A 72089-nucleotide genomic window follows, 5' to 3' on the forward strand; every position below is an offset into this window, starting at 1 on the left:
AGAGAAGGTAGATTGGCCATGCTAAATTGCCCCTTAGTATCCCAAGATATATGGGTTGGGGGTATTAGCGGGGTAAATATGTGAAGTTACGGACAAATTTGGGATATAATTAGTGCCGACTTGATGCATAGAATGGCCTCCTTCTGCGCTGCAGCAATACTATGATTCTATGATTGCTAGCAGCTTCTGGGTAACTGTTCCCAATGGCTCTGTACCTTGTTAGGGGTCAGATGTCTCCTTAACTTTGGCAGACATCCGTCTGCCCAATCCCTTGGATATTCCCACCTCAACCTGCTTATATCAACAATGGTGCGATGGCCACCAGAAACTGCCCAGAATCCTGACTGCTAATATGTCCCACCGAGGTGACTGTACCTATGCTGGTGGATGGTATGAACTGGTCAGTGCTTTCCTCAGAGATTTTCACCGCGGTGTTGGCGGGTTTCGCAGTCCTGAGGGCCTGACCTCCTGCAGAAAAAGACACATTGTTCAGTGCAAGGAGGGACGAATATCTGGGCTGCTTAATTGGGAAAGGTAAAGTAAATAAAGGATTTGTGGCTACTCTTCAGTGGCGCACATCGACCTGGCTGTCGGTCATGACTCTCTCAGCCGCCTCCCCTGAGAGCTCCATCATTCACTCTTTGAAGGGAGTCAGAAAAATCAGTTTAGGTACTCCATCACTGGATTTCTCCTATTCCCATTGATTACGTGCCATTTTATCCTGTAGAGACAAAAGAAGGTGATGGAAATCCTGGTGGGTGGAGGGCCGCAGGTTCTGGGCACTTTGGGAGAGTGTTTGGCGGGTGGGAGGAGTACTGGGTTGCAGAAACAAGACGGAGTGGTGCTCAAATAAGATTGTTCATTTTCTTGCGGCACTGGTCCCTGGTCCTCCACATCAGTGTGCGCACTGACTGCCGCAGCCATCACTTCCCAGGCTGCATTGCTGCCCCGGCTCCTGGCTCATCTGCACTCTTGAGGATTCAAGACGGCCTTCCTCTCCTCTATGATGCCCAGCTCCCATCCAAGCTCTTTCTCTGTGAAGTGTGGGGGTGGGAAATGCGCTGCCATCTCCCTGGTGTGATGGGCTGTGGCTGCACCATTAGTGTTTAAATGCAGCTCCTCCTGTTTAACAGCACACTGCTGTGGCCAGGCTAATAACCTCTATGATGATGTTCTATGTGATGGTTCTTTCAGTGTATTAAATGTTAAAGGATCGCAATGCCAAGCACATCTGGGGGAGTGGCAGGGAACATCCCATCACAACTCTGGTGCGGCCCCACTTGGAGTATTGTGTGCAGTTCTGGTCCCCACATTATAGGAAGGATGTGGAGGCTTTGGAGAGGGTGCAGAGGAGGTTTACCAGGATGTTGCCTGGTATGGAGGGGAGGTCCTATGAGGAGAGACTGAGGGATTTGGGGTTGTTTTCACTAGAAAGAAGGCGGCTAGGAGGGGATCTTATTGAAACATATAAGATGATTAGAGGTTTAGATAGGGTGGATAGTGATAGCCTTTTTCCTCGGATGGAGAAAGCTAGCACGAGGGGGCATAGCTTTAAATTAAGGGGTGGTAGTTATAGGACGGATGTCAGGGGTAGGTTCTTTACCCAGAGGGTGGTGAGGGATTGGAATGCCCTGCCTGCTGCAGTTGTAAATGCGCCTAGTTTGGGGCGTTTAAGAGATCCGTGGATAGGTTTATGGATGAAAAGGGATTGGTTTAGGTTAGAGGGTCACTGTTTTTTAACTGGTCGGCGCAACGTCGTGGGCCGCAGGGCCTGTTCTGCGCTGTAATGTTCTATGTTCTATGTTCTATCACTCTCGCAGTTTTGACACTTGGAAATGTTTTGGGAAAATTCTGCTCAAGATAGCCACAGAAAATTTATTTTTCATTGTTCATAACATAGCACCTGAGTGCAAGATTTCACTTGGAACCTAAAACAGGAAAAGTAAAATAAAGATGGCCCAACAAAGATAATCTAAGTATAAGCAGTTTCACTTAAAACTAAAGCAAGTGAGAAATTGGTGTAGGAACAGGGATGAAAGGAACTTGCTCAGGAGCACTTCTTTTTCAATTAGAATAGACAATCTGAAACCTGGAAGAAAAAAATATGGGAGTTGTAAACACAATCCAAAGGGCAGTAGAATTAAGGGCAGAACTTGTGTGTACAAAATTTCCTGAATTTTTCCCGGTCACACGACCTCCAGTGAGTTGTTTCATACAGGATGCTAAATTACCAATAATCTGATGGATATTATCAAATATATACTTTTCATCAAGCATTCAAAAAAAAACTCAGGTCAATTTAATAACCAGGTGCTGATATCAATGGATCACAAGATGGTATCAAACAATTCCTTTAAACTTTAGCTAGATTTCAATACAACATTTGTTGCTTGGTGAATTCCAAGCAAGGTTAATCCAATAGTAGAAAACACAAATACTGCTGCTTGAGGAGAGAGGGTTTAATTCTATCTTTATCAAAAGAGGATAGACCTTTTCATAGACTCCAGGGAGATATCAATGAACTGGTTAAGTGGCAGAAACGTGGTTAAGAAAGCACACAGGACACTTCCCTTAAGTAGCCAAGGCATCGAGGATAAGATCAGGGAGTCAATGCAAGAAATAGGGAAATAATTTCCATCAACTGTACTAACAAAGCTGCACAGTATTTCCATGAACTCTGAAACATCAAAAGAAATTCAAAACACCTATCATGAAGGTTAAGTGGTGGGCCTTCATGCAGTTGAATGCATGTGTGTATATGAGAGGGTATTCAAAGTATCTGTTAGGCCCAAAATGACATTCGGGTGCCAAATCAGCATCAGACTCTGACTGACGTCACAATTTGACAACTCTGCAGACTTCCAGCACACACACAAAGGAAGCCTATACTATCACCTTCCAAGCATGATGATCAGCTTGGTCCAAGCCAGAATTCATTGGGAAGGGACTCTTTGCCATGTCTCTGCTGCTTCTTCCAACAAAAGTCAATCACTACATGATATTCTGTGTTAAATTTAATCAATCGTGTGTACCATTGCACCAGCTTCTCTATGTTCACTTGAAGTCTAACACTATCTTCCTCACTGTTTGCTACAATTTTGAACTTTGTACCATCTGCAAATTTTCAATTTTGTGCCTGCTTCTCTAAGTCCAAATCACTAAATTATATCAAAAATAGTTCTGAACCAGTCCAAAAATCAACGCAGCAACAAAGTTCATCTTCAATTTTGTATTCATGTTGCTCTCATCCCATTTATCCTAAGAGCTTCAATTCTCAGTTGATGTACACATTAAAGATAAGGTCACCATAGTCCTAGATGACTGTAGGCTGCTTTCTACTTTGAGGGGCAGTGCTGACTGGCGGTGATTTAACCTGAGGATCACCATACTACAGGTGAGGAATAAATTTGAGAAGGTGAATAACCTCAGCTATTTTGGGAATTGAACCCATGCTATTGCCTTCGCTCTGCATCACAAAATAGCTGTCCAGCCAATTGAGCTAACCAATTCCCTACATTAACACGACTTTCATCATCCACTCTCTGCCACCTCATTAAGAAATTGAATCAAGTTGCTCAAACATTAACAAATCCATACATTCTTGCCTTTATTGTCCCATGCATGTCCAAGAAACATTCATCTCTTCTCAGATTATCATTTTTTTAAAGCTTCCTTACCACAGAAATTAAACTGACTTGCCTATAAGATTTGCCCTTTCTTTAGACTTGAAAAAGTGTACAACATTTGCAATCCTCCAGTTCTTTGGCACCATCCATATATCTAGGGAGGATTTGAAGATTGTGGCCAGCATCTCCACAATTTCAATCCTTACGAACCTATCATGCATCCCATCTTGACCTGATGAAATACCAAATCAAGCATCTCCAGCCTCTTAGTACCTTCTGCTTATTTTTTTTTCTCTCAAACAAAATCCTAACAATAGCTGGTTAATCTGTTTGGCTAGTGTACAGATCAGATTAACATGAACAATACAGCTTTCAATCCTCATTCTGCCTGAGGTAGACTCAGTGCTTGTCTCCTTGCCCTACCTGTACTGAAAAGATATTTTGACATTTAGCCATAGTTGGTTGAATAATTTCCCCTGATCTGTCTTCAGGCAGAGTCATGAAGGAGCTCCTGACAACTTTCATGTTTACCATAACTTTGGCTTAGTTTTGTAGCACACTGCTTTCTGCCTCCATTAATTGTTTCCATTTAGGTCCCTTACATTTCTCCGAAAGCCCTTCCATGATAACTAAGAAACATAGGGCAGAATTCTCCCATCCTGTCCATGATGTGTTTGGTTACAATGAGCATGGTGAATATGGTGGGAGCCAAAAAGTCAGTAACCCATAGGTGAAGAATGCATGTTGCAATTCTCCCAATGGCGGGTAAATGATGGGTTGATCTTCCTGCTAGCAGGTAGCGTGAAAGCCAGTTGCATTCATTTGCATCTCATGAATTTTCATTAAAACAGCTGGTTGCCACCATCCTGTCAGACCTTCCATTCTTGTGTTACACCAGCATGAAATTCCACTGGTCTAAATCTCGATTGCTAAAAAGTGACTTGTCCATCATAGTCCTCAGTGCGTTGGAGTCTTTGAGGTGAGTGAACAAAGCCTTGCTGCCGTAGCGCTGCATTGTCTTGACGTGCTGTTCACCACTCTGCTGGGGCAGACTGGATTTTCTGCCATCCATTTCCATGCCAAGCTGGTCTTCATGGACAACACCATGCAGCTGAACCCATGGAGCCTCCTGAGTCACCGTCTCACTGCGCCCAGGGTTGGGGAGTACAGGGGACTCCTTCCCACTGTGCCATCCACAAATGCTATCTGGACAGCGCTGTGGATGGAGACTCATGCAGTCACTGCACAGAGGTTTGGAGTTTGATTGGGGGTGGACCGAGATGGGTGTTTGGGAGAGTGTTTAGCTGGGGGTGATGGGAGTAGCTTAATGAAGACAAGAGGAACAATCTGGAAGGACGGTCACTCATTGTTCCACTGCATTTCTGCTTGCTGCTCTTTGATTCCAATTTATCCAGACTAGATTCCTCATTGATTTGCTGAAATTTGTCCCCTGTGAGTTAATTATGTAATTAACATAGAACATAGAACACTACAGCACAAACAGGCCCTTCGGCCCACAGGTTGTGCTGATCACATCCATACCTACCAGGCCATAGAACTATCTATAACTCCCACTCCCAATCCCATTAAATCCCATGTACTCATCCAGAAGTCTTTTAAAAGACCCCAGCGAGTTCGCCTCTACCACCACCGACGGCAGCCAATTCTACTCACTCACTACCCTCTGAGTGATAAACTTACCCCTGACATCTCCTCTGTACCTGCTCCCCAGCACCTTAAACCTGTGTCCTCTTGTAGCGACCATTTCAGCCCTGGGAAATAGCCTCTGAGAATCCACCCTATCTATTCCTCTCAACATTTTATAAAACTCTATCAGGTCGCCTCTCAACCTTCATCTCTCCAGGGAGAAGACACCTAGCTCCCTCAACCTATCTTCATGAGGCATGCCTCCCAATCCAGGCAACATCCTTGTAAATTTCCTCTGCACCCTCTCAATAGCTTCCACATCCTTCCTGTAGTCTCAATTGCTTCTTGCCTTTTTCCATAAACAATCAAAACTTTGATCATTATTCTGGGAATGCTCTCCAACTGATATTCAGCATTTGATCCATTTAATTTCCCAGGACCAGGCCCATAAGCCTCCTTCTTCACTGGCAAAAAAGCAAGAATATTCTCCTAAAAGCATTTATAAATTACCCTCCTTCTCTTCCCCGCACACAATCACTTTTCCATTGCAGAATAAAAGTCAGTTTTGACACACAAGTGTGAAAAATGGACGATCCTTCATTTTAAAGCTTATTTGGTGAAGTTATGTGCAGCCGTTGAACTGTAAGATTAACAATCCAGACAGTGAATTGATGGGGAATAAACTTTAAAGAAAAGGCCATGTCATGTTGGATCAAGAGTTTGAAAATACTATCATAAAGAGCATGGTAAACAGATTGAATAGGAACACAATGTTGTCAAAATTGATCAAAAAGCCTTCAAAGCATAAATTTAAAATGAAATTGCAAACTGCAATGCTGCTGTATTCAAGGTCTCATTCAGATGAACTAGAAGCAGTTATGTTGAACTTTAAGCTAAGCATTTTTGTTGGAGCAGGGAAGACTGAGATGGGAACCTGATTGAGATGTACAAGATTACAAGGAGCATGGGCAGAATGGACATGGGGCAGCTGCTTCCCTTAGTTGAAGGGTCAGTCACAAGGGGACATAGGTTCAAGGTGAGAGGCAGGAGGTGTAGGGGGGCTGTGAGGAGAAACCTTTTTACCCAAAGAGTGGCGACAGTCTGGAACACGCTGCCTGGGGAGGGTGGTAGAGGTAGGTTGCCTCACATCCTTTAAAAAGTACCTGGATGAACACTTGGCATGTTATATAAGAACATAAGAACATAAGAAATAGGAGCAGGAGTAGGCCATCTAGCCCTTCGAGCCTGCCCCGCCATTCAATAAGATCATGGCTGATCTGTCGTGGCTCAGTTCCACATTCCCGCCCTCTCCCCATAACCCTTAATCCCCTCTCTTATCAAAAACCCATTAACCCGCGTCTTAAAAATATTTAGCGAGGCAGCCTCCACCACTTCAATGGCAGAGAATTCCAGGGATTCACCACCCTTTGAGTGAAGAAGTTCTTCCTCAACTCTGTTCTAAACCGCCCCCCCTTTATCTTGAGGCTGTGCCCCCTAGTCCTACTGTCCTTTCTGAGCGGGAAGAGTCTCCCCACCTCTATCCTATCCATCCCATTCATCATCTTATATGTCTCAATGAGATCTCCCCTCATTCTTCTAAACTCTAATGAGTACAAGCCTAGTTTATTCAGCCTCTCCTCATAGCTCAACCCCCTCAACTCCGGCATCAGCCTAGTAAACCTCCTCTGCACTCCCTCCAAGGCCAAAATATCCTTGCGTAAGTGCGGCGACCAAAACTGCACACAGTACTCCAGCTGCGGCCTCACCAGTGCCCTATACAGCTGCAGCAAGACCTCCCTACTTTTATATTCAATCCCCCTCGCTATGAAGGCCAGCATCCCATTCGCCTTCCTGACCACCTGCTGCACCTGCAGGCTGGGTTATAACATTCAAGGCTGTGGGCAGGTAATTGGGATTAGTTGGGAGTTTGAGTGTTTTTATAAAGCAAAATACTGTGGATGCTGGAACCTAAACAAAAGCAGAAAATGCTGGAAACAGTGGATCTGATGAAGGGTCACTCAGACTCAAAACTTTGGCTCCATTCTCTTTCTATAGATGCTGTTAGACTTGCTGAGATTTGTTTTTGTTTGACTGGTTCTCCCATGTCAGTGCAGACTCAATGGGCCAAAGCGCCTCTTCTCCACCGCATGATTCTATGATTCTGTGAACTATTCCCTGAAACAATTGGAAGTTTCAATCATGGTGAGCATAAGGATTCAGATGTGGGTGGGGTGGTTAAATGCAGTAAAAATATAAATGCAATGGGAACGTTGAGTCTGACCCGCTGACTTCTGGGGATAGGTAGTTTTTCAAAATGTCAGTGCAGACTTGATGGACTCCTTTGACACTGCAGGGATTCTATAGTTCTATTCAGTGACCTTCAGCTCTTGTGTGAGATCATTACACTCCTTATTGCACTGCATCTGGATCCTTGGGGGGACTATATTCCTGACATTGACGTCTGTGGATATCTGTTTCCCACTGTTCATTGTTTGTCTGGAGGAACTCCTGCTTTCTAGAGGGTGCAGAACATCTCTTTCCCACATTCTCCACCAAGATACAGTGACTGAAGATGTGGAGACCCAATCCCTCCAGTGTCTAGCCATTCTTATTTCTTTTCCAGATGAGTTTCAGTTCCAGCTCCTGCAACAGCTACAAGTCCCCTCTGTTTTAAGTGGTGCAGGCTAGCTTTAAGTATTGCAGGTTTGCAAACAGTGTTAGGCTAATTTATGCAGCCAATGCACAACACAATAATTGCTGGCTGCACGCAGAAATCAGTGTAATTAGCAGTCAGCATGCACTTGGTGTGCTGCTTGTATTCCACTCAAGAGACATGAGCGTTAGCAGGGCAAACCAGCTTATAGCCCACAGCATGAAGAAAGTTGAAAAGTGTTATCTTTATATTCATAAAGAAAATGATAGCAACAAATTTATAGAATCCCTACAGCACAAAAGGAGGCCATTCAGCCCATACTAACAAGAAACTTACTCAAGTCCTACTCCTGTATTTACTCTGCTAGCCCCCTGACTATAAGGGGCAATTGAGCATGGCTAATCATCCAAACCTGCACAACTTTAGACTGTGGGAGGAAACTGGTTACTTAGAGGAAACCCACACAGACACTAGGAGAATGTGCAAACTCCATATAGACAGTCATCCAATGCCAGAATTGAACCCAGGTCCCTAGCACTCAGAGGTAGCAGTCCTAACTATTGTGCCACCAAAGCCACTCATAAATGGTGGACAGAATAAGATGATATATAATCAATATGGAAATTAAGAATAATTGCATAAATTTGAGAACTTAAACTAAAGCAAATATTTTACTGAGTTTTTGATGTTTTATCATTGTAACAGGAAAACTGAACCCGCAATAGCCAACTCAAACCACATGCAATACAACTTAATGACAACAAAAGCATACCAGTGAATATTTCAGCACAGCTAAATAACCACCAGTGATTAATGTTAATGGATGAGCTGACACCAATTAATAAGTTAATAAAGCAGTGGGTCATGGTATAAATAAGTTGAATTGCAGTAAATTAATAAATTCTTTCAACTCCTAGCACAACCACAAAGTCATAAATTCAGAGAGCTGTGGACACAACAATTAAGCAGTAATGTAAAGGACCAGCAGGCAAAAATGAATAGAGTAATGGAGCAGAAAGCACCTGTGAATGGATAGGATGGTACTGCAGAAAAAGCTAGCCCATATAGAATTAAATTGCATTATTAGTATGCGCCAACTAATTAACTAATTCATGGAGCACCAAATCAATGTGATAGTGGAACATGGAGCACAGCAAACGGATAGAGCAGCAAGATTAGGGGAAATCAATAAAATAACAATTGTGCTTTTATAATAAAAAAAAGTACCAAGCTTTTATGAGGGATTGTGTAAATACATTGTGGGGCTCATTTATTGAGACCAGGGATATAAGAACATTTATACAGATATAAAGATTGATGGTATCAGTTCTACAGAGCTGTGTGGGATGTGTTCTGCTGTAAAGCAAAAGTGGAACTAAAGTGGATCAAGAGCCACATTTTGTTTCTAGTGAGATCATGCAGCAATCTCTTAGAGACATATTACTGCACCTCCTTCCTTTTTAAAATACCTTCCCTCCTCCCAAAGAAGTATAACTATTTACAATACATGTTCATGCTTAGCTACCATTACATGAGTATATGGAACTGGTGAATAGCTGAATGTCTAAAGTGTAGATGTAATCTTTGGTGTGCCTCGATCTTACAATGATAATCTTGTTTGGAGGGCTCTCTAATTGCTTACAGTGATCTGTGGGATTGTCATTCTTGGATATTGTCCCTGGTTACATATGAAATCTTGTCCTAAATACAAAAGGATTGAATGGTGGTTGAAGAGGTAGAATAGATCTAATTTGTCCTCAGTTACACTTCAGAGTTGCGTATAATGACATCTTTTGGGTTCTGTGGTTGGTTGCCATGTACCTTCTGTGGGATCTTGAATGTGAACCTGCCATCACAACTCTAAACTTAGCAGCCTTTTACCAGCATTTCTATCATTCACATCGGTGCTTTTCTTTTTCAGTTTTAAAAGTTGCTTTCTCAATTCTGAGAGAGTGGAATGGATGAGAATAGGGGAATTAATACACACTGGTCTGCCAAACATGAGTTCTGTCAATGAAGGGATAGTTGCAATTCATGGTACTGTCCTCAGATGTCACATTGCAATATGTAGAAATCACATGGTTTGTCTATGCTTGAGAATAAGGGATGCCAACATGTAAATTTCCCGGGTTGAAATAGTCGCTACGGTTGAATTTCCCAACATGCTATTTCCCCGGGTTGAAATGGTCGCTACGAGAGGACACAGATTTAAGGTGCGGGGAGGAAAGTACAGAAGTGATGTTAGGGGTAAGTTTTTCACTCAGAGGGTGGTGAGTGAATGGAATCGGCTGCCGTCAGTGGTGGTGGAGGTGAACTCGCTGGGGTCTTTTAAAAGACTTCTGGATGAGTATATGGGGTTTTATGGGATTGGGGGTTATAGATAGGTCTATAGATTGGTAGGTGTTGATGTGATCGGCGCAACTCGTGGGCCGAAGGGCCTGTTTGTGCTGTAGTGTTCTATGTTCTATGTTCTAAATCATTTGTTTTGCCTGGCCATTAGATTTAGGGTAATGAGGAGAAGTCTTGTAATTGATATTCCACTTCTCACAAATATCATGGAATGGTTTACCAATAAATTGTGGATCATTATCTGGAATGATCTTTTTGGGCGCACTGAATAAACACTGAACATAGCACTCAGAATATGCATGACAGGTGTTACAGATATAATTTGTAATTGTTGAATAATGGGGTAATTTCTAAAGTAGTTAAGGGTAACCATGACGATGAAGTCAGTTTCATGGACACGAAAGAGGACGGATGCAATTCTGGACCAAGGCTGGGTAGGAAATTTAAAGGGAATCAATGTTTCTTTGTGTTGACTTGACATATGCATTCGACATTCCTTCTTGGCAATGACTTCAATGGCATTGTTCATACCCAGTCAATGAACTGTCACTCCCACAACTTTTCTCATTTCCTATTCATTGAATAGTCTGAAGCTTTTTCCCAGGATGGAAGAGTCAATTACTAGGGGGCACAGGTTTAAGGTGAGGGGGCAAGGTTTAAAGGAGATATATGAGGCAGATTTTGTACACAGAGAGTGGTGGGTGGTTGGAATCATTGCCGGGGGAGGTAGTGGAAGCAGATGCAGTAGTGACTTTTAAGGGACGTCTTGACAAATGCATGAATAGGATGGGAATAGAGAGATATGGTCCCCGGAAGGGTAGGGGATTTTAGTTAAGTCAGGCAACATGATCAGTACAGGCTTGGAGGGTTGAAGGGCCTGTTCCTGTGCTGTAATTTTCTTTGTTCTTTGCTTTTTGAGCTTCAGCTCAGCCTTCAAAACCATTATTCCATCAAAACCCGTCTCTAAGGTCTGGAGTCTACGGCTCAGTTCCTCTCTCTGCAACTGGATCTTAGGCTTCCTAACCTACAGACCACAATCAGTAAAGAAAGTCAACAACACCTTCTCCACGATTATCCTCAACACCAGTGCCCCGCAAGGCTGTGTCCTCAGCTCCTTACTACATTGCTTATACACTTACGACTGTGTGGTCAAATTCTGCTCAAATTCCATTTTCAAGTTTGCTAATAACACCACGTAGTGGCTGGGATCTCAAACAATAAGAAAGAGATAGAGAATCTGGTGAAATGGTGCAACGACCATAATCTCTCCCTCAATATCAGTAAGATGATAAAGATATTCATCGGCTTTAGAAGAGGAATGTGGAGGACATGTCCCTGTCTAAATCAATGGGGATGAAGTGAAAATAGTCAAGAGTTTTAAGTTTCTCAGTGTCCAAATCACCATCAACTTCGGTTACATTATACTCACTGTTTTATTAACTTATTAATTGGTGTCAGTTCATCCATTAACATTAATCATTGGTGATTATTTAGCTGTGCTGAACAGCTTTTAAAAAGGGTCATTTGGACTCAAAACATCAGCTCTTTTCTCTCCTTATAGATGATGCCAGACTCGCTCAGATTTTCCAGCATTTTCTCTTTTGGTACCCACAACCTGTTCTGGTCCCTCCATGTTGATGCTACGGTTAAGAAAGCCCATCAATGCACTTATGTTCTCAGGAGGCTAAGGATATTCAACATATCCACTATGGCTCTCACCAATTTTTATGGATGCACCATGGAAAACATCCCTTCCAGATGTGTCACAGCTTGGTGAAACATCTGTTGCAAAGCATTTTACACAATGCAATTGCCAACAACTGCAAGAAGAAATGGCGAAAGGCTCCATACCACTAAAACCATGGAAAACCATCACTAAAGGATAGCCTGGTTCAATTCAGAGTGTTCATAGACACATGAGGACATCTTGCCCTGCTCTGACCAAAATCTCATGAAATCGCAAAGCGCTGCGAACATAACCCAGTCCATCACACATGCCAGCCACTCATCCATTGACTCCATGTACACTTCCTGCTGCCTCAGAAAAGAAGCCAGTATAACCAAGGATCCCACGCAACCTGGACATACTCTCTTCCACCCTTTACCATTGAGGAAAAGATACGAAAGTCTGCGATCACATTCCAACCAACTCAAGAACGGCTTCTTCCCTGCTGCCATCAGACTTTGGAATTGGCTTACCTTATATTAAGTTGATCTTTCTCCACACCCTGGGTATGGTTGTAACATTATACTATGCACCCTCTCCTTTTCTTCTACCCTATGTACTCTATGAATGGCTTTGTCTGTACAGTGCACAAGAAACAATACTTTTCACTGTATACCAATGCACGTGACAATAATAAATCAAATTAAATCATCTGACCTATGCACTTGTTGAAGACTATTAGGTAACAAAGATTCCAGTATGATGACTTATGTGTCTATAACCTGCTGGGGACACAGTGGCACAGTCATTAGAACTGTTGCCTCACAGTGCCAGCGACTCAGGCTCAATTCTGGCCTTGGATGACTGTCTGTGTGGAGTTTGCATCATCTCCCCATGTCTGTGTGGGTTTCCTCTGGGTACTCTAGTTTCTTCTCACAGTTATTAGTTGGGTTGGGTTATGGGGATGGGTGGGAGGGATGCTCTTTGGAGAATTGGTGTAGACTCGATGGCTGAATAGCCTCCTTTATGCACAGTAGGGATTCTTTGATTTTAAATAAGTTTGCCTGGAGATACTTAGCTTGTCCAAGGGCAAAATGGTCTCATGTGTTTATGAGCACTCTGAATTGAATCAGGCCATCCTTCAGTGATGGTTTTCCATGGTTTCAGTAGTGTGGAATCTTTCGTCATTTCTTTTCGCAGTTGTTGACATTTGCATTGTGTAAAATGTTTTGCATCAATTGCATGAAGAACATATTCAAGGTTAACATTTGTTACATTAATTTGTAGATCCAAGATGTATGTTATTTGTTTTCACTGGTTAGGCACTCTGCTAACTATATTCAATATGACCATTAAGTTACCTGCCTTGCATCTAACCTTACAGTGGGAACCTTGGATTTTTAATCAAGAAACATTGCAACCTCAATAATGCATTGGTCAATGGTTCCCACCAAATCATCTCCGGTAGCTTATAGTTGGTCTCTACCACAAATCTTTTGTCAAATAGATAGGTATGAAAAAGCATGATTCCAAGCACCAAAGCTTTTCCCACTTAATATTAGAGCATTTGGATGGCGTAACAAATTTTGAAGCAAATTAAATTTGCTTGACTTTTTATATCATGCATGTTCTCAGATCTTTCCCCATGATAATTGTCTCTTTGAATCATGGAGTCTAAAGATGCATGGATTAGGTTAATTGGCCATTCTAAATTGCCCCTTAGTTTCCCAAGATATGTAGGTTAGGGGGATTAGCAGGGCAAATATGTGGGTTACAGGGATAGTGGTTGGGTGGATTGTTGTCAGTGCAGGCTTGATGGGCTGAATGGCCTCCTTCCACATTGTAGAGACTCAATGATTCTATGATAAATATATTTTGTTGATATTGCCTACCTACACCCATCCATGAGTAGTTCCTCTATGCTATACATTTTGGGCTTGGCTAGCAGATCCTTCTGGAATACTTCCATGGGAGTGGATGCAATCACCAACTCAATAATTTTGTCTGCTAGTTCTGCAGCGGAAAAAACACTGTCTTCTCTGCTTCAGCTGATGAAGTGGCCCAGGGATCCTGTAGGCTGCTATTGAAATGACATGAACTAGTCAACGAATATGGAAATTTAACTGATTCTGAATCAGTCTTCCAGTATAGTCCATATCCTTTGGGTATCCTTCAGCTCTTCTTCTCTTACTCCTGACATGTTCAGTCTATACAGACCTTTGTTCCCAATTGCTATGCAAATATATAGGGCTTGCTCATCTCAATTAGACACATCTGAATCTCAAAACCATGACAAAACATTGTCTAAAATGCATAATTTGGATGGAAAGTCAGTTGCAGCACAATTCAGATAGAGTTCAGATTTCAAATGGCTTGCTCTTTAAATTGGGCAGCATAGATTTAAGCCATAATAGCATCCAACAGTGTTAAGAATCACAAATTAAAACAGAAAAATGACATGTGATCCATTTATTCTGTACTCATAGTCCAAAGATGTGCAGGCTAGGTGGATTGGCCATGCTAAATTGCCCTTAGTGTCAGAGGGACTAGCTAGGGTTGTGGGGATAGGGTGGGATTGTGATCGGTACAGACTCAATGGACTGAATGGCCTCCTTCTGCACTATAGGGATCCTATGATTCTATGATTAAAGTATGGAGTTACAATTCTGATTGCTGTCGTTGTTTGTTTATATTCTGGCATAAACTAAACTCATGGTGAATATGATGAATCACATCCATGAGATCCTCACTGGATTTGCAGTGTGTTGCAATTGTTCCTCTGTCTCAGATACAAACCATAGTAAGGTCACTGAGGAGGTGCTGAAGCAGCTGTCACCACTATTGGCTATTATTGAACTACGAAGATGTATATTGAACTACAATATGTATAAAATACAACAACAGGTAAACTATAAATTTAGGTTTCTATCATACAGAAGCAGCCCAATTCTAATTCATATGCAATGACTACATTTAGTGGCTGTGCTAGCCATGGGCATAATTCCTGTACTGGCTGCTAAATCTTGCAAGATGCCCAAAAAGCAATTCTCAACAGTATGATTTTGGATTGCAATTTTCACAGCCTCTCTCCAATGACAGATTCAGACTTCCTTTCAAAGAAGTCTGCAAGCCTGATTTACATATATTACCATTTCATTAATCGGTGTCTTGACGCATCGTTCATCCTTGTTGTATCTCCCACCCAGCTGGTGTGGTATCATACTGGCGCAATCACTACTGCTCTTGAAAAATGGAAGCATGGCACCATGACCTCTGAGGGGGTGTTTGGATGTGTCTATCCATCAGAGAGATAATAGAGGACAGGGATGGGTAACCAAGAATAGGTAGCCGTCAGCATCATTTATTGATCTCGCAGGCACCTATGTGTCTGTTTGTGGGTGTCTGTGGCATTGGGGGATTGTCTGTGAGGTTAGGCTTGTGGAGGGGGGGAGGAATGGGGGGTGGTCTTGTTCTGTCTGCCTTATAGCCTGGTCAGCTGGGCTGGGCAGTTAGGCAGGTGGGTGCCCACATGATAATGCCTCTTGGGGCCCCCTTCTTGGGCCCAGGGGAGAGGTGGGGAGGTAGGAGGAGGGTGTAAGAAGGAGGTTAGCTGCAGATTTACTATCCAGTGATTTTTATTAGGAGAGATGACAGCAATGAGTCCCAGATAGTGACAATGCAAGTTACCAGAGGGCATATTAGCTAATTTTAGCACTGAGGGACAAACCAATTGAAATTTTTGGAGCCTCTGTCCAATGACATAATCAGGTTTTCACCCAGGAAGGGTGCAAACCTGATATGCATACATCATTTGCAAACATTGCAGACATAATCGCAATAAATTGGCACAGACTTGGTGGGCCGAAGGGCCTGTTCCTGTACTATACTATGCCTTATTCAATAATACCAAGTTGTTAAGGATGGATTTATGCTTGTGACATTGATTGGCCCTCCAGAGTTAACCCTTTGCACCATCAGCTCACACGCAAGGATGAGCTTTAGTTTTCAGTGAGGTGGCTGGCAGACCAAGTGCCTCAGAAACAAGGGCCAATGGTTTGCCTTTCCCCAGGGCCCCCAGCTCCTCCCTTCCCAATGCCCACCTCACTATTCAAGTGCGACCAGGAAACCTAAGCACCTCCTGAAAAAGTTGTCCCATGTGCATGAACAGGAGGCGAGAGATGCCCCCATTGTGACATGGTTCCAGGAAGTCCAGGATTGGGAAGAAAATTAGTGACCCTTCTGGACATGGCCTTTCCTATGTTCCTGGGGGGTTTGAGATAGCTAACAACTCAGGGAGCGGTGATGATGAATTCCCAAATGTTTGCTGTCCATTCAATGCAGGAAGATGATGATATGCAGTGAGGAAAGGGCTGTATTGCTTCTCAGACACTGTGAATGTCTGACTCCTGTCTGGCAGCTCACAGACTCCCTGTGATTTGGGTTATTACAGACTGATGATGTACAGTCACTCATCTCTCCTGATGCTATCTCAGGTAGGGTTGAGGGTTTGGCTAAAGGATTCCCTGCATCCCCTAAGTCCTGTTAGGGATTAGAGGCGATGCTGTAAGTCTGAATGCATCTCGAACATTAGGTGAGCTGTTATTGTCACCAATCAGTGGAGATTTGGCAACCTAAAATTGAGGTCAAAATATATAAATGTAAGCACTCCACATTCAAAAGTGTCTAATCTTACCTGTATCCTCACTGTGCGAGTACAACTTCTTAATCTTCTTAATCCCACCGCTCTGACTATACATCTCCCCAGGATGCACTTCTAAGCTTGAATCAGCCTGTTGTCTGCCATGCCCTGTTGTGAGATGACTTTGGTGGGTATCCTCTGGCAGGCTAGGACTTGAAGGACACCAATCTACCTGTGGATGGCACAGATGCCATGCTATTTTTTCTGCTGGGTCGAAGAGGCCTTGGTTTTTGGAAGGGGAGGGTCAGATGGACTGGACACTCTCAGAGTCTCCTGCCCATGAAGGTCTCCCCTCCACAGCATTCAACATCCATGTCAGGACATCTTCTGTGAAACCTGAAGCTGGTTTTCTTGCTGCCATCCTTTTGTGAGCTGTGGAGCTGAGATTGGACTGCTCTGATGACCCTGGAATGACCGATTCAGACACATTGTTGTGCAAGAGTGGCGTTATTCCCATTAATTTTTCACCTAACAATTCTATTCTGTACTGTGCTGACTGAAGCAGTGGGATTCACTTGATTTTCACACCAATGACACATGAACCAAATTTTGGAAAGATTCCATGCAACATGTGAGTGCAAACTTCCAAAATCATTCCCCATGTAGAATTATAATCATATTTGCCACTTACAACATATATGAAATGTGACATGTGGACAAATTCAGTGTAAGGAGCACACAGAAGTTTTGAAAAGTTTCCCATCCTCTTCGTAGCATAGCCAATGGGATGATTCTCAATTCTAGACAGAAACTGTACCATAAAAACAGCAGTGCATAGACCACAATTATACAATTTTAATCTTGTCTAATTATAATCTCCTGTCACATAACCTTTCCTGGTTAAATTGAACCTATTGTGCCTTTATTGGTATGTATCTAATTTTGAAGCAGATACAATGAAACAACAATTTGACAAATAATGTTATTTTTAAATTAACTTTTTATTAAGTTTCTCTGAATATGATCTTTCCTCAGTTGGTTATGCAGTCATACTTGCATGCTGCCATGGTTACTGAATAACGAATAGCTTTATGTTATGATAAAATACTCATATTAGATGGGAGGGTTCACCAGGATTTTCTCTTTGGCATATCCTTAAGGATCAAGGGTGATTTACTTCCACTAGGTTATATGTGTTCTGAGATGACTGACAAATGTCTGTACGATCTGCAAACTCTGATCAGATAAAAAGAGAAAACATTCACAATATCTCACCCATACATCCTCTAAAAGGCCTGGAAGCTTTATTGAATTATCTACATTCTAATCCTGGACTGCTGAAATTATCTCATTAAAAAAAAAGACTGAAATCAGTGAATCAATCAGAGATCTACCTTAGATTTATCCAAGGCTGTAGGACCAGGAGATGCTGTGATTTGCTATACTGTTCGGAGAGTCCAATCCAGTATTGCTTCATAAAAAAAAATCTTTACTGTCAAATTTTATTTTTCTTTAATGCCAGACATGCAGGTCTATTTACAATCTTTCTAAAATGTTATTTTGAAATGTCAGTACAATGTATTTCCCTGTACTTTCATCTTCTCTGGGGCGAACTTGTATGTTCCTGTCTTTACATTTCATTTTGTTGATCCATGTACATAAAATGTAAATTGCCTTTTAGCAAACACATTATTCAAAAACATCGCCTCTTAATGTTATCTTTTAGATTTTGTATAAACCACATATGTTAGTAATAAACCACACAATGTAAAGTGAAACATTTTTTCCAAATATTGAAATATTGAGGCAGCCCCATCAAACATAAAACAAGCACTATCTGGAATAATTCCCCTTCTAAAACAATTGTAGAGAAGAGTAACTACAGCATAAGAAACAGAATATATTAACTGTGGTTTCAATTAATCTGGAAGCCTCACAGCCTGTTATGCCTGGCTCCTTAACTTCCACTGCCTAATCAGTTTAGAACCAAATGTTCTTTAGAATAAGATTCTTCATCCTAAGTAACTAGCCTATGAAATATGAAATACCAAGAAAACATGAAGGCTCTGACAATACAGTAACTATTGGACGTGAATAGATGTACAAAAACAAGAGTGATATCTAGCAGTCTAGATGACAGTTTGATATTTATTACAAATATTAAGTGGTTGTGTATATATTTGTTCCACTGTAACTGCTTTCCAAGCATCAACTCTTCTCAGTTCTGCTCTATAGTAATTAATTAAGAATCTCAATTGCTCCTTAAATCATCTTACTTTCAGCTGTAACAGTGAGAAAGTACAATCACTACTTTGTACATGTACGTGTTGACCATGCAAATCGTTGTGGTGGTATATTTTTGTTGGCTGGATCTACTAAGTGATTTCACTGGTGCTTTTCTCATTATGGGATGAATGCATTAGTTGTGTAATTTTAGTACAGAAAATGAGAGTTTTTAATGATTACAACAAATTGGGTTTAACACCAAAAATACGAGCACTTTAAGAATGAATTGTGGCATGCAACCCATAGTTTGACAATCTGTCGACTACGCCATTTTGCATTATGAGACTGATGTGCTCAGAAAACATTATAAAAAAATTTTTGTCATGTTTCCCAAATTTAAAAAGACCTTTAATAGCTGCGAATGCATAGAAATATTGAACATAGGAGGAGGTCATTTGGCCCTTCGAACCTGCTCCCCATTCATCACAATCATGGCTGATCGTTCAACTCAATAGTCTAATCCTGTTTTCTCCCCATAACCTTTGATCCCATTCACCCCAAGTGCTGTATCTAGCCACCTTTTGAGTACATTCAATGCTTTGGCATCAACTACTTCCTGTAGTAATGAATTCCACAGACTCATCAGACTTTGGGTAAAAAAATGTTTCCTCATCTCCGTTCTAAATGGTCTACCCTGAATCCTCAGACTGTGACCCCTGGTTCTGGGCTCCCTCACCAGTGATGCACCATGCTATCATTCCTACTCTCCATTTTATGTTGACATAGGTTCTTTGAAAAATAGATCCTTATTCTCATTCATTATTTCTCCAAAAAAGCAAAAACAACAAAAAATTCTTGGATCTTTGTTTCATGTTACAATGTAAAATTACTATTGTTATACAAAATCTCTACAGATTACATAGTGAGAATATTAGAATTATCTAAATTTGCAGCACAAAAATAGACTATATAGCCAAGTGATCAATGCTAGTTGTTATGTTCCATAATAACCTCCTTCTATCCTATTTTTCATCTAACTCTATCAGTATAACCTTATATTTCTTTACCTTCAGCTCATCCCTCTTCTCCTTGACTGCATCCACGTTTTACATCTCAGCTAATCCAAGCAATGTTGAGTGCTGCATTCTTGCCCAACTTCATGTAAAGGAATTTCTCCTGAATTTCTACAAGATTCACTGGCATTTATCAGAGATTTAGGATGGGATTTTATGGCCTCACTCTTCCAGAAACCATAAAATCCCGCCTGAGGTCAATGGATTTTTTCCCTGCTCGGTCCCTCACGTGCTCCGATTGCCATGGTGGGTGGGGCTGCAAAATTCCAGTCTTAATGTCTCTAGTTTTGCTCTCTTCCATAACTGTAAATACCTTTTATTTGTCTATCCTAGCAAACATCTTAAAATTTCTAATAGCCTCCATTATGTCACCCCTCAGCATTCTCTTCTCAAGAGAAAAGAGCTCAAGCCTTTCCTGATAAATATAACTTCTTAACCTTGGTTTCATCCTTCTGATCTTCTTTGCACCATCTTCTCCAGTGCTTTTATATCATGTTATGTAATATGGAGATCAGAACAGATTAATTTGAATGTGGTTTAACCAATATTCTACACATGCTTAACTTGACTTCTCTGTTTTTCTTGAAGTAAATCTTGGAGAACTGTTTTGGTTTTTATGGCTTTATTCATCTACATTGTTGCTCTTTTCTCTTCTATCCCATTTAGAGTCTCACCATCAATATGTGGCCTCCTTTTATTGCCTAACAAAATGTAACACCTCATTTTATTTATATGAAATTCATTTGCCAATTACATGCAAGTTTATTTGTATCCCCATCAGTGTTAACAAAAAACAATTTGTACCTTTCACAAATTTTGAAATCAGTGGGGTTTTCCATCCCTTCCTGCAGCTAAGATCTTCCAGCTCTGCCGATTGTGCACTCCTGTCACAGTTTTCCTGGTGGTATGGGGTGGATTCAATAAGCTATTCAGTGTTTAAGAAGGACGGACATGAAGGAAAAGGTAGCGGAGTTGATTTGTTAATTAAAGAAGTTATTGATACAGTATTGATGAAAGATATTAGCACAGACGATGTGGAATCTGTATGGGCCTAGTTACAAAATACAAAGTGGCATAAAGCATTTGTGGGGGTGGTACGCACACCACCAAATGTTGGGAATAGCATTAGAAAGAAATCAGAGATGCATGTGTTGAAGGAACATCTGTGATTATGGGTGACTTTAATCTGCATATGGATTGGGAAAGTCAAATAAGTCATTGTACTGTGGGGAGAAATTTCTGGAATGTATGCGGAATGGTTTTCTGGATCAATATATTCAGGAACCAACAAAGGAACAGGCCATCTTGCACAGGGTATTGTGCAACGAGAATAGGTTAGTTGGCAATCTAGTGACCATATTATGATATAATTCATTCCAAGGTGAATAGTGATGTAGTTGAATCTCAGTAAAGGTAACTATGATGATATGAGACACGAATTGGCTATGATGGATTGGGGAACATTTCTGAAAGGAGGGACAGTGGACAGGCAATGGCAGACATTTAAGAAACAAATCGGTGAACTCCAGGAGTCTTTTATTTCTGTTTTCCACAAAAGTGGTAAGGGAACTCTGGCCAAACCAGGGCTTACAAGGGAAATTAGAGATAACATTACATTCAAAGAAAATTGGCAAAAAAGGCAATACACCTGAGGATTGGGAGCAGTTTAAATTTCAACAAAAGAGGACCAAGGGATTAATTAAGAAGGGAAAAATAGTGAATGAAAGTGAGATGGCAAGCAATGTAAAAACTGACTAGAAGTTTCTATAGGTATGTAAAGAAAACAAGATTAACAAAAAGAATGTAGGCCACTCATAGTCAGGAATGGGAGGATTCAAAGCTGGAAGAAAGAAATGACTGAGGAAATAAATTCATACTTTGTCTTTACAAAGGAAGACATGAATATGCACTAGACGCTCAGAGGGGAACAAGTTTTAGTGAAGAATTGAAGGAAATCAATATTGGTAGAGAAATTATTTTGGGGAAATTGATGGGATTGAAGATGATAAATCTCCAGTCCCTGATAATCTTCATCCCAGAGTATTTAAGGAAGTGGCCCTGAAAATAGTAGATACATTGGGGGTCATTTTCCAAAATTATTTTGACTCTGGACGGTTCCTACAGATTGGAGAGTAGCTAATGTAATCTCGCTATTCAAAAAGGGAGGTAGAGAGAAAACAGGGAACTATAGACCAGTAAGGCTAACAACAATACTGGGGTAGTTGCTAGAGTCCATTATCAAGGATTTTGTAACTCATAAGAACATAAGAAATAGGGGCAGGAGTAGGCCATCTAGCCCTTCGAGCCTGCCCTGCCATTCAATAAGATCATGGCTGATCTGAAGTGGATCAGTTCTGCTTTCCCGCTTTCTCCCCATACCTCTTAATTCCCCTGTCTATCAGAAACCTGTTCAGCATTTTGAAGCTGGTGGTATAATCAGACAAGGTCAGAACGGATTTACGAAGGGGAGATCATGCTTAATGAATCTTTGAGGAGGTAACTAGTAGAGTTGACCAAGGAGGACCAGTGGGTATAGTTTATTTAGACTGTCAGAAGGCTTTCAAAAAGGTCTCACATAGCAGACTGCTATGTAAAATTAAAGCACATAGGATTGTGGATAGTGCCTTGAGATGGATAGAAAGCTGGTTAGCAGATAGGAAGCAAAGAGTTTGCATAAATGAATATTTTTCCTATTGGCAGGCAACAACTTTTGGAGTACGCAGGGATCTGTGCTAGGACCCCAAATATTCACATTATATCTTAAGCATTTAAATGTATTATCTCCAAGTTTGCACATGATGCAAAGTTGGGTAAGAGAGTGAGAAGAATGCAGAGATTCTTCCATGTGGTTGGACAGGCTGACTGGGCATATTCATGGCAGATGCGATATAATGTGGATAAATGTGAGGTTACCCACTTCGGTAGTAAGAATAGGAATTATTATTGAACGGATATAAATTGAGAGAGGTAGATACTTAGTAAGAACTCGGTGTCCTCGTGCATCAGTCACTGAAAGTAAGCATGCAAGTACAGCGGGCAATAAAGAGGGCAATTGGTATGTTGGCCTCAATAGAGAGAGGATTTGAGTACAGGAATAGCGATGTTTTACAGCAAATTGTATAGAGCGTTAGTGAGGTCACACCTGCAGTATTATGTGCAGTGTTGGTGTTTTTATGTGAGAAAAGATGTGCTTGCAATCGAGAAAGTGCAGCAAAAGTTTTCCAGACTGATTCCTGGAATGGCAGACATGTCATATGAGGAGAGATTAAATCAGTTAGGATTATATTCACTGCAGTTTAGAAGAGTGAGAGGGATCTTTGTAAGAAATTTATAAAATTCCAACAGGATTAGACTGGATAGATTCAAAAAGAATGTTTCTTATAGAGTGGGAGTCTAGAACTAGGGATCATAGTTTGAGGATCAGGGCAAACATTTTAGGACTGAGGCAAAGAGAAAGTTCTTCACAGTGAGTGGTGAATCTGTGAAGTTCACTACCACAGAAAGTTGTTGAGATCTTTAAGAAGAAATTAGATATAGCTCTTGGGACGAAAGGGATCAAGGGATATGAGCGGAAGGCAGGATCAAGACATTTCACAGGCTCACCACTCCTTGGGTGAAGAAATGTCTTCTCATTTCAGTCCTGCATGGTTAACTCTTAACCTGAGACTCTGGCCTCTGGTTCTGGACTCATCACTATTGGGATCATCCTTCCTGCATCTACCCTTTCTAGTCCTGTTAGAATTTATAGGCTTCCATGGGACGACAACCCCACCGCACCACCCCCACACCGCACCCCCCCCCCCACCCCCCCACCACCACCACCACCACCTCATCATCATCCTGAACTCCGGCAAATATAATTGACACAATCTGTCCTCATACGTCAGTGCCCCTGTCCCAGAAATCAGCCTGGGAAACCTTTGCTGCATTCCCTCCATAGCAAGAATATCCTTTCTCAAATGAGGAGACCAAAACTGAACAAAATTTTTCACGTGTGGTCCTGTATAATTGCAGCAAGACATTCTTGCTCCTGTATTCAAATGCTCTTACTATATATTGTTGGATCAATTCATACAATCCCCAGAGAGCAGAAGGAGGTCATTCAGTCCACAGAACGTATAGTGACTCTGTTTATAGCATGTAGTTTTGGGAGTTAACATGTGGATAGCCTGTGTAGAGCATTACTCATTCTGATTTGCCCCTGATGCAACTTATGACTTTCTATTAAATTAGGTTTGATCTCTTGTCTTAATGATGATGAAGGAGAGAAGTATTTGTCCATTCATGAGCATATAGATTGTGGCGCAGTGACTGATAACCTACAGCTCTTCATTAATGCTGCCCTTATCATGGCAATAGATCCACATTACATGATGAATGGTGTTTTCACAGTAAATAAAATGACTTAATCTTCATTCCTGTCAGCTGGATCACGGACAGCCCTGTCTCTAACAAATAGATCGATCAGCATAAGGAACCACTTGTATTTCTCACTGAATGGCACAAAGTTGTTTGGCAGTCATGCTTTTTAGGACTTGGTCAGAGGTGATAATACCGAGCTATTCTTGGTGTGAAGACCTTGGCAAGAAATTGGGCTTGTGAGTGCCTATTTTGGGAACACACACATACCCACACACACACACACATACAAGACTGCCAGGAAGTGTGCAGAGCAGACAGATCATGATGACAAACAGCATTTCATAGAATCCCTACAGTGCAGAAGGAGACCATTTGGCCCATCGAGTCTACACTGACAACAATCCCACCCAGGCCCTATCCCCGAAATCCCACATATTTACCCTACTAATCCCTCTAACATACACTTTCTGAGACAATAAGGGGCAATTAAGCATGGCCAGTTAGTCTAACCTGCATATCTTTGGACTGTGGGAGGAAACCGGAACACCCGGAGCAATCCCACGCAGACACAGGGAGAATGTGTAAACTCCACACAGACAGTGACCCGAGCTGTGAATCAAACCCAGGTCCCTGGAGCTGTGAGGCAGCAGTGTTAACCACTGATGGGAAATCTGGTGCTTATTTAATGCCAGTGATGCCATTTTGGATCTAAATTCTTCAATTCTCTGAAACATGTACAGTTGAACATGTGATCAGCAGCAGGAATGCCACCAACAGTGATTTGTAAAGAGATCAACATTCACTTTCAAGGTAGTTGCTAACTGATTCATTTTTACTGTTGTTAGGATTCAAAAAGCTTTCTATAATTGTTAAAAATGTAAAACTCTACAGATAGATACTGAAAGACATTTTACCGACTTCAAAGTTTCTGTGTAAATCAGTTGCTCAAAGACATCAAGTGCCTGATGAAGGGGCAGCACTCTGAAAGCTCGTAATACCAAATAAACCTGTTGGGCATTAACCTGGTGTTGTGAGACTTTTTACTGTGCCGATGCCAGTCTAACACTGGTTGTAGAGAGTTGCTTTTCAAACTGGAGGCCTGTGACCAGCGGTGTGCCTCAGGGATCAGTGCTGGGCCCACTGTTACTTGTCATTTATATTAATGATTTAGATGAGAATGTAGGGGACATGGTTAGTAAGTTTGCAGATGACATCAAGATTGGTGGCATAGTGGACATGAAGAAAGTTATCTCCAATTGCAACAGAATCTTGATCGATTGGGCCACTGGGCTGACGAATAGCAGATGGAGTTTAATTTAGACAAACGCGAGGTGATGTATTTTGGTAGAACCAGGCAGTACTTAGTTAATAGTAGCGCACTGGGGAGAGTTACAGAACAAAGAGATTTAGGAGTACATGTTCATAGCTCCTTGAAAGTGGAGTCACAGATGGACAGAGTAGTGAAGAAGGCATTCGGCATGCGTGGTTTCATCAGTCAGAACATTGAATACAGAAGCTGGGACGCCTTGTTGAAGTTGTACAAGACATTGGTAAGGCCACATTTGGAATAGTGTGTGCAATTCTGGTCACCCTATTATAGAAAGGACATTATCAAACTAGAAAGGGTGCAGTAAAGATTTACTAGGATGCTACTGGGACTTGATAGATTGAGTTATAAGGAGAGGCTGAATAGACAGGGACTTTTTCTCTGGAGCGTAGTAGGCTGAGGGGTGACCTTATAGATGTCTATAAAATAATAAGGGGCATAGACAGGGTAGATAGTCAATTTCTTTTCCCAAAGGTAGGGGAGTCTAAAACTAGAGGGCATAGTTTTAAGGTAAGAGGGGAGAGGGGAGAGGTACAAAAGTGCCCAAAGGGGCAATTTTTTCACACAGAGTGGGGTGAGTGTCTGGAACAAACTGCCAGAGGTAGTAGTAGAGGCAGGTACAATTTTATCTTTTAAAAAGCATTTAGATACTTACATGGGTATGATGGGTACAGAGGGATATGGGCTAAATGTGGGCAATTGGGATTAGCTTAGGGCTTTTTAAGAAAAAGGGTGGCATTGACAAATTGGGCCGAGAGCTTGTTTCCATGCTGTAAACCTCTACGACTCCACATTACGAAATCAAATGACAGTGCTGTAATTTCTATCACCACTCACATCTTTATATTCCTCCACTGCCTGGTCAGATTGTGCCTCTTTGGTGACTGAAAGGAAAAAGACTGTGGTGCAGGGAGCCTACAAATTCGAAGGGATTGTGGGATGATAGAAGGAGAAATAGATAGGAGAATCACAGCATCTTCAATCATTTCACTGCTGCTTCTGACTCCATCCTCAGCAATAGCTGCCCCAATATTGACCAGCAGCATCTTCTCCATGGAGGGCTGAGTGGCCTCTTGCTGCACCATAGAGATCTTATGGATCCTTGCTCCTGTACTCAAGTCCTCTTATAATGATGTGCAACATACCATTTGCCTTCCTAAATATTTCTGTACCTGTGTGTTGTTGTGGTTAAATAACTTGAACAGAATGAAATCTGTGAGATGTAGGTGTGAGATTAATAGCATGGCTAAGTGTGTGAGGCCAAGATAAAGCAAGGAATGTTAGTTATGAATTCTCATATTGGCTGAGTTGCATCTGGATCCAAAGTCCAGAATGTTACAGTTATCTTCCTCATAACTCTTCTATAATGCTTGTTTTACAATTGACTGGTAATAGGTAATTAATTTGGTAATTGCCCCTTTAAGGGCAATAGAGCAGAATCAGGTTCACCTGGCCTGGATGACTAATTGGGACTCAGAATGGAGAATCACCCGAGGGAGTGCAGAGACATTTTGGGGGGTTAACTATTGCCATGTGGCTGTTGTACAATTCTTATTAATAAAAACTTTTGTGTCCACTAATGAAGTCTATGAACATGTACAGTGCGGGTGCCAGGTTTATTTTGCTAAAGACATTTGTGAACCAACTGAGCTATTTTGCAACAAAAGTAGCTTTGAAGATTATTTTTGATGATAACGGCCAATTCATTACCAAATTTATTGATTTAAATTTCAAACTTGCTAAGGTGGACTTCCAATTCAAGCACTAAATTTGTTATTTCAGTGCAATGTCATAACCTTCACATGATCAAATCTCTAAATTCAAACTGAATTCACATTAAACTTTCAATATTTTCATGGCCTTTGAAACTTGGCTCATAACTCTAATGAAGAGCTATAACAATTTATTGATGTTGTATAGAATTTTAATTGAACAATTAAAATCTTCCTCGCACTTATTGTTCCAAATGCTGGGATGTGAATTAATAGTCCAGATCAGCAATTATGACTTACTTGAAAACTTGTTATTCCCACTGAATATTCTGTATGTTAGCAAAAATAAATTCTAAAGAGCCAAATGTTCCAACAACAGTAAGATTGTGGATGTAAACCGTAAAACTTCACATAGATTAGGCTTAATTGAAAAAAAAAGTTTTTTTTGTTCAATCATTGAGAAGTGGGCATTTCTGACAAGGCTAGTGTTTATTGCCCATCCCTAATTGTTCTTGAGAAGGTGGTGGTGAGCTGTGTTCTTGAATCTCTGCATGCTAGATGGTGTAGGTACACCCACGGTGCTGTTAGGGGGGGAATTCCAGGATTGTGACTCAACAACAAGGAAGGAACAGTCATGTAGCTCAAGTCAGGATGGTGAGTGACTTGGAGGGGAACTTCCAGATAGGGATACTCCTAGGTTTCTGCTGCCTTTGCTCTTCCAGATTACGCTTTGACAACCCTTTTGGTTGGGGAGGGGGTGAACATTTCATTTTTCTTCTCACTCAAGCAACTGATGATTAGATTTTGATCAGATAGGGTTTCACATACCACTAAACATGACTTTCAAAAATAACCAAGACAAAGCAAAAAATTTCAAAAAGAGTGGGCATAAAAATGCTAATTAAGTGTGCTAAGCAATTGAAATCACCAAGAGAACCTTTCCTTGCCTTTTTGCTTAAGAAGCAGAGCTAGAGAGAGACAGACTGGGCCTGAAAGTCAGCAGAGACAAGACAGGGACCATGCCGTAGCTGAGGAGTTTAGTTTAACAAACACTAACCTTGCATTTGCCTCTGGTAGCACACATTCCACTCAGCGGAATTCATACAAAAGCAGATTGCTGCTCTAACACACACAGCAAGAAGTCTCACAATGCCAGGTTAAAGTCCAACATGTTTATTTGGTAGCACAAGCCATAAGCTTTCGGAGAGCTGCCTGGCATTGCCCAAGGGGTGAACAGGCACTGACCAAGATGCACTTTGACACTGCCCCCCAGGCATTGGGCAGTGCCAAGGGGGCAGGCATATTGGAGAGCTATTGAGGGGTGATTGGCAGGGAAGGGCACCTGCTGCCACTCTACACTGGGATCACAGGTAGAGAAGAGGTGATCAGGGCTGGCCATCCAGGTGGGGTGGGGGATTGGGAGGTTAGGAGTGGTTGGGGATTGGGGGGTGGTGAGGAAATCAGAGTTGGCTGGGTAGCAGGTCAGGGAGGTCAGGGATGGCTGGGGCGGAGAAGGTAGGGATGTCGAGGCTTGCCCGGGAGGTCCGGGAGCCAATGATCAGGAGATGAAAGGGTCAGAAAGCCAGCGATCGGGAAGTTGCGGGTCTGGCCAGCGATTGGGCTTGCTAATGTTCAGGAAGCTGGCAGTGTGGGACCACTGCACCAATCTCCATGCTGACAGATCAGTGCATGTGCAGTGGCCCACTCAGCGCTATATGACTGCCTCTTAGGGAGGAATGGGCCCCACCGACAGATTTTCAGAGTGAAACCCATTGGAGCACTCTGTGATGTATAGTGTGTCCAAGATTCCTTCTGGGAATCACACTAAAAGAATAAGTGGGATTTACTCCCATTTTCTCGCAAGTTGGAGACTTAGAATTTTTTTGGGAGAATCCCGGCCTAGGTCATGAGCATCAACTGTACTCTATTTCACAGATTAGCTATGACCAATACCATGAGCTCATTATAAATGATAATCCATAATGGCCCTTTCTAAAATGACACTTGCTTGACTCCGATATACCTGTCTACTCTTTATTTTAAGGTGATTGTACAGGACATAATGTGGAAATTATACAATTCTGAAGCAATCCTGGTCGTGAATGGATTGGAATTCAGGACAGAACTCAGATCCTTCACTCTTCACTATTCAATGAATGTGGCTATTTTTCCTCAATTCTCTTTATATTGTTGCAGCACTTTGTAGATGTTTCTGGAGGGATTCCAAGACTTCCTCTGGAATTCCGGAGTAGTCCCGATCAATCCAGAAAATTCTATAGGCAGGATTTAATGGAGGTGATGGGAATCTTGTATTCTGGGCAAGGCTCAAGGAATCAAGGTCTTTCCCCAGGAACAATGGTCATCAGCCGGAGGTTGTAATTGTTCAGCAGCACCAGCAGCTAGGTGGTGACTGCCACCAGTAATGCACCTAGCAAGGCCCAGGATCAGCAAGCGTTCCAGACCATAGGTGAGTGAAGCAGGAGAGGAGTCACAGTGTGGAGCGTGTGGGGTGGGACATACATCAAGGGCATACAAGGTGACTGTCAGTCGTTCCCTCCACTCTCCTTCCTGGTTCCTGGTCCCATAGTCAAGCACTGAATGGTTTTGAATGAAGGACATCCCTGGAAGCTCACAATCAACTATGGTAGAGTTTCTTTTCTGGTTTTCCCACATGATGGACAGAATTTTCCCATCCCGTCCAACACAGAGTTTTAGCAGGCAGAACATGTTGATCTTGGGCATGATCGTCTGGCCTTGGGGTGAGCGCAGCCGGAAAATCCCGCCCAATGTGTTCCCTTATTTGGCGGCAGTATAGCAAAATGTCATTCATGAGCCGTTCCCTCATAGACTTAATTGGAGGAGAGACGGGAAGGAGGAGGGGTCAGCACCTGTAAGTCTTCCACCAGATTAAATGCCACCCCAACACCTTGGGAAAGGTATTTAATTCCATCCTACGCCTGTTGAGAACTAAATTTGGGTCTAAAGTTTTAAAAGCAAGCTTGGATTGTCAATCTTCCAGGATTGATCTAGGGCACAATGGTTAGCACGGCTGCCTCACAGTGCCAGGGACACAGGTTTGATTCCCACTTGGGCAAATGTCTGTGCGGAGTCTGCACATTCTCCTTGCATCTGCATATCTTTCCTCCAAGTGCTCCCATATCCTCCCACAGTCTGAAAAATATGCAAGGTTCGTAGCCTTGGCCACGTTAAATACTTCCTCAGTGTATGTGAACAGTCGCTGCAGCGTGGTAACTAGGAGATTTTCACAGTAACTTCATTGCAGAGTAATGCAAACCTATATTATGACACAAATAAAATAAACTTAAAGTTGAATGTCAAAGCTGAATTTCCATTAAAATGTTTTGATGGAACAGGGAGAAAAATCATAGGTAAATTGTAAAAAATGATGTGTTTTGTTTTTAATCTGCTTTGAGCACTTGTTGAGTAGTTATAAAAACATTTGAGATAGGGAATTAAGGATTCTGAATGACATATAGGGGAGAGGAGGGGTTTCATATGTTTAGCCTTCCAGGAATATGTTCAAGTATTATTGACAATCCTAAAAGCAAACACAAATCAATTGTGAAAGAATCAATATTCATTGACACAGGAGCCAGACATCAAGTATTTCAAAAGTAATGTTATCAGTTCTTTAATATTTTCAACTGAGGAACATACAGTGGGTGACTCTCCCATCCTGCTGCGCTGATAGTGCAGCAAGCCGGAAGGTTCAAGTGGCAACTGATTCATGCTGGATGTCCAGCCCTAAGCATGTCTCCCAGCCCAAGGTTTTTGGCATCCATGGATCCACACTGAAAACCAGCATTATGAACATTAGCATATGTTTACATACCTTACCATCTAATTACTGGCTCCACTACTAGAATCTCTGCCCCCACTTGCATCTTCCCCCACTCTTCCTGTAGCGTATGAGGTAGACAATGTTGGCTGAGTTGCAAGAATATGTACCGTGTATCTCATGTGAGATGATGACATCCATGTTGATGATCCGTACGTCTTGCAGAGGTTTTTGTGGCAGGGTTGTGTGGTGTTGCGGTCACTGTTCTCCTGAAGGCTGAGTATTTGCTGTGGACAATGGTCTGTTTAAGATTGTGCGGTTGTTTGAAGGCAAGTAGTGGGAGTGAGGGGATGGCCTTGGTGAGATGTTCATCTTCATCGATGACATGTTGAGGGCCCCGGAGAAGCTGTCGTGACTTCTCCACTCCGGGGAAGTATTGGACGATAAAGAACAAAGAACAAGGAACAACCCAGTATGGGAAACAGGCCCTTCGGCCCAACGAGCCCCCGCCGCCATCTTAACAAAGCATTTTCCTACACCTACCTTACCCTGTGTGTATGGTAATGGTACCCCTATTGTAGCCAGATTCAGGAGAGAATAGTGTAGGGTCAATTTGGTACACCAATCAGCCTAAAAGCACATCTTTGGGGTGTGGGAGGAAACCGGAGCACCCGGAGGAAACCCAGGCAACCACAGGGAGAATGCGCAAACTCCCACAGACACCGGCCCAAATCCATGTATCTGCACAGCTAGCAGTGATAGTCACTGAACTGTTGTGGTGCCCATCTGCTGGTCCAGGTTTAAGCACACACCACGACGCGAAGTACTAGGCCACTCTCGACACATCCAAGATCAGCCCACGCACAACCCACCGTGTGCATGCCCCTCATTTGACAACAAGGTGGACTGACGCACAAAACATTAACATGTAGTATTACATTTCCAGTATCGTCCCGAGGCTCTGACCCTTTTTAAAACCGTTGCCTGTAACCCTCCATCCCTGTTTCACTCATGTGCCTATCTAAGTAAACCTTAAACAAGTCCAGCATGCCTGCCTCAACCACCTTACTTGGTAGCACATTCCATACCCCCACGACCCTCTGTGTGAAAAACCTCCCTCTAGTATCCATATTATACTTCTCCCCCCTCACCCTTAGCTCGTGACCCCTCGTGATATTTGTCTCCAATCTAGGAAAAAGCCTGCCACTGTTGACTCTATCTATACCCTTCATTATTTTATACACCTCTGTCAGATCCCCCCTTAATCTCCGTCTTTCTAAGGAGAAAAGCCCCAGTTTACCCAATCTTTCCTCATATCCCAGTCCTTCCATACCAGGCAGCATCCTGGTAAACCTCCTCTGCACTCTCTCCAGGGTCTCCACATCCTTCCGGTGAAGATGAAGGGTATTTTGTCCGCATGTCCCATATTTGTCTTTTGAGGAGGTCGGTGCGGTTTTTCGCTGTGACAATTCGTGCTACTGCCCTCTGCACTGCACAGACTACGTGAGATTTATTTTGAAATGTGCGCCGAAAAAAAACAGCGTGATTTACTCTTGTTTTGACGCAAATTGCTCCCATTGTTTCTCGTCTTGGAGCAGTAGGTTGCCACTCCAGGAGTCAATTGTTGCCCCTCTGCCTTAATATGGCAAGGATGTGGGGATGCTGCATCAGATTGGGGTGGGCATAGTAAGAAGTCTCACGCCACCAGGTTAACATCCAACAGGTTTATTTGGAACGACAAGCTTTTGGAGGGCTGTTCCTTCATCAGGTGAGTGAATGGGCAGTGCTCCGAAAGCTTGTGATTCCAAATAAACCTGTTGGACTTTAGCCTGGTGTTGAGAAACTTGTTAATATGGCAAAATGTGAGATGATCTGGACAGAAAATCTGCCTGTTTTTTCTGGAGAGAAACATGTCAGTTTTCAGACTGAACGTGACGCTTTATAGTCATTTTCAGGGAAAATTCCAAGATCTCCCCATTGCAAGTCCCATTGTGAACCTCTCACAAGAGTTTCTGGCTACAGCGGATTTGCGCGTATACCGAAAAAGGCTGGAAAATTGTCGCCAAAGTCAGCTAGAGTTTTGTCAATTAGTTGTTTTGTATCATTTTCTTCTCATGGATACAATTGTATCGAAAATCAATACATTGTCTGCTATAGAATTTGAAAACTAAATTATGCCCAAGTATTTTAAAATCAGTAGTTAATGGAGACTAATGGCATGAAAGTAATTACATTGAAGATTTTTAAATAATTATTTAAAACTTTAATAATTGAATGATGCTCCAAATCCCTCACTCCATCAGAACTTGAATTTCTTGACTTAGAAATTGCAGTGAAGTATCGGTTACAATGCAGGTTAAATTGAATAACCAGTGGAAACCGGTACAACATTTACAATCTGGGATTAATCTGTGCTCAGCAATTGCAGTACAGGCAGCACAAAAATGTGCTGCTCGCTCAATCCATGACTTCTACATGCAGAAGCATGTATCTGCACTGGCTACATGCATTAACAGGATCCAATGGTACCAATCTGAGAAAGAGAGAATGAGAGAGGGGGAGAGAAAGAGACAAGGAGAGAGAAAGAGAGAGAAAAAGGGGGAGATAGGACCAGAGTGAAAGAGAGAGAGAAAAGTATAGTGTGAGGAAAAGAGAAAAAGGCATTGTGCAAGAAAGAGAGAGAGAAGAAGAGGTTGGAAGGGAGAGAAAGAAAGTGAGAGAGAAAGAAATAGTGTAAGAGAGAGATGAAGGGAGAAAGAGAGAGAAAGGATATGTGAGAGAGAGAAAGGAAGAGAAAGACAGAGAGAGAAATAATGTGACAAAATGAGAGAAAGAGAGAGAAAGGAATAGTGTGGAAAGAGAAAAGAAATTTGAGAATGAGAAAGAAAGGAACAGTGCAAGAAAGAGAGAAAGTAAGAGGTGGAAAGAAAGACGTAGGAAGAGGGAGGAAGGTAGGAAGGGGGAATGATGCCTCAAGGAAGGAAAGAAGGGAATGAGGGAGGGAGGGAGAGAGGCTGGTTGGCTTGCATTTATATGGAGCTTCAAAGTATCCCAAGTACAGTCAGTGAAGGACTTTTAAATTGAAGGATAGAGAAGTTGGACTATTTGCAATATGGAAGTAGTGACATGTGCTTTGATGAATACCAAGAGATGAACAAAGGATAGCTGTGGGCTTATCCTGGGTCAGTGACAAAAGAATTGTGAAACAGAGAAATATTGAGTTATTGAGATTAAGAAGGCATAAGCTAGTCATAGAAACAGGATATATAAGGGAAGGGAAAGGCATTGAAATAAAATTAATTAATTAAATGGAATGTGAGAAGCGCACCAAAATCTTTCAAAATTATGTCGCACTACAATTTAAATTTAACCTCTCGCCTGACTAAATTCTGACACTTTGTGAATAATGAAGCATCCAACTGACACGATCAGTGCTCAATGATTAATTAGCATTTGTAGCAATTAAGGATGTTAATTTAATGCCAAAGTAAATCATAAGTGTGTGCACTGTAGATGTGTACCGTGGGCTACCGTTATCATGACTACCTCTGGAAAGGAAATTAGTTCAAAGCAAATGTCATTTTTTCAACCTCTACCTTTCAACAACAATTTGGTATATTTTTTTTAAACAAATTATGTTGATAAGATAATTGCACAGGTATTGACTTGAAGGTATTGAACTACATAGTTTGGAGATAAATTAACAAAGACACTTAAATCTCAACCACCCTGGGTTACTGACACTCTAGTAATGGAAAATTGCTCACTCACATTGTCAAAAGAATAATCTCTCCTTTGCCTATCATCAAATTCACAGCACAGAAGGAGACTGTTGAATTTATCATGCTGGTGGCAGAGCTAACTCCTCAACTGAAACTATTGAATATAATTCCACTTTATAACATTTTTAAAAGTTAATATTAACATTATTATAGAGCACTATGTGAAATTAGCCTGGCACCCCATCCACCACTTTTAACATTCAGTCAATCCGCCACAGACACGCAGTGGCAGCAGTGTCTACTACCTGCAAGATGCATTGCAGCAACTCGCCAAGCATCCTCAGCAGCACCTCAAGGTTCCCCTCCAAGCCACTCAGTATCCTGACTTGGAATTATATTGCTGTTCCTTCACTGTTGCTGGGTCAAAATCCTGGAACAACTTTCCGAATAGCCCTGTTTTTCCACCTACAGTGATACAAGAAGGCAGCTCACCACTGCCTTCTCAAGGGAAATTAGAGATGGGCAATAAATGCTGGTCTTGCCAGTGATACTCAATCCCATGAATAAATTAAAAAAATCCTTTAGAGGATTGCCTCATTGTGCATGTTTAAAATTTATTCAAGAGATATAGGCCTCGCTTGCAAGGTCAACATTTACCGCCATCCTAATTGCTTTTAAGAAGCTGGTGGTGAACCGCATTTGTGAATATGCATGATAGATTGTAAGTATTGTGCATTGCATTCCAGACCCAAACAACTTGCTATGTGAAAGCAATTTTGCTCACATTGTATTTGTTTCTTCTGCAAATCACATAAGAGTGTGTGCCTCTCACTCTTGATCCGTTTACAAATGGAAAAGTCATTGATGAAGCAGCTGAAACTGTTTGGGTTGAAGAGTCTCCTGCAGTGATATCCTAGTGTGTTGAAATGATTGGCTTCCAATAATTACAACCATTTTCCTTTATATTGGATATGAGAAAACTCCGTGGAGAGCTCTATCCTGTATTCTCAGTTCAATTTTACTTGGGCTCTTTGGTGCCACACTTGGCGAAACATTGACATGATGTCAACGGCAATGCCTCTGGTATTCAGCTCTTTGATTCATATTTGGACCAAAACTGTAAAAAGCCTGGAGCCAAACTGGTGTAACCCAAACTGACCATCAGTGATTATGAGCTGTTTGGTAGCAAGAGCAACAATACTCTCCATTGTTTTACGAATTAATGATTGAAAAGAGAGTGATGGATTGTAATTGACCAGATCAGATTTGTCTTTTTTTTTCTGGACAGGACATTTCTAATTTTTCAGGTAGATGCCTTTTTTTCAGTTCTGCTAAAACAGCTTGGCTTGGGCACAGCTAGTTCTGGAACACAATTCTTTAATTCAAATTTGGAATAATGTCAAAGCTTATAACCTTTACTGTATCCAATACATTCAGCCATTTCTTGATATTAAATGGTATGTATTGAATTGACTGACTGGCTTCTGTGATACTGGGGACATCAGAAGAAGGCCAAGTTGGATCCAACATTTCTGGTTGAAGACAATTGCAAATGCCACAGCTTTGACTTTATTACTGACAAAAAGTTTGGAGAGTAGCCAAAAGTCCATTGACTTTGGATGAGAATTTCTTAAATCCTGCCCATAGTGTTTAAAAAGCAGTTGAAGTGCTGTAAGTTATAACACTATGGATTGAGAGCTGAAATGTGGGGTTAAGATGGGTGACTCTATGCCAACTAGCATGGATGTAATGGGCTTAGAGGCTTTTTCCTGTGCTGTAAATTTCAATTATTTTATACTTTCTATGATTCAAGTTTTTACAAAGAACTCGATGCACCATTGGACAATTTGTATCAAGAAGAACTTTATTAGGGCAATAATGTCCTGTCAATATAACTGTGACATTAAAATACCTATAAGAGTTTTTTTTAAGTCATGTTCTCTGCTGTCATTGTTGCTGGGCTTTCTATAGGAGTCCTTTCATTCCTTCTTCAGTGGTTTAAATGGGGGTTGTTTGTTTTTACTTTGGGAATTTATTTTATGACCCCTGCATTATCAGGAGGAAGAATGTTTGCAGGTCAGGTGATAGGAGTTCATTCGTTTTCAGTTCTGAGCTGCAGGTTTTTAATTTTAGAAGGGACATCAAGCTGGAAAAAAAATGCCTCTCTCTTTCTCTCCCTGGTTTTGGCAAATTCTGCTGGTTAGCTTTCAACTAACCAGCAGAAAATCTGCTGTTGGTGGCTTGACCATAGTCTCTCCCTAGCATTCTGGGAAGCTGTCCTTGCTTTAAATTGGCCTGAGTGTATCACGAGAACTGCAGCATTCATCCAAAGGACACAGTTCCAGTATCACGTGAGCATTAGTTTTTGCTGTGTTAAACATGTGGAGGGGTTTTGTTTGTGGTATTGGTTTAATTGAATCATTTAGATATCTTTGTTAAGGGTTATACATTATTATGATTGTTTTGTTTTTGTTTATAATTGATAAAAGTTTTCGCTAATTTTCTTTCCACACATGTATCACTCACCTGATGAAGGGGCAGTGCTCCAAAAGTTTGTGCTACCAAATAAACCTTTTGGACTTTAACCTGGGTTGTGAGATTTCTTACTGTAGAATAAAATTCTGTACATGGAGTTCTATTGTGCTGAGTAGTTTCTCAGAAATCTCAAATTTCTTAAATCATAACAAATTGCTTCCAGGAATGGGATCTTACACTAACAGCTCTGTAGGTACATCACACAGACTGCAGTGTTTCAAGAAGTTGACTCACCACCACCTTCTCAAGGGTACTTAAGGACAGACAATAAATGCTGACTTTGTCAGCAATACCAACAATCATGACATGAACTATAAAATTGAAAGCATATTAAACGATGTTCTCTAGCACCATGCGTATACCTTTTGGTGGTGCTATTATTACAGTATTTTATGTCCTTCACAGCCCGGACATCAATTTCAGCTGTAATGGAAAAGTCAAGAACTGTTGAGGGCTAACCTACGATATCACCGTAGTGGGTCAGATCTCAAATAATGACGAGACGGAATACGGGAATGAGATAGAGAATCTGGTGAACTGATGAGGCAACAATAATCTCTCCCTCAATGTCAACAAAACAAAGGAGATTGTTATCGACTCCAGGAAGTCTACATCAATGGGGACAAAGTAGAAAGTGTTGAGAGCTTCAACTTTTTAGATGTCCAGATCACCAACAACCTGTCCTGGTCCCCCAAGTGCTGACACTATAATTAAGAAAGCCCACCAATGCCTCTACTTTCTCAGAAGACTAAAGAAATTTGGCATGTCAGCTACAACTCTCACCTATTTCACAGATGCACAACAGAAAGCATTCTTTCTGGTTGTATCAAAGTTTGGTATGGCTCCTGTTCTGCCCAAGACCACAAGAAACTACAAAAATTACATGAATGTAGCCCAATCCATCATGCAAACAAGCCTCCCATCCATTGACTCTGTCTACACTTCCTGCCTCCTCGGCAAAGCAGCCGGCATAATTAAGGACCCCACACACCCCAGATGTTCTCTCTTCCACCTTCTTCCTTCAGGAAAAAGGTACAAAATTCTGAGGTCACGTATCAACCAACTCAAGAACAGCTTCTTCCCTGCTGCTGTGAGACTTGAATGGACTTACCTTGCATTAAGTTGATCTTTCTCTATGATTGTAACATTACATTCTGCATTCTCTCGTTTCTTTCCCTATGAATAGTGTGTTTTGCCTGTAAAGAATGTAAGAAACAATACTTTTCACTGTATGTTAATACATTAACAATAAATCAAAATCAAATCAAATCATATCAAATATATTCCTTCTCCAGACGCAGATGAGTAGATGAATATATTTGCTTCAGTTCCTGACAACATGCAAATGATGCAGTGAAAAGATTCCTACTCTTCTTGAGTGTTATCAGTCTTACTTAGTTCAGATTTAGTTTGCACCACATTCAGCAGTAATACTCTGCTAGCTTTGTAAATACAATTGAATACAGGAGTTGGGAATTGAATACAGGAGTTGGAACATCTTGTTGAAGTTGTACAAGACATTGGTAAGGCCACACTTGCAATACTGTGTGCAATTCTGGTCACCTATTATAGAAAGGATATTATTAAACTAGAAAAGATTTACTAAGATGCTGTCAGAACTTGATGGATTGAGGTATAAGGAGAGACTGAATAGATTGGGACTTTTTCTTCTGGAGTGTAGGAGGCTGAAGGGTGACCTTATAGAGGTCTATAAAATAATGAGGGGCATAGACAAGGTGGAAAGTCAATATCTTTTCCCAGTGGTAGGGAAGTCTAAAACTAGAGGGCATAGGTTTAAGGTGAGAGGGGAGAGATACAAAAGTGTCCAGAGGGGCAATTTTTTCACACAGAGGATGGTGAGTGTCTGGAACAAACTGCCAGAGGTAGTAGTAGAGGCGGGTACAATTTTATCTTTTAAAAAACATGGGTACGATGGGTATAGAAGGATATGGGTGAAATGCGGACAATTGGGATTAGCTTAGGGGTTTTAAAAAGAAAGGGTGGCATGGACAAATTGGGCCACGCTGTTTTCATGCTGTAAGCCTCTATGACTCTATAACTCTATGGCAATGACCTAGACTGTGGCTGTGAGGGGCAAAAATTGTTAAATTCTTGTCCTGCCTCAATATTTTTCAATGGATGTTCTTTGCTCAGAAAAGTGGATTTGTTACTTTATAACTAAATTGGATGTTTATCTTTTTATTTTGCAGGCTGGGATTTATTTATTAACCGTATCCCATGTGCACTTGAGCTTCCAGAATGGTTAGGCAGGGGAAGTAAACTGGAGGTCATAGAAACAGTATCATAATACTAAGGTAATGAATATTTCTTTACACTCTGCTTTCTCCATGTTGCCATTTCGGTTCATATGAGTTTTTTTTGCCATTTTGATCTTATTTATTTTTAACTTACAGCACTATTTCTAATGCCAGTTTATTTTGTGATCTGATTTCTTAGGAAGAATAAAAGAGGTAACAGGCAGCTAAGACTCCACAAGAGACACCTAATGCCTAACTGCCAAGACCCAATCACCCAGTCACCCCAGCAACTGAAGGGCGAAATGGTTCCTTCAGTCAGCATGGCAATTTGTGGTGATTGTTCCTTTAAGGGCACCTGGCTTCGGGGACTAATTGGGACACAGAGGGTCAGATTTTACTGTTAAGATGTGCCCATTTTGGGGCACAGAAACTTGGTGAAGTTATGCATGATCTGCGCCCAGCGTGTGTCTGTTTCCCCTTTACCAATGGCCAAAAATGGCCACCATCGGGACCGCACTTGAAATGGGCGCAGCATCAATTTAAATGTATTTGCATATATTTAAATTGACTTAATGGGCTGCACGCCCAAACTTATTGGCACTTCCCCCTTTACCACCGCACTTGCCTGTCCAGATTCGGCATGAAACAGGCATGGTCCGCAAAGGTCTGATTCGGACGCTTCAGATTCTGAGGAAGTAAGTTCAGAGCTTCCGACAGCTCTCTAATTCAGATTGGTGGTGGAGTGGGAGGGGGGGAGGAGGATCAGATGGCTCTCTGTTGTGGGGGGAGGGGAGGGCAGGGAGGGAGGCAGGTCAGATGGCTTCCTGGTGCAGGATGGGGGGAGGGAGGCAGGTCAGATGGCTCTCTAGTGGGGGGAAGGGAGGTGGGTCAGATGGCTTCCTGTGTAGTTGGAAGGGAAATGGGTCAGATGGCTCTCTGTGGGGGTGTGGATTGGGGGCGCAGGGGTAGAGGGATTTGCTGCCACTCTGCGTGCAATCGGTGGGGGTGGAAGGGGTGTCCACTGCCACTCTGTGTGTGATCGGGCAGGGTGGGGGGGAGGGGGGCAGGGGCTGCTATTGGTCTGGGTGGCAGGGGAGGTGGGGGGGTGGGAAATAAAGTGGTCAGTTATGTTCTGGGAGTGGAGCAATGTCTGTGGGGGCTAGGGGAGGCATTATCTAGCCCAGGAACGATGTGGCAGGGGAACGTTTTCCTATTACTTTACTGAGCATGAGCTGTTGAAGGCACCAATCAGAGCTGCAGTGTTTAGACACGTCATATCCCGCCCACAGGCTTCTGCAGTGCAATTCAGGATCACTGCTATTTTTTCAAGAATAGTGAATATGGAAGTATCTGAGAATGGTCTAAAAGTCGGGTCTGAAACACTGCCAGTTTCAAATCCGCCTAGCACTTAGAATTAAAATGGTAAAATAGGGCCCAGAGTGAGAGATAACCCAAGGTGATGGAGTCCTTTCTTAGGCAAAAGACAAGCATGATACTAGGGCACTTTATGGCTCCTGTATTGCTGTACAGTTTTCTCTGATTAATAATTAACTTCTGTGTTTCTAATGAAGTCTGTGACAGTGTACAATTAGTGTAAGGTATCATCTTTCAATCTTTCTTAGGCTCAGTGGAGGTTCCAAGGGACTGGAGAATTGCAAACATTACACTCTCATTCAAAAAAAGGTTTAGGAATAAGCCCAGAAAATATAGACTAGTCAGTTTAATTTTGGTGACGAGGAAGCTTCTAGAAATAATTTTTTGGGTTTGAGTTAATAGTCACATGGAAAAATGTAGGTTGAGCTGGAATCCTGGTTAATTAAAATGCAGGAGTGTTTTGAAGAGGTAACAGAGAGAGCTGCTGGGCCCGACTTTACCATCATTTTGTGCCAATTTTCGGGAGCGAAAACTTGGTAAAGTCAGGCATGAGGCGAGTAGCGCGATCCGTGCCCACCTCCGTGCTGTTTCCCCTTTTACAAAGGTCCGAAAATAGCCACAAGCAGGACCGTGCCCGAAATGGGCCCAATGGCCATTTAAATGCATTTGCATGCATTTAAATTACCTTAATGGGCTCCATGCCCAACCTTACCGGCACATCCCCCTTTATCACCAATTTCGCCCGTTCAGAATTGGCACAAAACAGACATACTCCACAAAAGTCTGTTTCGGGCGCTCCAGTAAGTGAGGAGGTAAGTGCCAAGTGTCTGACGACTCTCTGTTTAAGAAGGGGGAAGGGAACACTCTGCCTGAGATCAGTGGAGAGGAAGGGGGGAGGGGGCTGGATGGCAGGAGGGGGGTAAGGGGGTCAGTAATGTTGGGAGGGGCAATGTAGCAGGGAAGCTGCATTCTATCATTCTTTTTCTGCGCATTTGCTGTTGGAGGCACCTATCGGTGCTGCATTTTCAGGCGTGTTAAGCCCCACCCACAACCTTGTGCATCGTGATTCGGAATTGCTGATATTTTTGCAGACAGTCTGCGCATGGGGGTGCCTGAGAACGGGTCTAAAAGTCGGATCTGAAACACTCCCAGTTTCAAGTCGCCAGCACTCGGAATCAAAATGGTAAAATTGGGGCTGTTGATGGAGTGTACATGGACATTTAAAAGGCATTTGATACATTGCCTCCCCACAGACCTGTGAGAAAAGTCATAATTCATGGAATAAAATGAACAGTAGCAACATGGATATAAATGGGCTGAGTAATAGAAAATAGAGGTTTAAAATGATTTGCAAAAGAAGCAAATGTGATGCTGGAAAAATGTTTTCACACAGTTTTGACTCAGGTCTGGAATGCACTGTCTGGAAGTGTGGTGGAGGGAGGTTCAATTGTGCCATTCAAGAGGGCATTAGATGATTATTTGAATAGAAATAATGTGCGGGAGTATGGCGAAAAGTCACAGTAATTACATGACATCACAATGCTTGTTTGGAGAGCTGTTGCCATAAGAACATAAGAACATAAGAAATAGGAGCAGGAGTAGGCTATCTAGCCCCTCGAGCCTGCCCCACCATTCAATAAGATCATGGCTAATCTGATAGTGGTTCAGTTCCACTTACCCGCCTGCTCCCCATAACCCTTAATTCCCTTATTGATCAGAAATCTATCTATCTGTGACTTAAACACATTTAACGAGGTAGCTTCCACTGCTTCAATGGGCAGAGAATTCCAAAGATTCAGTACCATTTGAGAGAAAAAGTTCCTCCCCAACTCTGTTCTAAATTGGCTCCCCCTTATTTTGAGGCTGTGCCCTCTAGTTCTCGTTTCCTTTCTAATTGGAAATAATCTCTCTGCCTCTACCCAGTCTAGCCCAACTTGCCGACATGATGGGCCAAATGGCCATCTTCTGTGCTGTAAAAATTCTATGATTTTGTTATTCTGTGATAGTACAGGATTAGAAGTGATGCAAGTTCCTCTTCCCAAACAATGATGATACAGCAAGGAGAACAATACTATTAAAATATATGCATTGCTGACAAACTTTAACATCCATAGAAACCCTACAGTGCAGAAACAGGCCATTTGGCTCATCGAGTCTGCACCGACAACAATCCCACCCATTCCCTACCCCCATATCCCTACATATTTACCCGTTAATCCCTCTAACCTACACATCTCAGATTGGATGGCATTCTCCCACCAACAGCTCCCCATTCCAGAGGTGGGTTAGTAGATGGTGCAGGGAGGTGGGGGCTGGGGAGATGGTAGTTGGTGTAAAATTGGATATCATGGTGGTGGCATCTTGCCATTCACCTACCCACTGTTTCTCAGACATTATACGCAGCAGGAGAGGCATCATGTGATCCGTCCACACATGTGTGATAGGAGGCCCTTAAGTGGCCAACTAATGACCACTTGAAGGTCTCCTCCCACTGCTATAGGGATTTTACCCACTGCCTTGTTTTGGGTTGGGCGGGGGGCAGGAGGGGGCAGGAGAGGTTCCTCCTACTCAAGGACGTCTGCATGTGTGTTGCACCTTACTCCTACCCCTCCGGCCCAAAGTGTTAAAATATTTGAGAACAAGAAACATATTTTGTTTAACATTTGAAAAGTGATTTAATTGAAAATGATTGAAGTGACAATGATTTTAATTGAAAAAGATTAAATGGTTCAGTTGGGTGGATGTAGAAAAACTATTTTCTCTAGAAGGGGAATAACATTGAAATTAGAATTGGATCTTTCTAGAATGAAATCAAGAGTACATTTTTATACAAAGGGAAATTGTAAGTCTCTCCCCCAAAAAACCTTGTGCATGGGTAAATTGGAATTTGCACCACAGAGATCCACAGATTCTTGTCAGTTAAGAGCTGGTGTGTGAGTGAGCTGATAAATAATTTTAAACCTTCAGAAAACATATCAACTATTGGGATGGCACAGTAGCACAGTGGTTAGCGCTATTGCTTCACAGCTCCAAGGGCCTGGGTTCAATTCTCGGCTTGGGTCACTGTCTGTGTGGAGATTGTACATTGTCCTCGTGTCTGTGTGGGTTTCCTCCGGGTACTCCAGTTTCCTCCCACAGTCCAAAGATGTGCAAGTTAGGTTGATTGTCCATGCTAAGAAATTGCCCCTTCGTGTCCAGGTTAGAGAGATTAGTGGGTATGATATATAAAAATATGAGGATAGGGCCTGGGTGGGATTGTGTTTGGTGCAGACTCGATGGGCCGAAGGGCCTGTTTCTGCACTGTAGGGTTCTGTGATCAATTCCAAAAATGGTAAATCCAGGTTAGTGCTAAGACTGTTGTAAATAATGCCCATTTTGTTCTACTTTCAAGGTTTTTAATTATACTTGCAAATCAGTAAGTCCAAATGATAAAGGGACTCTAAGATTCTGAGGTACTGCCCTCCATTTCATAAGGCCCTAAGGAAGCAAAAGATGAATATATCCAATTCAAAACACCACATGAGACAGATGTGTAATTATTCACAGATTTTTTGACTTATTTGAGAGATGCACACAATTGCTTGATGTATTCAGCTTTTATGTGAACTCATCCAGCAGGTAAAATAGCATCTGTGCCCTCAGCGCTGAACCAGAAAATGTCCATGCATCAATGTCCCACTGAACCACAAGACGGATGTACATTAAAGAAATTGAATTTGGTATCACAATGCATTTCTGCTTTGGCTCTCAAACCAATTAATGAACCTCCTTAACAGAGAGAAAAAAAGCTTGCTAAATGATGAGCAGTGTTTGCTTAACTGGAATCAGCTGGATTATATGTAAACAAATATCAACATCATAGTACATTTTCAGACAAAGGAAAATGAGGAATTTCATAATTCTTTCAAATCTACTAATGATATCCAAATCCCAGTTAACAGATCACTAGGAAGTTAAGCAATCTCATTGCATTTGGGTTTGGCTCCATGCTGTAGCCATTGTTACATATCAGCAGAACAGCAGAGAATTGATTGTACCGAGCGACAACCTAAAAACTGAAAAAAAAACACTGCAGGTCCAAGAGATCGGGAGTAACAATACGTCAATGAAATCAGCTGTATAATTCGTTATACACTGTAGATTGATGAAAGTCATCAATATGTTTCTCACTCATAGATGCTGCGAAAACTGTTGCGTATTTATAGCATTTTCAATTTTTAATTCTGAATGATAACCTGTTCTTTGGGCGAGAACAAATGTATGTACGGAGTTCTGTACCCTAGAACAAAGGCTAGGGAAGACGTTTAGGCCCATTATACCTGCTGTAAAGTAAGTCCTATAGTTTTACTTACTATCCATTTATCAGATGAACGGTCCTAAATTGATCTTAGCCTCTGAATAAACAATCATTGTCTTACCCAATATTGCCTAGCATTCTAAAAAAGGTCAGGAATTGTGTTGGCCTAAAGAAATGTGCAACATTCCATGATAGTCTCTAACCACCATTACATGATGATGGGATTTACTGTTGAACCCACCGCAAAAGGTGATCTGTTCTTAGCTAGCGACGGGATCATTTGGCCTCGCCATTGTCAACAGAGTCTCTCGCTGAATGCACCCCTTGCCGCCATGAAATTTGCGGCAGGTATTTGCTGTCAGGGACTGAAAACTTTCTCCGGCATTTATGGTTGTAAGTTCTAGTAAATGTCTTCATGGAGTGTATGGATAAAAGTCCGTAATGCCAAGAACCTGTGCAATAAAAGAGCAGCATTCAAAGCAGAAGATTTGTATAGTGTAGAAATTGAAATGCATTGTAACAATTTGTCAGGCTTAAGACAAACACAGTGCACACCATTTTTTGTTGGCCGCTGTGCATCATGATGATGTCATTAAAAAGGATTAGTTGTAAACATAGGTATAATTTCCTGACAGTGAGCTAACCCACATAAGGAGCAATTTTTAACACTTACAATTTTTGTCGGGCCGATAATTGGGTTTACTACTTAAATGACTGCTGCAAGTTCAAGTTTCCATGTTGTCATGGTCAATATAGGCATGAAACTGTGAAACATTTTAAAGCAATATTTTAAAAACTTGTTAAGAAGATGCTGCACTTTTCCTATTGTCGGAGAGACTAGAACTAGGGGACACAGTTTAAAAATAAGGGATCTTCGAATTAAGATGGCGATGAAGAGAAATGTTATCTTTCAGAAATTTGAGAGTGTTTGGAACTCTCTTCCTCAAGGAGTGGTGGGTCATTGAACATTTTATGGCAGAGGTAGATAGACAAAACGTACAGACAATTGGGTTTGCAGACAATGTACTTCAATGATATCAAAACAGCATTTGACCAGGTAAGGCATCAATGAACCCTAAAAGAACTATGTCAATGGGAATCAGGGAACGCTCTCTACTAACTGATGTTATAGTGAGGACAAAGGAAGATGGTTATGATTGTCGAGATCATGTTCTAAGACATCATGGGGACAGGGGGTTGTGGATGTTCCTTAGGCCAAACTATTACATATGTTGGGGCATAGCCTATTTAAGGAATCATGTGACCTCAGATGTGGGGGGAGTTGTTGGAATCCACCCAGAGTGGGCAGTCAGTGTTTGGAATGTGAAGTGAGTAGACATAATAAAGAGTTGTATTTCCTAATGCATGATTGTAAAGTAGTTATTGAAGAGAAGTCTCAGTACAACAGGATTTAACACATTTTCAGTTGCTTCATCAATGACTTTCCTTCCATCATATGGTGAGAAATTGGATATTCACTGATAACTGCAGTGTTCAGCACCACTTGCAAACTGAAACAGAGGCTGAAACAGCTCAAATCCAAAAGCAACAAGACCTAGAAAATATCCAGGGTTGGAATAACAAGTGACATGTAACATTCACGCCACAAAGTGTCAGGCAATGAACATCTGTAACAAAAGAGAATTTAACCATTGCCCCTTGATAATCAATAGCATTAACATTACTGGATCCCCCTCTATCCGCAACATCCTGGAGGTTACAATTGACCAGGAACTGAATAGGACCAGCCATGCCAACATGGTGGCTAAAAGATCAGGTCAAAGGCTAGGAATCCTGCAATGAGTAACTCACATCCAGTCTCCCCAAAGCTTCTCCACATCTACAAGGCACAGGTCAGGAGTGTAATGAAGTACTCTCCACTTATCTGGATGAATGCAGCTGTAACAAAATTGAAGGAGCTTGACACCATCCAAGACAAAGCAGCCCACTTGATTGGCATTGCTTCCACAAATATTCGACCCTTCCACCACTGACGAACAGTGGCAACCGTATGTACCATCTACAAGATGCATTGCAGGAATGCTTCAAGGCTCTTTAGTCAGCCCCTTCCAATCCTACAACCAGAAGCATCACGGAAGAGTAACAGCAGTAGTTACACAAAACACCAACACCTGGAAGTTCTTCTTCAATCCACTCACCGTCCTGGCTTGGAAATATATCATCATCCTTCATTGTCGCTGGGACAAATTCCTAGAACTCCCTTTCTAACAGCAGTTCAAGAAAACAGTTCACCACCATCACCTTCTCAAGGGCAATTAGGGATGACAATTAATGCCTGTCCAGCCAGTGATGCTCACATCCCATGAATGAATAAAATGAATAGAACTATATGATTCAATTTTTAGCCATTGAATATACAAGCCAAGGAGCGATGAAGAGGGTGGGTGAAATCTTAATGAACCCTCAGTTTGATTACTGTGTGTGAAATTGGGCACCACACAGCATGAAAGACTTTGAAGCTTTAAAGATGGCACCTTTCAAATGTTGTCTGATATGAGCAAATCCAAATATAAAGAAAACTATACGCATATTGTGCAGCAATGTTGTATCAGTATTTAAGATGATGAAATGGTAGAACAGAATAGAGGAGTCTAACAGTAGACGGCACAGGTTTAAGGTGAGGGGGGAGAGATACAAAAGGGTCCAGGGGAACAATTTTTCGTTCAAAAGATGGTGAGTGTCTGGAAAAAGCTGCCAGAGGCAGTAGTAGAGACGGGTACAATTTTGTCTTTTAAACAGCATTTAGATTGTTACATGGGTAAGATGGTACAGAAGGATATGGGCCAAACACAGGCAATTGAGACTAGCTTAGTGGTTTTAAAAAAAAGGGCAACATGGACAAGTTGGACCGAAGGGTCTGCTTCCATGAGAATAGATGGCGCAGGCTTATTAGCAGTAGGTTTTAACCGCTAATTTAACATAGGATGCTATAGATAGGAGATTTGGAATGGAGAGAATTTTTGCTGACCTCCATTGGCTTAAGCGACATCTTTATTTTAAAATACTCATCCTTATCTTCAAATTTGTCAATGGCCTTGGGTCTCTCCCAAACCATGTAAAATTATTTTAACTCAGAATCCTCATGACTTTATTTTCATTCCCAGTTATGATTGTTTCATCACTGAAGGCTGTGCCTGCAGTTGTCCAGGTCCAAGCATTTGAGTTCCCTCGCTTTGCCTCTTTGTCTTAATTCCCATAATTCCTCTTTTAAGAGATTTATTGAAAGCCAACTTTTGGACCATGACTCTGGTCATCTGTCCTAATCCGTGTCTGGTTGTTGTCATACTTTATCTGAAAATGCTCCCCTAAAGTGCCTTGAGATGTTTCATGAACAAAGAACAAAGAATAGTAGATTACAAATCAGCTTCTTCAGCATACACCAATCACATTGCCCTTTCTAGAGCAAATGCCTGTATCCCTCTATTCCCTGCCTGTTCATGTATCTATCCAGATAAGTCTTAAATATTGCCAATCTGTCTGCCTCAACGACCTCAGTTGGGTCTGCATTCCAGACCTCCATCACTCTATGTATAAAAAACATCCCCCACACATCTCTACTGAATCTTTCCCCCCTCACCTTGAACTTGTGCCTCCTTGTAATTGTCATTTTTGCCCTGGGAAAAAGCTTCCAATTCTTCACTTTATCAATGCACCTCATAATTTTATAAACTTCTATCAGGTCACTCCTCAGCCTCCATCTTTCCAGGGAAAACAATCCCAGTTCATTCAATCTCTCCTCATAGTTAACACCCTTCACACCACGAAACATCCTAGTGAACCTTTTCTGTGCTCTCTCCTGCATCTCCTTCTGGTAGTGTAGCAACCAGAATTGGACAAATGTGACCAAACCAATGTTTTATATAACTAACATAATTTGCCAACTTTTATACTTGATGCCCTAGACAAGGAAGGCAAGCATGCCATATGCTTTCTTCACCACCTTTTCCACCTGTGCTGCAACTTTTAAGGATCTGTGGACCTGTATTCCCAGTTCTGTGTGTGTGTGTGTGTATGCTCCTAATGGTTCTGCCATTTATTTTATAGTTTCCACCTGAATTGGATCTACCAAAATGCATCACCTCGCATGTGTCTAGATTAAATTCCATCTGCCATTTCTCCGCCCAACTTTCCAGCCTTCCTATATCCTGCTGTATTCTCTGAGAATCTTGATCACCATCTGCCACTTCAGCAATCTTGGTATCATCTGCAAACTTGCTAATCAGACCAGCTACATTTTCTTCCAAGTCATTTATATATATTACAAACAACAGAGCTCTCAGCACTGATCCCTGTGGAACACTACTAGTTATAGATCTCCATTCAGGAAAATCTCCATTCCATCACTTCCCACTGTCTTCTATGGCCAAGCCAGTTCTGAATCCATCTATCTCGGTTACCCTTGATCTCGTATGATTTAACTTTTTGCACCAGCCTGCCATGAGGGACTTTGTGAAATTCTTTATTCAGGTCCATGCAGATAGCATCCACAGCCTTTCCCTCATTAATCAGTTAACTCAATCAAAAAACTCAATCAAATTAGTGAGACATGACATCCCTCGTACAAAACCATGCTGCCTGTCCCTAGTTAGACCATTTAGTTCCAAACGTGTATAGATCCTATCCCTGAGAAAACTTTCAACAATTTCATGTTCACTGATGTCAAGCCCACTGGCCTATAATTACCTGGGTTATCCTGGGTACCCTTCTTAAATAACAGGTCAACATTGGCTATCTTCCAATCCTCTGCGACCTCACCTGTGGTCAACAAGGAAACAGAGATTTCTGTTAGAGGCCCAGTAATTTCCTCACTTGTCTCCCTCAGAAATCTGGGCTAGATGTCTTCTAACCCTGGGGATGGTTATACCTTAATGCTTTTTAATATACCTAACACTTCCTTCCTTGTCAAGACGACTTACTCGAGAAGGATTACATTACCTTCTGGGATACCATCAATCAATGTGTCCCTCTTCTTTGTGAATATTGATGCAAGGATCATTAAGGATCACACCCACTTCTTTTAGTTCTACATATAATTTCCCTCTTTTGTCCTTGACTGGACCAAATCTTTCTCTAACTACGTTCTTATTCCTAATATATATATAAAAAGCCTTGGGATTCTCCTTAATCCTGCTAGGCAAGGACATTTTATGATCTGTTTTTACCTCCTAACTCCCTGTATTCTTCAAGTGCGTCATCTGTTTTTAGTTGCCTGGACCTTTTTCTTTTTGACTAGACTTCCAATTTCTCTGGTCATTCATGGTTCCCAAATTCTGCATTTCCTGTCCTTCCTTTTCACAGACATATGCCGGTCCTGCATTCTGATCATAAGAACATAAGAACATAAGCGCATAAGAACATAAGAAATAGGAGCAGGAGTAGGCCATCTAGCCCCTCGAGCCTGCCCCGCCATTCAATAAGATCATGGCTGATCTGAAGTGCTCAGTTCCACTTTCCCGCTTTCTCCCCATAATCCTTAATCCCCTTGTCTACCAAAAACCTATCTACCCACGTCTTAAATATATTTAACGAGGTAGACTCCACCACTTCAACGGGCAGAGAATTCCAGAGATTCACCACCCTTTGAGTGAAGAAGTTCCTCCTCCACTCTGTTCTAAACTGACCCCCCCCCCCCATCTTAAGGCTGTGCCCTCTAGTCCTGCTGTCCCTTCTGAGCGGGAAGAACCTCTCCACCTCTACATATCCATCCCCTTCATCATCTTATATGTCTCAATAAGATCCCCCCTCATCCTTCTAAACTCCAACGAGTACAAGCCCAGTCTATTCAGCCTCTCTTCATAGCTCAACCCCCTCAACTCCAGTATCAGCCTAGTGAACCTCCTCTGCACTCCCTCCAAGGCCAAAATATCCTTGCGCAAGTGCAGCGACCAAAACTGCACACAATACTCTAGCTGCGGCCTCACCAGTGCCCTGTACAGTTGCAGCAAGACCTCCCTACTTTTATATTCAATCCCCCTCGCTATGAAGGCCAGCATCCCATTTGCCTTCCTGGCCACCTGCTGCACCTGTAGGCTGGGTTTTTGGAACTCATGCACAAGGACCCCCAGGTCCCTCTGCACTATAGCATGCTGCAGCTTTTCGCCCTTTAAGTAGTAGTCCTTCCTACTATTATTCCTGCCAAAGTGGATAACCTCACACTTGCCAACATTGTATTCCATCTGCCAGGTCCTCGCCCACTCGCTCAGCCTATCTCAATCTCTCTGCAGACTTTCTACACCCTCCGCACAATTTGCTTTTCCACTTATCTTTGTGTCATCAGCAAATTCCGACACCTTACACTCAGCTCCCTCCTCCAGATCATCTATATAAATGGTAAATAGCTGAGGCCCCAGCACCGATCCCTGGGGCACTCCACTAGTCACCATCCGCCAATCCTAATAGCACCCATTGACCCCCACTCTCTGCCTCCTATTTGACAGCCAATCCCCTATCTATATAAGGTTGTTACAGAAGGTTAGGGGGCATGGAGTTGGGGATAAACTCCATGCCCCCTAACCTTCTGTAACAACCTTTTGTGCGGCACCTTATCAAACGCCTTCTGAAAATCGAGAAAGACCACATCCACCGGTTCCCCTCCGTCCACCGCACTAGACACATCCTCATAGAATTCCAATAAATTCGTCAGACACGACTTCCCCTTAGTGAATCCGTGCTGTGTCTGCTCTATCAAGCAATTCTTCTCAAGATGCCTCACTATTTCTTCTTTGATGACGGATTCAAGCATTTCTCCTACAACAGACGTTAAACTAACCAGCCTATAATTCCCTGCCTTTTGCCTGCTACCCTTTTTAAACAGCGGCGTAACATTAGCCAATTTCCAATCTTCCGGCACTTCCCCGGAATCCAGCGAGGTTTGGAAAATAATCACTAAGGCATCCACTGTCACCTCCGCCATTTCCTTCTGATCAACTATTCCTTAAAAAACTCCCACATGCCAGATGTGGATTTACCCTCAAACAGCCTCTCCCAAACAACAGCCTTCAAATCCTGCATAATCCAGTTACAATTAGCCTTCCCCCAGTATAACACCTTAAACCTAGGACAAAACTTGCTCTTTTCCATGAGAATCCGAAAACTTATGGAATTGTGGTCACTGTTCACTACATGTTCCCCACTGCAACTTAGATGACCTAGCCGGGCTCATTCCCTAGTATTCCCTTGTCCAGAATATACCCTCTCTCATAGATTCATAGAATCCTACAATGTAGCAGGAGGCCATTTGGCCCATCGAATCTGCGCCGACCACAATCCCACCCAGACCCTATCTCCACAACCCGATGCATTTACCCTAGCTAAAAGGGACAATTTAGCATTGTCAATCCACCTAATCCACACATCTTTGGATTGTGGGAAGAAACAAGGGCTTCTGCAGGATACCCACGCAGACCCTGGGAGAATATCCAAACTCCACACAGACAGTGACACAAGCCGGGAATCGAACCTGGGTCCCTGGCGCTATGAGGCAGCAGTGCCAACTACTGTGCCACCATGCCGTCCCAATGTCAAGGGCTATCCATCCCTGAGTTAGAGGCAAGTTCATTGCTGAAAATATTAAAGGATATTTTGAAGATCCCTTTTGTAGCAGGACGCTTGATAAAAGACTTTCGTGATTGCTCCCACCAAAGTCGATATTTCAGGCACACAACGATGCAGAATCGCTGTGCAAAAACTGATCGCTAAGTTCCATAAGCATGAGGATGGCCTCAAATGGGATCTTGGGTTCATGTTACACTACATGTAACCATCACTACACTGTCTGGGTTTGCAAAACCCTACTAACTGTCCTAGCTTGAGACAATTCACACTTCTTTAACCTTTAATCTCTCTCTCTCCACTCACATTGTCTGTACCTGAAAAGACTTGATTACTTGTAAAAACTTGCATCCCAACCATTCTTCACATTCCAATCTATAATTATCTTGCCTATATATGCCATGTTTGTGAACCTTCTTCTCCACTTACCTGATGAAGGAGCAGCATTCTGAAAGCTCATAATTCCAAATAAGACTTTAACCTGTTATTGTGAGACTTCTTACCAACATTATGAGGGACATGGATAGAATGGATAAGGGGCAGATATCACCTTTAATTGATGGGTCAGTCATGAGGAGATATAGGTTCAAGGTGAGGGGCAAGAGAGTTGAGAATATGTGAAGAAAAACCTTTTTATCCAGAGGATGGTGACGTCCTGGAATGCGCTGTCTGGGAGGGTGGGACAGGCGAGTTGCCTCACATCCTTTAAAAAATACTTTAATGAGCACTTGGCACGCCATGACATTCAAAATTATGGGCCAAGTGCTTGTAAATGGGATGAAGTGGGAGGTTAGGTGTTCCCAATGTGTCGGTGCAGATTCGATGGCCGAAAGGATCTCTTCTGCCGTGTATGATTCTATGATACTCTGAGTTATTCACCATAGTGTTTCTAGCCTCTGACCTGCTCTTATAACCACAGTATTTATATAGCTGGTCCAGTTCAGTATCTGATCAATGGTAACTCCTAGGTTGTTGATAGTGGGAGATTCAGTGATGGTAATGTCATTGAATCTCAAAAGGAGATGATTAGATTCTGTTGTGTTGGAGATGATCATTGTGTGGCACTTGTGTGACATGAATGTAACTTGTCATTTATTAGGCCAAGCCTGAATATGGCTCCGGTGTCGCTGCGTATGAACATGGACTGCTTCAGTGTCAAGTTATTACTGATTACATGCCACTTGATAGTGATGTCACTGACACCTCCCATCACTTTGCTGATGTTCACAAGTGGACTGGTGGGACAGTAATTGTCTGGGTTGGATTTCCCCTGTTATTTGTGTTCAAGACATACTTGCACAATTTTCCATATTGCTGGGTAGATGTTAATGTTGCACTGCAACAATTTATTTAGGGATATGGCTAGTTTTGTAGCATAAGTCTTCAATATTATTGTTGGAATGTGGTTAGGGCTCCTAACCTTTGCGGTATCCAATGTCTTCAGCCTTTTCTTGATGTCAAATGGAGTGAATTAAATTTGCAGAAGGCTGGCATCTAGAATACTGGGGACCTCATGATGAGGCCACTTAACACAAAGGCGGTGCCCCACCCATTGACTGAAAAGCAGGGGCTGAGCTTGCCTCTGCCAGGCCTGGAAGCCTTGACAGAATTAGTTGCCTGAAGTTCTGACCTCTAATTTTTGAGGCAGATGCCTCCCTCCAAGAGCTGCCAGCCACTCTGAGGACTGGCAAGTCTTCAGTCTCAGCAGTCCCATTATGAACTGGTCTCACTGCTGGAATTGCAGTAGGGCCCAGGTTAGGGGCAGTGTTGAAGGCAGGAAGTAAGGCTAAAGTGGATGGGATTTCCAGGGCCAATCGGGAAGGCCCCAGCAAACAGTAGGCCAACTGTGATTGAGACATGGAAAGGGTGTGCAAGGGAGTGGATGGAGCTGGAAGAAACCCCTTGCAAGCCCACAGGCAGGATAGTGGGCTATATCCGAATACCTTTCTAGGTAGCATGAAGCCTTAGTTGATGGTAAAATACCAACAGTGTGCAGAGACCCTTAAGTGGGCATTAGACCAGGGGCAGCTTGGTGATGGGCATGGCACTTCTGGCCACTCCATCTGATATTACTATCTTCCTCCCCTCTCCTGCCAGGCCATTCATGGCAGTGAGGGTGAGGAAGGATGACAATGCATCAAACTATAGCCTATGTTAACATTTAAGATTAGATTTAATAGGTGAATGAAAGAAAATGGAATCAGAATTGATACACATGAATAGATTTGTTTATGTGAAGGACAAATACAGACATAGATTTATTAAATCAAATAGCAGTTTTGTTGATTCTATGTGTCCCACAACAGAAGAATGATGCCTGTGGGAGTGGAGAACAAAAAAGAACATCATAATTGAATCCAAAAGATGTAACATTGAAAATGAATTAAATCAAATAGTTACAAGTTCAATAGTGGACTTACTCAACCAAAAATCTGACAGAAGAAACTTCAGCATGATGTTATGACACTGACCTCTGTAAGTGGTGAGGTCACATATACGAGGTGTGCAAGCTGTATAAACCCAGCCTGCTATATTTCATGTACACTGGGTAAAGGCAGGTAAATACATGAAAATGTGAAAGTTCAGATCCAGGTGCATATTGAATGATGTTATGTTGGGTTGCGATATGGGAGATGGTGATAGAAGTGAACCTTTGACCTTCAGGTATCCTTGATACTTACAGGAAGAAGTCTAATGATTCCACCAGACCAATTACGATAAGTTCCTTCTTCCTGGAATCTTTCTTGTGGCTGTGGCACTCTTCAATCATTATCCTCACACTGTTATTGGGCTTTATTTTGAAGCTTTGATATTTTGTCCCTCCTTTTCCCTCTGCCACTTACAAATGTACGTTTAGTCACAATATGCCTTCGTCAATTAATCACACAAGTTTTTCTTGTTTTCTAATCATCTTCTATACTTATATGTTGGCACTGTGCTAATGAAAGACTTTGCCCAGCCTTCATTACAATATTTATGTCTTCAGTTCTTTCTCAAAGATCTACCTGGCTTATAGCTACAAACAATCTTCGATATCCATGATTAATATGCCTTACTGATTTAGAGAGTTATGAGACTCACCCTATTGGGAATAGAGGTCATGTTCAGTTATCCTGTATAATGGTTTTAGAAAGGAGGAAAGCACTGTTTGCTGTTTCACCTCTGCCTGACCAGCCATATCCTCCCCCAAAGGGGCTTTTGCTAACTGAGATACAACATCGGGAACCAGAGTAGTCAGAGAAAATTGTGGGCTTTAACAGAAGGGAGCAGGATTCAGCCATTTACTCCAGAATCTGTGAAATTAGTTTCTAGGTCCTCCTCTAAAAGTGGCACTGCAGAGAATCATACTCCAATGAATGAAAGAAGGAGTAAGAGAGTTGGCAGAAATCACAACAGAAGCTAATGCCATCCTTGTTAATATCAAAGAAGGATGTGACAAGATTTAAGAGGAAAACTTATCTGTCCATGTCCTGAAGCCTGTAGGTGTTGGATCAACTAAAATAATGAAGATTGGGATCAACAAATTTGTATTCAATATGGGTGGCAATAGGTAAGGATTGAAACAAGTAAATAAAGACAAGGTGATATATGATGAGGCATGATTTTAGAATAGGGGAAAAGAGTAGAGGAGCTGAATTACCTACTTCTGATCCCACTGAATTCAGTTTTCCAAGTTATATCTTTTTTTAATTACTGGGACCTTTAGATGCCAGTTTATAATGGATTAAATGGTTGCTTTAAGGTCCCTTATAGAACTATTGTCTCTTTAAGCAGATTTCTTCTGACACATGTAATATATTCTGCAGATGCTGCGAGCAGGGTAAGTTCTAGTTGGTGTTTCTGTCCTTTGATGTTAGGAAATCGTACCCTTCTGTCACTTCCTTATCTTAGAGTTCCTGTTCTGCCTCGGTCATAAAGCGGTATATAGGAATAGACATGGTAAACACTTTGGTAAGCATTAATGTCAGGAAGTTGGGGAAAGCCAAATACCTGGTGACTCCTGATTTAACCCCCAGGCCCCCACCCCAATTAGGCCTCCAGTAGCCTGGAGTCTTCTCTCATCACTCTGGTGTCAACCTCCAGCACGTTTCCAGTGATACCTCGGTCCTCTGGCATCATCCCACCCCAGATTTGCCCCAGCTGGAGTCCCAGTACCCTAATGTTTTCCTGCGAGTGTTACCCCAATCTCCCTTGTGTGTAACCCCGACTTCCCTGAGTCATAAAATCTTACAGTACAGAAGGAGGCCATTCAGCCCATCAAGTATTTACCAGTCACAATCCTACCCAAGGCCTATCCCCACAACCCCATAACCCCATGCATTTACCCTAGCTAGTCACCCTGACATTAAGGGGCAATTTAGCATGGCCAATCCACCAAACCCACAAATCTTTGGACTGCGGGAGGTAACCAGCGTGACCGGAGGAAACTTATGCAGACACAGGGAGAATGTGCAAATTCCACACAGTGACCCAAGCTGAGAATCGAACCCATGTCCCTAGCATTGTGAGGCAGCAGTGCTAACCACTGTGCCACCATGCCATCACAATGTCAAAGTTCATTCACCCCTGAGATAGAGGCAAGTTAATTGCTTGGAACTATTAGAGGATATTTTGAAGATTCCTTTTATAGCAGGATGCTTGACAGAAGACTTTTATGATTGCTCCCGCCAAAGTCGATATTTCAAATGTAAGTAGGTGAACCGACAGCTCCCTTCATACTCTTAACTCCAATTTCATCCTGAACACATCCGGGTGAAGAAGACAGCAAAGACTCACAAATCAGAACACTTTGATGTTCTTTTATTGTCCCACTGATACCTCCCAAATATCAGTATCCTGCTTCTGTCAAGTTAAATCAATACTTACAAATGCTGTTTCCGTAACATCTAAACTGCACCCACTGTGTTGAGTACTCAGAGAAGTACATTCTCGTGTAGGTGATCAATCACACTTGTAAGTTTCCTCGTAAGTCACTAATACGTCCCTAAATACACATTTCTTATTGTGCAAAATTACACCCTTGACAATCCTTTCTCGATTTTGATTGTACCTTATAACATCCTGCAACACCCCAAGTCCAGGGTTCATGAATATTCCATTAATATATGAAGCTGTTTCAATGGAGATGGATTATCAGTCTAATCAGATTTGGTGATTAAAGCCTGAATTTCCACTCCCATTTGCATCGAGCTAGTTTGACGATAGGAGCAGAAAATATCATGAAAAGCCCAAAGCCGTGTTTTATGTCAGCATGAAAACTTGCTTCAATTGTCTCCTCCCCCATCAGTGGTGGGCCACATTTCCTGCTATTCAACATCAGGAGTTTTATTATCATAAATTTGCATCTCATTATCTAGCCCATACTCTGGAATCATCTTCCCCTGCCTGCCAGATCCCCATCAACTCCAACTGAGTGCTGTGGGATCAGAACAGCATGAATGACAACTGGCTTCAAAAGGCGTGCACCTGGCTCCAAGAGGAGCTCGAAGCTAAGTGCAGCGCTTGCAGAGTGCTTCACTGCACTAAGAAGATTGACCCCGAAGAGATCGGTGTATCACTCAAGGGAAACAATGGTGACACTCGAAGAAGGACTCTAGGGTACCAGGGCCTTAGTTGGGGGAGATCGAGAAGTGTGGGGAATGATCCCAGGGGACCAAGGTAACACTGGAAGGATGCTGGGGGTTGACACCAGGATAATGGGAGAATGACTGCAGGGTACTAGAGGTCCAGTCAGGATGGGGGGACCATGGATTGAAACATGACATACTGGAAAGGAGAAGACTGTCAAGTGTGAAGAATTATTCCTGAAAATGCATTCCGCTACTGCATTATGGGGTACTTGCACGGGTGTCAAAGAAAAAAGCATGTTTGGGGCATGATCTTCTCTTTTGGAGAAGATCATACCCCAAACATGCCCCATTATGGGCCAAAGGGCCTGTTTGTGCTGTAGTTTTTCTAAAGGGCATCCCAGAGAGAAGGGAAGAATTTTGGTGGGTGAGTAGTCATCATGGACTGATGGTTCCACTTAAATCTGGAGGCATGGGGCTTCTGAAGGTGGGAGTCTAATGGAAAGATATGATCAGTACCTTATTGAAGCTGAGACCATTGTGAGTACTCAGCATTTAACCCTTGGGGCACTGACTTCCAAAATTGATGACTGCCATGATGTGCTGGTACCATTGGTCAACTGGGCAAGCAATTACATCCCTTAGAGAGTGGGTAATGGCACACTGCCTGAGGAGAATGTTCCTAAGCTTTTGTTTTGTCCTGAGGTGCATATTGACAAGAGCCCCCCACCAATGGATCAGGTTGAGCAGAAGGCCTTGGAGTGAAGCTTTGGACAATACCTGTACCCAAGATGAGAGCTCAGGATGCAGTAGACTAGCTATAGCTGTGGCCAGTCAGATGTTGTGGGGCAAGCGTGGGCCGAAGCAGGAAGTGAAGTAAGGACTGGGCATCAAAATAATGGCCAGGACATGAGTCAGTGAGCTTTGAGAGGCAGCCTCAGATAATGAAGGGGTAAAGCCTGTTCCTTAGAAGACGAATGCTAAATGTCAAGACTCTCTCTCTGATACTGCTGTGAGGAGAATGTACGAAATATGCAGCCTAGTGATCTCACTGTCATTCTTCTTATTCATAGGCAGGAGAGATGTCAATAGAGGCATCTGGTTAGCCAAAGACAGAGCTGAACTGTGATGAGGAAAGAATGGCAGAGCCTGCTGTGCACACAGATGATAAACCCAGAAAGCTTCCACTTAGAGACACCTTACTAGACTCCCGATCTACAGGTGGTGCCTAACATAGCAGCAGTTGTCTGAGGCTCAGTGTCATTGAACACTATATATGTCCAGGGAACATGTTCATCACATCTGCCACCTTCAGGGTTTGGTGCCATGGAGGGGACTTGGAGGATATCTCCTGCCAGTGTTGCTGAAAATGAGAGCAGCGCTTAATTTTCACACCAGTGGCACCTTCCAGGGCCACAGGTGATTTGGGTTTTGCAAGCCTTCATACCAAATGCATCCAGGAGGTGATGGATGCAGTCTTCATGTAGACACACACCTTTGTCCATTTCAACTGGGATTTGGCAAGCCAAGATGGTGGAGCAATGGGCTTTTCACAAATTCCTACAGGTGCACAGTGCCATTGACTACAGTCACATGGCACTGAGATCTCCAGGCATCAAGCATTGAAATTTATGAACTGTAAGGCCTTCCACTCAGTGAATATACAGCTGGTCTGTAACCACACCAAACACATGCAGGTTGGTGCTCGATTCCTAGGGAATGTGTGTGACTCCTATATTCTGAGCTGCTCTCAAGTCCCTGACATTTTGCAGGATCTATAGAGGTTGCCGATTGGCTCTGCAGAGACTAGGGCTACCCACTGAGGAGGTGGCTGATGATGCTTATGTGAAGGCCACAGAGTGCCTTCTTACAGACAAGATACAATGAGACTGATGCTGCAACTCACACTTTAGTGGAGCTGACGATAGGGATGCTGAAGATGAGGTTCCAGATCCTTGCGGAGTCCTGCAATAAAATCCACAGACACTGTGATGCATCATGGTCTTTAGCTGTGTCCTACACAACCTGGCATTGCAACAGTGAAGAGGAATTGCCTGGGGAGGATGCCTGGATCAGCATGTTTCCTCTGATGAGGAGGACGTTGAAAGGGATGAGGCTGAGGAGATTTTCGAGGAAAAGGATGTTAGCCATGAGGCAACAGTGATGGCCAGACAAAATCTGACCCATTCATTGTCACGGGATTCATAGAGAGAGATGAAGACATCCAGTGAGGATGCTTCTGTGAGTATTGCTCTCCTATCTGACTGGTGGCAGTGCACACTTTCTGTGATAAGGCTCCTCTCATGGGGAGGGAGGGAACGTTCTTACGTTCCAGGAGGATGATGATGACTTGCAGTGGGGATGATGTACAGATCCTCACAGAGCTTCTGCAAATGCCTGACTGGCTGATGGCAACTCACTGAACCTCAGTGACTAGGGTCATATCATGGTGATGCAACTGGGTAAGTTTCACCTCTCCTGATCTTACAGCATCCTTTGTGAGTTGTTCCCTTGAGGTTCAGTGTCACCGGAGGCTGAAGTAGATGAATGAGCGTGGAGAGGGTAGGGGGCACCACACCTCAAAGGTGCAGAAAGCACACACACTGACAGTGACTGGAGTGAGTGCCTTGTACATTATGGGAGACATCCTCTTTCCCTCTGAGAAAAAGGCATGACTGATGTGTTCGATCACTGTGAAGGGACACCCCAGTGTATAGAGGGAACCTTGCACAAAGCACACAGAGAAAGCCCTGGACTAAGAAGCCTGCCCGTGTCATGTGCAAAAATCTGATTTTCATTTCAGGATTACAGGAACACAGCTCATCAGACCAAGGAGTCATAGAAAGGATGCAATTAGTGAGACTTTATTTACAGAGGTGAACACTATATACAAGTGCTGAACACTCATGCTCACAGTCTACAACTAGAGCTTCTTAATCTTTCTAACCCTGCTCCTACATCTTGATGCATCCCCAACATCCACAGGGAGGTGGAGACAGCCTACAGTCTGCCACTCCCTGCTGCCTGCGATGACATTGGTGGGGTGTCCTCTGGAGGGCCGAGATCTGGGTACTCCGGCCTGGTTTTGGGATCTGCTATGTGGCAATGCCATTTTCTTCAGCCCATGGATCTCAAGCTGAAGCAATCACAGGAGGAGTGGATTTGGTTGGGTGGGCCACTCCTGGAATCATCTGGGTGGATGGGTGCCCGGGGGTCCCTGGCTTGTTCCTTAGGATAGAGGGTCAGTTGGAGTGAGCTCAAGAAGCCCCACTGACCCCTGGCATTAACATTGATGGATCCCAGCAGTGCTTGCACCATGGAATGCATGTCCTTCAGCAATGCAGGACAAATGGGCGGCACAGTAGCACAGTGGTTAGCACTGCTGCTTCACAGCTCCAGGGACCTGGGTTCGATTCCTGGCTTGGGACACTGTCTGTGTGGAGTTTGCACATTCTCCTCGTGTCTGCGTGGGTTTCCTCCGGGTGCTCCGGTTTCCTCCCACAGTCCAAAGATGTGCGGGTTAGCTTGATTGGCCATGCTAAAATTGCCCCTTAGTGTCCTGGGTTGTGTAGGTTAGAGGGATTAGCGGGTAAATGTGTAGGGATATCGGGGGGTAGGGCCTGGGTGGGATTGTGGTCGGTGCAGACTCGATGGGCTGAAGGGCTTCTTTCTGCACTGTAGGGTTCTATGTTCTATGTTCTAAAATGTCTTGCTCTGAGGCCTCCAGTAATCCTTCAAGTGCCGGAGAACTGGGAATGTCACTGTCCCCACTAGCTGTGGCTCTGAGAGTGTGATGTGCTACCACATTGTGAGCTCCTTGGCTGCTCTAAAACTAGGTCCCATTGAGGTATGTGTCCCTGTGCTGGTTGAGGGTATGGGTGAACGCTGTGATAGTTCTGCTATTGTAGGGTTCCATGGATCCCTCCTTTGTGCTGCTGTCAGGGCTGGTGTTGAGGTCCTGGTTGCTGGATTCCCTGGGGTGCTTCCTAGATGTGCCTGCAAAAGAAATAGGATGTGATTAGTGTATGGTAAGTGCCCTTTGAAACAGGAGACATGACTCACAGCTTTGCTGTCCAATGGAGGTTGCTGTGTTGGACTCTCACTGTTTTATTACTGCCGACCTCACCATCAGCACAGGAGCCTCCTTGGCCAGCCATATGGCTCCATCCTCAAAATCAATGAGGAACTTAAGTTCTGGCACCCTCTGCCCATCTGGGATCTTTCCCTCTTGTTGTGTGCCAGCTGCTGTGTGAAGACAGATGGAGAGAGCGTAAGTAAGATGCGTGTCGTGGCAGATGATAAGTATATCTGGCATGTGTGGATGGTGAGTGAGACCAGATGAGGACATGGCTTGCAGGGGAGATAAAGATATGTGTCGGAGAGTGAATGCTAGTGTCCCTTGAACTGGCAGTGAGTGCAATCCCGTGAACATGTGATGGGCCTGCAAGTATGTGAGTTGAGAGTGAAGAGAACAGTCACTTATCCTGGCAGAGTGAAGGAGATTATTCATCCTGATGTGGCAATGGATGGCTGTCCTCTCCTGCAAACCATTGGCTCTCCTGACTGTTGCCACTGCCTCCAATACTGGATTAGTGAGCTTGCTGCTAGGATTGCTTCCTGAGCGTGGGTAGATTAAGTCACGATGGTCCTCTACAGCGTCAAGGGCTTTCCAATGGCTGATTGTTGTGCAGAGTAACACAGTCTGATTTTAACACTAATGGACCAGCTGCATTGTTGATGGTGTAACTCTGTCCTTTTTGCATTTATCTCGTGCCTTTGCACAACTCACTTTGACACCAGCTAATGACCAGTGTGAGACCCTCTGAAGTTATCAGCTCAGTGGCTCAGTATCTATAGGTGATGAATATTCACTCTGCCTTTTACACCCTTGGCAGCTCTCAAACTTTTCTAGCTGCTGTGAAATTTTTCAATGCAGTTAGATGTAGAGTTGCCGGTGTTGGACTGGGGTGGGCACAGCAAGAAGTCTCATAACACCAGGTTAAAGTCCAACAGATTTATTTGGAATCATGATCTTTCAGAGCACTGCTTCTTCCTCAGGTGACTTTACATGCAATTTTCAGTTCTACAGTTTTAATACCATTGATTGAACTTTAAATATTGGCCCACTAAGTTGAATGCATTCTTGCTGGAGGACTAACTACACAGGCAAAATTTGCAGAGAGTCAAAACCAATGAACTGTTATGATTTATTAAGGCAGGCAATTCAGTTACTCATGATTTACCAGGTTAACTAGAGTCAGCTGCTTTCTGATGTGAATGGTGGAATTTCTGGAACAGCACAGGCCAGGATTTTGCCATTGCATTACATCTGTTTTTGGGCACAATGTGATTGTAAAGTGATCAGCGCAATTGGTGCTGGTTTTCAAGACCGGCACCATTTTACAAGCGCCGGATTTCCTGCACGGTCAGTCTCTCACTGGAAATGGGTGAGAGGCAGGTTGAAATTTACATGTCATTACTCAGCCCGACACTCAATCATCTGGGCTCGCCTGCCTTTCTGACCTCATTGGAAAAGGTTCTCACTGGTGAGGAATAAACATGCACCCCATGAATGGGAAGCAGTGGACTTGGCCTCTCCGGTGGAACTGGAGGCTACTGAGGCTCCCCGGGGGGAACCGAGGGCAAGGTTGGGATGCGCCTTGGCAGTGCCAAACTGGCAGTGCCATCTTGGCACCTAGGCAATGTCAGTCTGGCACCTGGGCAATGCCCACTAGGCAGTGCTGAGGACAGGACTAATGGGGGAGAGGCCAGTGGGTGCAGTGGGCAGGAAGTGGGAGGGAGGGAGGCAGAGTGGCAGCGATTGGTGGGGGAGGGCATTGGGACCGTGATTGGTGGGGGAAGGAGGGGTCTGAGTGGCGGGGTTGGTGGGTGTGCGGATGCTGTATTCAGGCTACCGGCCCCTATAAATGCAGGAAAGGAGGATCTGTTTCAGGCTGCCTGCACTAGCAGGGGCCTGACAACTGTGTCTTTGTCTGTCAGACCTCTGCTGCTGCTAATGTGCATGTGTAGCTCAGAGGCCTGCACATGCAGTACCTCCCTCTGTAGGCTTTTGGCCGTGTTAAGCCCTGCCTTCAGGCTTCTGCAGTGAGTAAGAGGCTCACTCAGAATTTTGCAGGCAGAGTGCATATGTGGGTGGGGGGTGGGGCTGAAAACATACCCAAAAGATGGATCCGAAACTCTCCCAGTTCCAAATTCACCCAGCACTTTGGCAAAAAATGGTACAATACCGTCTGTCTCAGTCTCCTGTTATTTTTACATTTGCAGGAGCTTAGAGACAATACTATCTTCTCTTGGTGACCAAATCTAATGAAAATTAGTGGGCATTTTTGAACCAGTTTTACTTATGTGGAATTGATTGATACACTACATTATAATTCAGTATGCCAGAGCTCTACCATTATTGATTGAAAAACATTGTGACGTTGTGGGCTAAATATCTCCTATATACCTACAGTTAGTAAGAATGATCACCTATTGCCTCAAATTCTTAGATTAGAAGTATAATCATGTGGTGCATATTCTATCCTCTGATAAGAAGTTCACTATGTAACTTAACAAGCAGCCAGGAGAAACAGCACCAGTAACCTATAAATATTAGTTTAAATGTCACTAGTCATGAATCAGAATAACAAATGTTAAGTAAATGTGTTAAGTTCCGACAGCTGCAGCCGCAACCGTACAGGGTACTGTAACATTCAAATACCCGCATCATCTTTTATCTTTATGGCAGCATTGTAGGAATAATAAAGGTAAATACGATAAAAAGCATACAGATAATGAGCCTCTTCCCGAAATCCATTTCAAATCAAAGATAATGATACTGGAGAATTGGATGGCATCCAGAAACTGCAATGTAAATATCATATGTTCAGCATCAAATTTAAAAGATGATCCCATCATGAGGTAAGCTCTTTTAAATTGGAGGAATGGTATAGAATCTGCTAAACACAATTCAGATCTGATCCCGAATATATCATTTTAAAGTAGAACGCCAATAAGGTAGAAATTAATATTCTGCAGGGAGCTTCTCACAAATATGATATCCAAATGTAAATTCAGAATTTCAAGGAGATTTCTGTCTGTAATTCCTATTTTCTTGTTGATGCAACAGCTGAGCCACATATTAGGAATGGTCTGTCTGCCATTCGAATCCAAAATCTCTCATTTTCACAAAGGCCTGGCAGTGAACTGAGAAAGAAAGTTATGGAAATGCTGCATCCTTCAACTCCTCATCCCTTTTTGACACTGAAATTGATAGAGCATTGCAAAAAAAAACACTACCCCTTCATTCCGCAGGCAGTTTGTCCATTCCCATGGCTGTTGGCACATTTCCAGTATTTCCCTTGTGTGGACCACTGACTTGTGGCAGTCTATTAACAGAAGTTATTGCTCTCACGACCAATGCTGCATTCATCTGATGCCCACACACAAATTATTCAGCAGCAATCAATTGGTTGCAATCAGCAGTGGCAATGCTGGCTGTGGCTCTGTGATCACCTCAGATGAGCTAATCAGAAACCTTGCAAGTCTTGATGATTAGTACCATGTCATGCAGTGAGTTTACACACTGAGATTTTAGCAAGCTGGAATTAATGACATTTCAAATCTTATTGCAACAACAATTTAGTTACACATTGTTTTCATAGAATAAAGAATATAGAACATAGAATCCCTACAGAGCAGAAGGAGGCTATTTTAGAATCATAGAATCCTGCAAGGCAGAAGGAGACCATAGAGTTTGCACCCACCACAATCCCACCCAGGCCCTATCCCTATAACCCAATGCATGTACCCGAGCTAGTCCCCCTGACACTAAGAGATAATTTAGAATGGCCAATCCACCTAACCTGCACATCTTTTGGACTGTGGGAGGAAACTGGAGCACCCAGAAGAAATCCATGTAGACATGGGGAGAATATGGAAACTCCATACAGACAGTGACTCAAGCTGGGAATTGAACCCGGGTCCCTGGCACTGTGAGGCAGCAGTGATAAGCACTGTGCTGCCTCAATTTGGCCCATCTAGCCTGCACCAAGAACAATCCCACCCAAGCCCTATCACCTTCACCCCAAGCATTTAATTTGTTAACCCTGCTGACACCAAAAGGCAATTTAGCATGGCCAATCAAACTAGCCCACACATCTTTGAATTGTGGGAGGAAACTGGAGCTCCTGGAGAAAACCCACACAGACATGGGGAGAATGTGCAAACTCCATACAGACCCGAGGCCAGAATTGGACCCAGGTTGCTGGTGCTGCGAGGCAGCAGTACTAACCATTGTGTCACCATGCTCCTCATTCCCTAAATAATGTTCTTACAGCAGCATAAGATAAACAGAATTCAACAGAGATTTCAGAGGTTGAGTTAGGTGAGCAGGGGGAAATAAAAACTGACCATCAATCTGTTGTTATCTTGCCAGTTTTTGTGATAATCATGTGTCACAGAGCTCTAATGATAATATGAAAAGAATGAAACTCACTTATAGCTAATGGTTGTGATTTATTTTTGCCAAATCCCCTTTAAAAAGATCTAAATTCATGGCTGTTGGAGCAAATAATCAATCCAGGGCAATGTCACTGTAAATTTAATCCATATTCCCCAACCACCTCACGACAGTTTTGCATCTGTGTATGTGGCAAAACTAATGATCCTAACAGTCTGTCAATTGTGATGCTACAGGGCCTGTAATCAAACAAGGCCTATCATCATTTCCTCCAAGGGACTGAAAAGTCTGGCACAAATAGTTAGTATGTAGATTTGTTTGGTAGCTTGACAACTACTCCCATCATTGCTACATTAAGTTTTCCCATATCTGAAACATTCAAAGTACTGTCTGAAAACTGTGCTTTTGCTATAGATAGAAATATACAAGATAGATATATGCAAGGCTGCACGGGATTATATTACTAACATTTAGTTTTATAGTCAGTAACATGTAATCATGGATCATAGCACATAATCAAATCTCAACTTCCAATATGTTGCCAGAATGCAATAAAGGAAATTACCTCATGTATTCCAGTAGTCGTACCCATCATCTTTCTGGCAACAGTTCTGCTCTTTTTGAACTTGTTCAGCAGGCTTTAAACAAGGATGGATATGGTTATGATCATTAAATAGATGAATAATACTGGAACCATCTCATAAAGTGCACTTACAATGCAGGAACTTATTCTGCTCAAGCTAAGCAAATATAAGCATACAACTTATTCAAGCAAAATGCATGTACAATAACAACTGGTTATAATTAAGTTACAGATCTAAGGTAATAGAAGGATACATAACGAATCAATTAAATTACACTGATTACATTCAGAACTGAATTCTAGAGTTTGCACTTACTGGGCAATTGCAAACCTGCCTGGGAACTTCTGGGTGTTCCCTATCACATCTTTGAAGTATCCCCTTGTTATATAATATATGTGTATACATTATTGGCTGAGGTTTGGGATGCAACTGCTCCTTTAAGAGTGCAGGTCAAGTGACCTGTGTGTAATTAAATCCTCCCAGCATTGGACCCTGTTGGGCAGTCTTAGACCTGACTGCGAATGAGCACACACTTTCAATAGAGAGGTCCCTGTGTTCAAATTATCAAGCCTACCTCATGATTCCTTGTGCACCTTAGTCTATTGGGGCATACATAATAAGTTACATTTCCCTGGAGCTTGGAAGTTACCGTCCATATACAAATGCATGCAGTTTGTCTAATTACAGTCTGCAATGTCTCTAATGCACCAGTAGAGTGTGGTAAAGTCGACTCTGTGGTATTTTGGACTGAAAGTTAATGTCGACAGATGCCACATGCGAGCAGAAAGGATAGAAATGGCAGATTGGGATATGAAAAAGCGGTTGGAGTTGCAGAATCCCTGAGCAGAGTGAAAGACCTAATACAGCTGCATGGTATAAAGTCTGCCTTGTTCTGTCTTTTTCATAACAACATGGATGGGAACGTTCATTATAAGAGCTCCAGCTGGACAAATGATTTATTTGCCTGTGACAGCGAAAAGGCAATTTGCAGAATTCTTTTCTGGCTGGCACAGCAAGGAAAGATTTCTGTACACATTTGAATCAAAGCTGATGTTTCAAACAAAGAACACAGCCGTTTAAATATTGTAAATCCAAGCTGCTTTCTGATTTGATGCATATGCGGAGTGTTTAGAAAGAAAGGCCTTGCAAAAACGTGCTTTTTTCAATTAAACGTCTTGTTGCTCCCTAAGCTCCCATTCCTCCAGCTCTTTGTTCTGGTGAAGTCTTGCAAACACTTCAATCAGAATGGAAAATCAATTCGGCCATTTTAGGTTCTGCAACAATATTGTCTGGAGGAAAGAAAAGATAAATACTTCTTCTACAAAAAAAAATGAGCAAAAAAAATGCTCAGAACAGACTGAGCAGGAGTTATTGTTTGACTATGCGCTTTTATTTCAGCAGTGTTTGTGTGAAATCAGCCAAAGCAGTGATTGTGGAACTTTAAGTGTAAACTACTGGCGGAGATCTTTGTGCCCCAGCTTAACAAGCCATGGGCAGGAAACTGGTGTCACCCAACCACATGAATTGCAGGTTTTCGCTAATGCAGCCGGTTCAATTAGACTGGGTAGATTCAGAAAGAATGTTCCCGATGGTGGGGGAGTCCAGAAGTAGAGGTCATTGTTTGAATAAGGGGTAAGCCTTTTAGGACTGAGATGAGGAGAAAACTCTTCGCCCACAGGGTGGTGAATCTGTGGAATTCACTGCCACAGAATGAAGCTGAAGCCAAAACATTGTGCGTCTTCAAGAGAAAAAAATAGATATAGCTCTTGGAGCTAAAGGGATTAAGGGATATGGGAGGAAGGTGGGATCAGGATATTGATTTTGATGATCAGCCGTTATCAAAATGAATGGCAAAGCAGGCTTAAAGGGCTGAATGACCCCCTCCTGCTTCTATTTTCTCTGTTTCAAGTCTTTGGGAACATTTAAAAAGTGGAGTCATTTTGGTTTGGGAACACTAATAGGCATGGTTTAAAAGCTATTAATCTCTAATTTACCGAGAAATGGACTACTGTACATAGATGCAATCAATAAATTGTTTTTTTATCAATCTTAAATGCAATTTTCATTATTTAAATTCAAGTTACTCACCAATGGGGGAACTAGACACTGTGCTAAACCCAATTTAATCTATGGTGTTGGAGCTGCACCAGGTTACCCTTATTAAATATAACAAGAATTCATTTTAATGAGATCTCTTTTCTTTTGAAACTCCATGATAAAAAGCTGGTTTGAGGTTGATTTTATGTTTGGCGATATAAACAAATGAATTTGAGTGGAAACCTGACTCATATCAAAACCAGGGCAATTTCTGTTGCTGCCCAAACACTTGGGATGGAATTTAAAGGTGATTCTGAAAGTGGGAGAAATAGCAGTTGTGGTAAGCCTCTTACGTAGCAACAAAATTTCAGAACTATATCAGTGATTTCAGTCTGGAAAATTAAGTCAGTGGCATGCAGCAGTGTGTTGTGCCTCTCACTGTTCTGTGGCAGGATTATCCTTGTGATATCAAAAGAAAAAATGCAAAAATCTCAGCAGGTCTGGCACCATCTGTAAGGAGAAAAAAGAGCTGACATTTTGAGTCCAGATGACCCTTTGTCAAAGTACTTGTCAAGCAATGGAAGGAGGTCTCACTGGGAGGCAAGTCTAGTCAGAGGTGACAGTGTGGCACAGTGGTTAGCACTGCTGCCTTACAGTGCCAGGGACCCAGGTTCGATTCTGGCTTTGGGTCACTATCTGTCTGGAGTTTGCATGTCCTCCCATGAGTGCTCTGGTTTCTTCCCACAATCCAAAAATGTGCAGATTGCGTGGATTGGCCATGCTAAATTTGCAGCTTAGTGTCAGGGGGATTAGCAGGGCAAATACCTGGGGTTATGGGGTGGGACCTGGATGGAATTGCTGTTGGTGCAGGTTCAATGGGCTGAATGACTACCCTCTGCACTGTAGGAATTCTATGACTCTGTGAGGCTGAGATATTGAATCATCTTCGCAAGAGATTCTAAGAATAATGCGGTGAGGATCTAGGATCAAAGAAGGAAATTTGATGGGAATGGGATAGACTTAAGGGGAGAGACAACAGTTTCACTTCAATGATGAGTTCAGGTATGAGGTTCAAGGCTATAAAGGGAACTATGATGTTGAGTGATGTGGACACGGTGCAAGATGAGGATGGGGGGTATAGGTGGTCATGGGCTGCAATTAAAGGGGCATACGTTAACTGGTGCTAGCCATGTCCAAAACTCTTTTGCGAGGAGGGCAGAACCAATTGGGAGGAGTCCATTGTGGGGTGGGTGCAATTTTGGATGTGGAAAATTGGGAGGAGCAGAAAATCAGCAGCTGTATAGATGAAACTCTGGGGCACACAGGTTGTCATGTCACTGACTGATCTTTACATCCAGTTTATTTGGTGGAATATTTCTGGGTCTCATAGACTGAATTTGCCAAAAACTGTGGAAGCAGGAGGAGAGGATACATTCAGGAAAAGAACATGAATGTGCATGAGTCATTAATGGATGCAAGGACAATGTAAGACTTTCAAAGGATACCAGGGACACTGTCATGTAACTGAAGTCTGAGAAAGATTAATGGACCGCCATGATCATTGTTTCATCACCAGGGCATGCTTGTCTTCTTACAATTTCCACCAAACCCTTCCAGTCTCCTTCCCAGGCAGTACCCTGGAAATGACATCCTCTATCCCTGAGGAAAGAGAAAGGAATATCATAGAATCGTCATAGAACCCTACAGTGCAGAAAGAGGCCCTTCAGTCCATCGAGTCCACACCGACCACAATCCCACCCTCATATACCTCCATATTTTACCCGCTAATCCCTCTAACCTACGCATCCCTGGACACTAAGGAGCAATTTTAGCATGGCCAATCAACCTAACCCGCACATCTTTGGACTATGGGAGGAAACCGGACCACCCAGACGAAACCCACACAGACGTGAGGAGAATGTGCAAACTCCACACAGTGACCCAAGCCGGGAATCGAACCCAAGTCCCTGGAGCTATGAAGCAGCAGTGCTCATGACAGTGTTACCGTGCAGTCATGAGCACTGCTGCCGTGCTGCCCCAAATAAATCTTTCTCTCTCACACTTGCTACTGAAGACTATTATTCAGGAGAACTGGTACACCAGGGGTAGACATATGCATGCAATCTAAGATTCAGAAGCTGTTGCATTGTTACTAACTCTCGACTTCACATGTGGAAGTTCAACTGTCCCTTTGGAATATTGTCTCAAACAATCCCCTTGACTTGTTTATAATGGGGTGCCTGCAGAGACCACATGTTCCTCTATATCCTAGAATCATAGAATCATAGAACACTACAGTGCAGAAAGAAGCCCTTCAGCCCATTGAGTCTGCACCGAACACAATCCCCCCCCAGGCCCTACCCCCATATCCCTACATATTATACCCACTAATCCCTCTAACTTACACATCCCTGGACACCAAGGGGCAATTTCTTAGCACAGCCTATCAACCGAAGCCGCACATCTTTGGACTGTGGGAGGAAACCGGAGTACCCAGAGGAAACCCATGCAGACACGAGGAGAATGTGCAAACTCCACACAGACAGTGACCTGAGCCGGGAATCAAACCCAGGACCCTGGAGCTGTGAAGCAGCAGTGCT

Source organism: Carcharhinus amblyrhynchos, chromosome 5 (genome assembly GCF_965287045.1).
Source record: "Carcharhinus amblyrhynchos chromosome 5, sCarAmb.v2.hapA, whole genome shotgun sequence".
Taxonomy (NCBI): Eukaryota; Metazoa; Chordata; class Chondrichthyes; order Carcharhiniformes; family Carcharhinidae; genus Carcharhinus; species Carcharhinus amblyrhynchos.